Source organism: Amblyomma americanum, chromosome 1, assembly GCF_052857255.1.
Source record: "Amblyomma americanum isolate KBUSLIRL-KWMA chromosome 1, ASM5285725v1, whole genome shotgun sequence".
NCBI classification, from domain to species: domain Eukaryota; kingdom Metazoa; phylum Arthropoda; class Arachnida; order Ixodida; family Ixodidae; genus Amblyomma; species Amblyomma americanum.
The window spans coordinates 177,367,058-177,428,005 of NC_135497.1; the positions used below are offsets into that span (position 1 = coordinate 177,367,058).

General features: G+C 48.9%; 1 protein-coding gene, 31 non-coding genes and 1 pseudogene across 32 annotated transcripts; all 33 read right to left on the reverse strand.

Moving 5' to 3' along the window:
• Positions 1–11,094: 11,094 nt before the first annotated feature.
• Positions 11,095–11,166, reverse strand: TRNAC-GCA (transfer RNA cysteine (anticodon GCA)). Its single transcript has one exon. It is a non-coding gene; the product is annotated as a tRNA-Cys (tRNA).
• Positions 11,167–16,123: 4,957 nt separating this feature from the next.
• On the reverse strand, positions 16,124–16,195 carry TRNAC-GCA (transfer RNA cysteine (anticodon GCA)). The gene has a single exon. It is a non-coding gene; the product is annotated as a tRNA-Cys (tRNA).
• Positions 16,196–19,715: 3,520 nt separating this feature from the next.
• Positions 19,716–21,002, reverse strand: LOC144093728 (uncharacterized). Its single transcript, XM_077627404.1, has one exon. It carries the CDS (start codon positions 21,000–21,002, stop codon positions 19,812–19,814), a length of 1,191 nt encoding a protein of 396 aa, XP_077483530.1. The 3' UTR covers positions 19,716–19,811.
• Positions 21,003–25,990: 4,988 nt separating this feature from the next.
• On the reverse strand, positions 25,991–26,062 carry TRNAC-GCA (transfer RNA cysteine (anticodon GCA)). Its single transcript has one exon. It is a non-coding gene; the product is annotated as a tRNA-Cys (tRNA).
• Positions 26,063–26,134: 72 nt separating this feature from the next.
• TRNAC-GCA (transfer RNA cysteine (anticodon GCA)) lies at positions 26,135–26,206 on the reverse strand. The gene has a single exon. It is a non-coding gene; the product is annotated as a tRNA-Cys (tRNA).
• Positions 26,207–31,194: 4,988 nt separating this feature from the next.
• TRNAC-GCA (transfer RNA cysteine (anticodon GCA)) lies at positions 31,195–31,266 on the reverse strand. Its single transcript has one exon. It is a non-coding gene; the product is annotated as a tRNA-Cys (tRNA).
• Positions 31,267–31,338: 72 nt separating this feature from the next.
• TRNAC-GCA (transfer RNA cysteine (anticodon GCA)) lies at positions 31,339–31,410 on the reverse strand. The gene has a single exon. It is a non-coding gene; the product is annotated as a tRNA-Cys (tRNA).
• Positions 31,411–31,482: 72 nt separating this feature from the next.
• On the reverse strand, positions 31,483–31,554 carry TRNAC-GCA (transfer RNA cysteine (anticodon GCA)). The gene has a single exon. It is a non-coding gene; the product is annotated as a tRNA-Cys (tRNA).
• Positions 31,555–36,480: 4,926 nt separating this feature from the next.
• Positions 36,481–36,552, reverse strand: TRNAC-GCA (transfer RNA cysteine (anticodon GCA)). The gene has a single exon. It is a non-coding gene; the product is annotated as a tRNA-Cys (tRNA).
• A 72-nt stretch (positions 36,553–36,624) lies between these two features.
• Positions 36,625–36,696, reverse strand: TRNAC-GCA (transfer RNA cysteine (anticodon GCA)). The gene has a single exon. It is a non-coding gene; the product is annotated as a tRNA-Cys (tRNA).
• Positions 36,697–36,768: 72 nt separating this feature from the next.
• On the reverse strand, positions 36,769–36,840 carry TRNAC-GCA (transfer RNA cysteine (anticodon GCA)). The gene has a single exon. It is a non-coding gene; the product is annotated as a tRNA-Cys (tRNA).
• Positions 36,841–36,912: 72 nt separating this feature from the next.
• Positions 36,913–36,984, reverse strand: TRNAC-GCA (transfer RNA cysteine (anticodon GCA)). Its single transcript has one exon. It is a non-coding gene; the product is annotated as a tRNA-Cys (tRNA).
• A 72-nt stretch (positions 36,985–37,056) lies between these two features.
• TRNAC-GCA (transfer RNA cysteine (anticodon GCA)) lies at positions 37,057–37,128 on the reverse strand. The gene has a single exon. It is a non-coding gene; the product is annotated as a tRNA-Cys (tRNA).
• A 72-nt stretch (positions 37,129–37,200) lies between these two features.
• TRNAC-GCA (transfer RNA cysteine (anticodon GCA)) lies at positions 37,201–37,272 on the reverse strand. Its single transcript has one exon. It is a non-coding gene; the product is annotated as a tRNA-Cys (tRNA).
• Positions 37,273–37,344: 72 nt separating this feature from the next.
• TRNAC-GCA (transfer RNA cysteine (anticodon GCA)) lies at positions 37,345–37,416 on the reverse strand. The gene has a single exon. It is a non-coding gene; the product is annotated as a tRNA-Cys (tRNA).
• Positions 37,417–37,488: 72 nt separating this feature from the next.
• Positions 37,489–37,560, reverse strand: TRNAC-GCA (transfer RNA cysteine (anticodon GCA)). Its single transcript has one exon. It is a non-coding gene; the product is annotated as a tRNA-Cys (tRNA).
• Positions 37,561–37,632: 72 nt separating this feature from the next.
• TRNAC-GCA (transfer RNA cysteine (anticodon GCA)) lies at positions 37,633–37,704 on the reverse strand. Its single transcript has one exon. It is a non-coding gene; the product is annotated as a tRNA-Cys (tRNA).
• A 66-nt stretch (positions 37,705–37,770) lies between these two features.
• TRNAC-GCA (transfer RNA cysteine (anticodon GCA)) lies at positions 37,771–37,842 on the reverse strand. The gene has a single exon. It is a non-coding gene; the product is annotated as a tRNA-Cys (tRNA).
• A 72-nt stretch (positions 37,843–37,914) lies between these two features.
• On the reverse strand, positions 37,915–37,986 carry TRNAC-GCA (transfer RNA cysteine (anticodon GCA)). Its single transcript has one exon. It is a non-coding gene; the product is annotated as a tRNA-Cys (tRNA).
• Positions 37,987–38,052: 66 nt separating this feature from the next.
• On the reverse strand, positions 38,053–38,124 carry TRNAC-GCA (transfer RNA cysteine (anticodon GCA)). The gene has a single exon. It is a non-coding gene; the product is annotated as a tRNA-Cys (tRNA).
• A 72-nt stretch (positions 38,125–38,196) lies between these two features.
• TRNAC-GCA (transfer RNA cysteine (anticodon GCA)) lies at positions 38,197–38,268 on the reverse strand. Its single transcript has one exon. It is a non-coding gene; the product is annotated as a tRNA-Cys (tRNA).
• A 72-nt stretch (positions 38,269–38,340) lies between these two features.
• TRNAC-GCA (transfer RNA cysteine (anticodon GCA)) lies at positions 38,341–38,412 on the reverse strand. The gene has a single exon. It is a non-coding gene; the product is annotated as a tRNA-Cys (tRNA).
• A 72-nt stretch (positions 38,413–38,484) lies between these two features.
• On the reverse strand, positions 38,485–38,556 carry TRNAC-GCA (transfer RNA cysteine (anticodon GCA)). The gene has a single exon. It is a non-coding gene; the product is annotated as a tRNA-Cys (tRNA).
• A 72-nt stretch (positions 38,557–38,628) lies between these two features.
• On the reverse strand, positions 38,629–38,700 carry TRNAC-GCA (transfer RNA cysteine (anticodon GCA)). The gene has a single exon. It is a non-coding gene; the product is annotated as a tRNA-Cys (tRNA).
• Positions 38,701–38,772: 72 nt separating this feature from the next.
• TRNAC-GCA (transfer RNA cysteine (anticodon GCA)) lies at positions 38,773–38,844 on the reverse strand. Its single transcript has one exon. It is a non-coding gene; the product is annotated as a tRNA-Cys (tRNA).
• A 4,937-nt stretch (positions 38,845–43,781) lies between these two features.
• On the reverse strand, positions 43,782–43,853 carry TRNAC-GCA (transfer RNA cysteine (anticodon GCA)). Its single transcript has one exon. It is a non-coding gene; the product is annotated as a tRNA-Cys (tRNA).
• A 72-nt stretch (positions 43,854–43,925) lies between these two features.
• On the reverse strand, positions 43,926–43,997 carry TRNAC-GCA (transfer RNA cysteine (anticodon GCA)). The gene has a single exon. It is a non-coding gene; the product is annotated as a tRNA-Cys (tRNA).
• Positions 43,998–44,069: 72 nt separating this feature from the next.
• On the reverse strand, positions 44,070–44,141 carry TRNAC-GCA (transfer RNA cysteine (anticodon GCA)). The gene has a single exon. It is a non-coding gene; the product is annotated as a tRNA-Cys (tRNA).
• Positions 44,142–44,220: 79 nt separating this feature from the next.
• Positions 44,221–44,292, reverse strand: TRNAC-GCA (transfer RNA cysteine (anticodon GCA)). The gene has a single exon. It is a non-coding gene; the product is annotated as a tRNA-Cys (tRNA).
• A 72-nt stretch (positions 44,293–44,364) lies between these two features.
• TRNAC-GCA (transfer RNA cysteine (anticodon GCA)) lies at positions 44,365–44,436 on the reverse strand. The gene has a single exon. It is a non-coding gene; the product is annotated as a tRNA-Cys (tRNA).
• A 72-nt stretch (positions 44,437–44,508) lies between these two features.
• Positions 44,509–44,580, reverse strand: TRNAC-GCA (transfer RNA cysteine (anticodon GCA)). The gene has a single exon. It is a non-coding gene; the product is annotated as a tRNA-Cys (tRNA).
• Positions 44,581–44,954: 374 nt separating this feature from the next.
• On the reverse strand, positions 44,955–45,026 carry TRNAC-GCA (transfer RNA cysteine (anticodon GCA)). The gene has a single exon. It is a non-coding gene; the product is annotated as a tRNA-Cys (tRNA).
• A 2-nt stretch (positions 45,027–45,028) lies between these two features.
• LOC144093734 (uncharacterized) lies at positions 45,029–46,599 on the reverse strand (annotated as a pseudogene).
• Positions 46,600–60,948: the final 14,349 nt, after the last annotated feature.

The window sequence follows — 60,948 nt, forward strand, 5'->3', positions numbered from 1 at the left end:
GGCAGAGAAGAAGAGGACAACAAAGCGCTCTTGTGTCGTGTTGTCCTCTTCTCGGCCGACTTCGTCGTTTTGGCTCTCATTAACCATGAATGCGTGCCAACTCGCCAAACTTCTCACGTTAACGCCTTTTACCACATACAGCATTGCACGGTATCCAGCCGAATTAGCAACATTTCAGCAGAGAGCTGGACTAAGCACACTGAAGACAAAAATTTATCGAATAAATCCCAAAGACAAGCATCCCATTCATGACAAACGCAAACACCTTAGGATTGGCATACCTGGTTTAACACCCCGAACCGACACATGGGCTACTGGGACGCCGTAGTGGAAGGCTGCGGATTAATTTAAATCACCCACGGGGCTCTTTATCTTGAGCTGACATGACGCAACCCACGGTAATTTTGCTATTTCGCCCTGAACGAAAGGGCGGGCACCGCCTCCGGGACTTAATCCCCCGGCTTTGGGATCAGCAGCCGAACACCCACTAGGCCCATCCACTAGGAAAAGCCGCTATAGGCCCCCAGGGCGGGTCACACAGCGTAGTGATTCATACATATTATGCCGAAATTCACAAGGAAAACCCAGTTGTACTAAAATGGTCATTTGGTTTAAGCACACTATTAAATCAAAAAGCGAAAGCAAGCAAACGTCTACAACCTCATTATACCAAAACGGTCTCTGGGTTTGACGGTAACACAAAACCAATATGTGCAAAAAAGAAAGTTCTACTTTTAGGACCTCTGAGAAACCTACATATCTAATAATTCTATAATTATCATCATCTTCATCCGCACACCAACCTTTCTGCCGCCCCTTCCAAAGCTTGCCTTCACTTTAAATGCAGTCAGTTAGCCTCAGTGACTATCGGTTATCTTCCCTTCACATTAAATGCCCTGTCCAAGCTTATTTCTTCCTCTTGATTTTGACTAGGATGTCATTAACCCCCGTTTGTTCGCTGACCCACTCTGCGCTCTTTCTGTCTCCTAACGTTACAACTATCTTTTTTTTCCCATAGCTTGTTGCGTTGTCCTGAATATAACCTCCATGTTTATGCCCCATAGGTGAGTGCCCGCGTTTGTTCCCACACCCACTCTCCTCTCTTTCTGTCTCCTAACGTTACACCTATCATATTTATTTCCATAGCTCGTTGCGTTGTCCTCCATGTTTAGCCCCATAGGTGAGTACCCATGTTTGTTCCCTCACCCACTCTGCTCTCTTTCTGTTTCTTAACGTTAGACCTATAATTTTTCTTTCTATACCTCATTGCGGTGTCCTCAATTTAACCTTCATCTTTTTGCCCCATAGGTGAGTACCGTTAAGATACATCTGCTCTACACTTTTCTTCCGAGCGATATCGACAAACGGCCGTTCGTGATCTCAGGGCATAACCACCACCACCAGCGTAACCACTGATGCACCACGGCTGCTACGGGTGGAGAATAGCATTGGAGAGATCGTGTCGCCCTGCCTGACACCATTTCTTATTCGAAATGGTGTCAGACACATTTCTTTATCACCCGATTGATAGTGTGAATATGGTCTGTCGTCGAGTAGCCTTTACGAAAGCCTGCCTGCTCATTCGAGTTATTTAAAACAAAGGGTGTCCTGATTCTCTTGGCTATTACCTTAGCAAATGCATTGAAGGCAAGGGACCGTAAAGTGATTGGCCTGTTCTTCTTCTTCGTCCTTTTAAGGCATGACACATACCCTCAGGGGGGATTGGCCAAAGTCTAGTTACATAAAGAAGGAAATCTCCTTGGGAGATAACGATATTGCAAGTCTTTCACATCCTCTTTAATATGAGGTGAGATGATATTAATGGGCCTTCCAAGGTTCGGGTACGATCGAGATCATAAGGCACAGAGTGGCTAGTTTTTCTAACAATATCTACCCAGCGTCCTTCAACAGATCTGCTGTTACCTGATGTTCACTAGCTGATTTCCCCCTTTGCATTGCACCCGTCGCGGTGGCTCGGTGGTTAGTGCGCTCGACTACTGATCCGGAGTTCCCGGGTTCGAACCCGACCGCGGCGGCTGCGTTTTTACAAGGGAAAAACGCTAAGGCGCCCGTGTGCTGTGCGATGTCAGTGCACGTTAAAGATCCCCAGGTGGTCGAAATTATTCCGGAGCCCTCCACTACGGCACCTTTCTTCCTTTCTTCTTTCACTCCCTCCTTATCTCTTCCTTTACGGCGCGGTTCAGGTGTCCAACGATATATGAGACAGATACTGCGCCGTTTCCTTTCCCCCAAAACCAATTATTATTATTTGCATTGCTCCTAAGCCTTTCTTCTTGACTCAATACTTTGAGAGATCCAAACGAAATCCCCGTACTGAAGGCTGCATATCTCAATTTTCAAAATGTAACCATTCTTTATCTATGGGGGTTGCTACATGCAGCAGAACAATTCGGACTGGTGAGGAGGTCGGCAGTCTGCCGTCGAAGGGACGGGTAGCTGCTGAAGAGAAATATTGGTTGGAGAAAGCGCGCCCCACCGACCGCCGTCCCGAAAGCGCCGTCGTGCCTGGCAAAAGGTCTGCTTAACGGCCGAACCGGCTGGAGTCCGTTGTCTGCTTCGTAGAGGAAAGAGGTCTAAAGTAAGCGCCGAACTAAAGTGAGCGAGGATGCCCTGGTGAGGAGGGCCCCGGCAGAGAGACTTCCACGAAACGCGGCGGACGCAGCGGAGACAACGTTTGGAGATTGCAGTCGGATGCCGAGAAGCAGAGAGGCCACACCTGACGCTGAAGTAATTCGAATACCGCACGAACTAATCTGTAACGAATATCTGCGAAAAGGCCAGTTATTGTTAGTAAGAAAGAAAAAAACTCAGCTGCACAGTGATAGGGATTTTACACCGCAAAAACATCTGTTTTACGTAGAAAATATTTTCATGCGTGGAAGCTTGAATGAAGGATCGGCTTTCTACAAGAGTTTCTTGCGAGCACCGCGGATCATATTGCCCTCGAGTGTGGTAACATCGGGAGTGACCTTCTCCGCAAAGGCCATCGCTCATCTGGAGTTCGTGCTCTCCTGGACGTCGTTCGCAGGGAATTTAGCAGCGTTCCGGTTTTAGAAGCGGTGTTTCACCTCACCGGCAGCTGACCGTGACGACCGGGCCGCAACATCGATCGCCTGCGACGGCTGCGGCAATCTGACCGATGGACGCATCGCTCTTCCACTCGCGCTTGGACACAGCGATCGCACTATTGATCCAACGAGCCTTCAGCTGGAGATGGCTCGCAGTACGTGCCTCTATCACTTTTGTTCGACTGACAGTGCGTGCGCCAGGTTGGTGCAAGTCCACTTTGTGCCACGGCAGTGATATTTTGGAGCGATAGTTGCGTGGAGGGCTCTCTCCGGGGCAGACAGTTTCGACGTCGCTGGATGCCGTAACCAAAAACTCCCACCTTCACCTGCTGGCCAATGAGAACAAAGTCCAGGTGGACTTGAGTCGTTTGAGCTGGAAAGTAGCGCTCTTGAGGACGGGCCACTCGTGGTCGCGTAGCCCATTCTTCGTATGGGAGTCGGTGCTGTCATAGGGCCGAGCAGGTTGTATGCGGTGCAGGTATCGGTATTCCTTCCTCGCCGCGAGGGGGGGGGGGCAAAAAGTTGCAAAGTGTTATAATAATGAATGCAGTCTTTAAATACATTCGCATCAGGATTGTCATCTCCTCAAAAATTGACTTGCTAAAAATATGTGACTTTTCGGCCAGGCGCGTGAGGCATTAAAAATGAAAAGGCAGAGAAATGAGCAGTAACTGTCTCACTTCTATGTGTACACGTAAACCGCGCCTGAGTGACGAGACGAAGAAGGGAATCGAAAGATCTATTTTTTCGTACAAGTGGAGAGAGGGGAGAAGAGGGAGCGAAAGACGCCCGTTACGGGGCTGCGCGATATGAAGCCCGGCATACAATGAGTTTCAATTAATGCGTATTTACCACTCCTGCACACAGATTTTTCAGTTGGGCACAAAGTGAACACCAACCTGTACCCCACACCTGTAGCCAACAGAATACAAGACAAGCCCGGTGCAGTAATGGATACTGTATGAACAGAGAGGGAGAGAGGGCGCTAGAGGACGGTGTAGAAGAGAGGAAAGAGGAAGCCACGAAGTTGATAAGGAAATTAGGGAGGTCATCTAACGACTACGGTTCCCATCACGGGAACACACAGAAGCAAGCATGACACAGTTATCGGAAGAGTAAATAGGCCAAAAATGGTAATCTTATGGACAAAAGAAACAGCAAGTGCAGGTCCTCGTCCAGGCTAAAATAAAGCAGTCCTCTGATCGCTGGCTGGCTGAAGTTCGCGATGCAACTAAACGGGGCCAAGAAGATTCTGGAACCATATAAGCTGGCTGGGCAACGCTAATCACATAAAGCAGGAACAGATTCACGATGCCGAGGGAAAATGTTCAGAGAGAGAGCGGACGCTGTGAACTACATTGTATAAGTTAAAGCTGAGTCTTTAAGGAACGGCGGTAGAGTAATCTCCCCGAATGAGGAAGCAACACAGGACAGCACAATAGAAAACGGCTTAGAACTGACCAGTCTTAACTGAAGATAGGCGGAAGCAAGTATTCCTATATGCAGATCCCCAAGGATAGACGAAATTTCAATCTAGCTGATTAATGAAATTGGCCCAAATACCAAGGAAATGCTAATAAAAGAATTGGAGGGAGTCATAACAAATAAGCAAATTCCGCACAGCTTTAAACAGAGTAAAACGAATTTGATTTATGAAGAGAAAGGCGATAAGACGAACATAAAATCCTTCCGACCGATTGCGATAACATCAGTTATATGCAGGCTGCCGATGCAGGCGGTGAAATTAAAAATGCAGTCATGGGTAGAAAGTAATAGAACACACGGAGAACTTCACAACGGGATCAGAAGTGATAGGCGTGTAGATGATAGCCTGTTCGTGCTTACCCAGTTCATAGATATAACTAAGATGGATACAGACCTCTGTATTTAGCCTTCCTGGACATAAGCGGTGCATACGACAACGCTAACAGAGAACTTCTGTGGAACATATTCATTAAAAGATGAAGGCATCGGTCATGAGGTAATTGATTTCTAAAGGAAATAAATCGAGAAAATAAAGTTGAAATAACTTGGGAAGGAAATAGGAGTACGACAACAGCCAAGGTACATTAAGGATTAAGGCAAGGTTGTCCTCTATCACCGCTGTTCATCATGCTTTTATGATAAGTATAGAAAGAAGGCTACAATGAAGCAATCTAGGCTATAATCTGTCGCACACATTAGGCGGAAGGGGGGAAGGGGATATTGCACTGTTAGCAGATAGCCAGGAAGATTTGCAAACTCCGGTTAATTGCTGTGGAGACGAAGGAGACAGTATAGGTTTCAGTTTTAGCGCACCTAAGTGAGGTGAGATGATTTTCAACAATACATCTGATCAGGAGCTTACAATACAAGGCCATTAAATACCCTGAGTGGCCGCATATAAATATTTCGGGGTATTGGAAAACGAAGGGCAGATGTACACGGAAAAACACGAACAGTCTCTCATAGCAAAAGGGCGAAGAGATGCCGGGATAATGAAACATAGGGCATTGTGGGGGTACAACAGGTATGAAGTACTGAGAGGTATTTGGAAAGGAATATTGGTGCCGCAGCTTACTTTTGGGATTGCGGTTCTGTGCTTGTGGGCAGAAGTTCAGTCGAGATTAGAAGTAAGTTAGAGAGCTGTTGGAAGATTAGCACTAGGTGCCCACAGAAGACCACAAACGAAGCAGTACAGAGGGATATGGGCTAGGTATCGTACGAAGCACGGGAAGCTCAGTGTAAAATACTATGCGAAGAACGCCTGAGAAAATTGGACGATAACAGGTGGGCAGCTCAGGTATTTAAATACCTATACACAACGAGCGTTGACTCACACAGGCGGAAAAGATTTAGGAAGTTAACCAGTAAGTATGTCAAACACGAGGACGGAGAAAGAAAGAGCATTAAACGACAGGTTAAAAAAGCGGAAGGTAAAAACTGGATAGATTCAAAAGAGAAGAAGCACAGTGTAGAACTGTATCGATAATGGAAAAGGCAGATCAGGAAGGAAGCGTTTTATGATAACTCAAGAGGCAGTGCTCTACTCTTTGAAGCTAGGTCAGGATGTCGTAGAACGCGCAGCTACAAAAAAGAAATTTAACGAAGAAGATGACACATGCTCTGTGTGTGGTCAATCTGTAGAAACAATAGAACACCTCATACAAAAAATGATGGTATCCATCCCGATGTCGATGCGGCACAGTCACCCTTCCTGAGGCCCTAGTGTTTAGAGAAGATAGTCATGTCATACTATCATTTAATACCAGTTACTGGAATAAAAATGCGGAAGAAATGCGGGACAGGACGAAAGGGTGGATGGGCTGTAATCTTTCCATTTTCGCGCGTGCAACTGTATGTAAAAACTTTCTTGTTGGAAGGATCATGTACTTACTTCAGGTATTATATTGTTCACGAAACAATATCCAAAGGTTCCATCTGGTTTTTCCTGTCTTCATTTGGGCGTCCAATTGGGAACGAATTCTCAGAGATAATCACTTCTGGAGAGTAAAGGTCAGAGGACTGTCTCTAATGCATCTATATGTACGGCAGGTGGTTTCAAGGTTTTGCCTCTTGCGTGACCGAAATGACGTCTTCTTGCGAACATTCATACAAACCATGTTATCTAATGCACTTCCAGAATTCATAGACTCTTCGTACAATGCTTAGAGGTACACAGTGCCTCGCTTCGTGCGAGAGGTGGTCTGGTCGTTCAGGTTTTTGAAAGTGCGGTTCTCGCTAGAGTATTTAGCGAGTGTAACGCCGAAGCGACTATACATGGATCTTGTTGAACAGTTGTTTCCAGCTCCACTGCACATAACCTTATACTGTGAAGGCCTTGGAAAAGACGTTCTCAGGCAAGTTAAGAAGATGACTGTTGCACCTGGCGTCAAAACATTCTTTTTCAAATTGCATACAGGAACCCTAAAATAAAATATGGCTATAGGAAAAGGGCCTTTTTGTTCCTTGGGGCCCAAACTGTCTCTTGTGCAGCATAAAGCCAGAGACGGTAGAACACGTGTTCCTGGGGTGTTGGGATGCGGTGTTCTACTGGGATGTTTTGCAAAGAACCCCTTTTGCAAAGACTTGCCATTGACACCACGCGGAATTCACTACCTGACCACTGAAAGTGATGTTGCACAGTATGACCAATTATGTTATTGGGCCTTCACAGCATTTGTAGGAGTAGAATGGCTGCTAGACATTGTGACTTGGATGCACGATCGGTATGGGAATATTTTGTTGAACATATGTATAAATTAAGAGAAGTCCTGAAGCAGCAGGACTATGCGGATGAAGTATTGAGAATGATGGACCAACCTGTTTTAATGAAAGTCCATTAGACACAGTTGTCTGCCAAGGGGCATGGCAACTACGATATATTACTGACGTTTTTATTCATGCAAGAAACAAAAAAGTAGCGTAGTCGTTAGCACGCTTGGCTGCGGATCGGAAAGATGGTGATTAGAACCTAACCGTGCACAAAGATTTTTTTGTAGCGACAGATGCACTGCGCGCACAATCCAGCATTTCACCCTGAGCCTGGGAGGCCGATAGTGTGCATGCGCGAAACCAGAGAGGAGCGAGCATGACGTCAGAGTTCGCCGCCGCCACCGCGCGAGGAGCCGCGCCAGCCCGACTACGCCCGCCGGTGCCGCGAGTGAATGCGCGTTCGCGGTAACCAGAGGAGGGCAGCAGATTCGCAGCGCATAACGTCAGAGCTCAGCTGCCGCCGCGGCCCCGTGTGGAGTCGTGGGGATAAACTGCGTACGTGCGACTGTGTGTATAAAAGCTGAGGTGATACGACCCCATGTATCATAATCGCTTCGTATGGAGCTAGCGATCCTCGCATTCAGGCTAAAAAGTAAGGAACTACCATTGACCTTGTGTAACTGAGGTCCGAGTATTTTATACATTACGGTCTGTAGCCTGCCTGCAAGAACCTTCATATAAATTTTGTAGTCGACATTTGTGAGGGCTATGGGCCTGTACGATGTTACCTGTCTGAGTTTTTCTGTTTGATCGGTTTTTGGTATGAGCACAGTATGCGAGGATGCATATGATGTAGGCAGAGAATGCAACTCATACGCTTCATTAAATACCATTGAGAGGAGCGGTGCTAGTTCCTTCTTGAAAGCTTTATAAAAAGCCGCGCTCAGGCCGTCAAGCCCCGGATACTTTCCTGAGTTTAATTTATGAATAGCCTGTTCCACTTGTTCGCTAATTGGCAGCTCTAATCTTATTCTGTCTGCATCATCAATACGTGGCATGGCCCCTAAGAATATCTCCTTAAATCTTCCCATGTCTACATGGCTCAAAGTGAAAAGCGCTTGATAGTAATCAAAAAAAGCCTTTGCTATGCTGTCGTCGTCAGATGCAGTGGCACCGCCCCATTGAACTTCCGCGACATGGTTTCGCCGAGCGTGCGCCTTTTCCATTCCTAACGCCCGTTTTGTGGGCGTTTCGCTCGCGGCGAATTGCTCAGCCCTCGCGCGCTTAAGTGCACCGTGATATCGCTCTTCCTCTATCGTTTCTAGCTTTTGTTTGGTTTTTCTGACGTCTTCACTGAAAACGCCCAGTGCCTTGCATTCCTGGGCTAATAACTTGTCCAGTAAGGACTTCAAATGTGCCTCGCTTAACCTTTCTTGAAAAACGTATGCAGCTGGCCCTTTCTATTGCATACACTTTTATCTGCTGTTTGCAACTTTCCCATTCTTCTCCAGCTGCCCGATTGCCATTAACGGCTATTTTATTAATTTCCTGTGCTGCAAACCCGGTGAAAATTTCGTCTTTCAGAAGCCTATTGTTGAATTTCCAGAGGTCCCATTGGAAAGAGTTTTTACGTTTTACCGCGCCTATACTACATTTCACCAAGCAGTAGTCCGAGAAAATTGCAGGAACAACATCGTAGCTGTGACACTTTGGCGACAGGTCGACCGATACATATATTCTATCAAAGCGGGCATGGCTACTTCGTTGGAAGTGCGTGAACATCATGCCGCGCTTGTATACCACACATTCAGTCACGTCCTCCAATGCAAACTTATCGATCAAGCGACGGAGAAGTTCGGTGCTTTCATCGCGGTGGGACCGCGTGCTGGTTTTGTCAGCCGCGCTCAAGACACAATTAAAATCTCCCAACAATATCAGGTGTTTTTCAGTGCTTAAGAAACGCTGAATGCTCTCAAAAAAGGCTACCCTATCCTCGCCCAGGTTAGGTGCGTAAACGCAAATTAGTCGCCATTCAGAGCGGGCGAAAGCAAAATCCACCACTTCACAACGACCCGAAGGGCACGATGTGTACGTCTGCACCTCGAGGCTAGGCAGCTTTTTTATAAACACAATGCATCCGGCAGATGTGCCGACGGCATGGCTCACGACCGCATAGAATCTTGACGTAAAACGTTGCACGATGCTCTCGGTGTCTTGCTGCCCTTCCACTTTCGTTTCCTGAATAGCAAGCAGATCGATATTATGATCTGTTAAAATGCGGTGCACTTGGCTCTGCTTCCTCTTAGCTGCAAAACCTCTGACATTGAGCGTTGCAAAAGTCAAGGAGGTTGCAGAAGCCATATTTAAAACTTGTGATGACGCCGAGAGCACCGTGCTCACCTTTCACATCTAGCACGAAGCTAGACGCCGTTGCCACCACCGGAGCCGTCAGAAGCGGATGCCTGGTTTTGCTGCGGAGGCAGTGGAGGCGCCTTCTCGGCGACCCGCTTGCCTGGCGCAAGGTTGGGCGTTGGCCTGAGTGCTGATCGCCCGGACTGGACTGTTTTTGCTGGCGGCTCCTCAACGCCGCCAGCTGCGGGCTTGTCCCCTTCGTTGTCGGTCAGGTCGTGAGGTCGCTTGGCATGGGCGGCGACGGTAGTCACACGGCCGCTGCTCTGGTCCATCTGTTCCTCGCTGTCGGTGGCTGGTCGACATTTTTAGCCGGATGACTGGTCCCGTCTCTGGACGACCCTTCATTTGTGCCAGCAGGAATTCCCGTCCCCGGTTCCTTCCCACCGCCGCTGGCCATGTTTCCGTCGAAGCTCGGGTGCCCAGAAGACTCCGTCGTCACCGCCGCTTTCGTCGTCACGTCGGTTCCCTTTGCCGCCTCTTCTGTCTCGGCGACGTCCATAATGTGCTCCGTCGTGTCGACTCCCATTGCCAGCCCGGTTGCCACTGCGTATGTGCGGACGCAGTCGCTGTCGGCGCGGCCGTAACGCCTGCATTTCGAACACCGGGGCACTTTACATTCTCGCCGAACGTAGCCCGTGCCATGACAGCGCAACACTGCATCGGTCGCCCAGGCACCACAACAAGGGCCAACTCCCCGGCGACACGTACCTGGTGAGGCAGAACGTCGACCTTCAAACCAGGTTTCAGTTTTAGGAGCACGGTTCCTGTTGTAGATCCCTTGTCGTGGACGCCTTGGACGCGCCACCGTTCCCGGGTAACTTCGGTTACCTTCCCGAACGCAGCAAAAGCCGTCCGGATGTCGTCATCGGCCACGCCTTCCAGCATCCAGTGGAGCCGTACCTAGACTTGTTGGTCTTCCGGATCGATGATAAGACATCGCCGTCCTTTCACTTTCACTTCCTTGAGGCGAGAAGCCTCTTGGCTCGTTCAGCGGTCTTGAAAGTCACAGCCCAAACGTGATTGATTTGGTACGCCCCCAAAGCCACCACGTCAGGGAGCGTACCAGCCTGGGCCAGCGCATCACGAAAATCCTCGACCCGAAAGGGCCTACCACGAACCTCACCGTGCAGATAAACTGTGTTTAAAACCACACGTCCGGTAGGCAGCTGTGGCAAGATCACCTGATAGTCCGTATCTTCGTTTCCCTCGATCCTGTTTCCTCGGCTAGCAAGGGCCGCAGTCGCCGTTCCGCCGGAGCTCATGATCCTGCGTCCGTCACACTCGGTGGCCGGAAGTAGAATGCCACTGAGCTATGCCCCCGAGGCAGAGGGCAGCGAGGCAAATTGTTCCTATAAAGAAGGAAATAAGAAAGCCGGCTGAAACAAAAGTGATTCCACAAAGGGGGCACCCGGGTTTGAACCCGGGACCTCTCGATCTGCAGTCGAATGCTCTGCCACTGAGCTATGCCCCCCCCTTTTTTCATTGCCGGGCTTCGACAGAATACAACAAAAGCATACACGGGTAGACACCCAAACTACAAGAAGGTAGCCTACAACCCCTAGAGGGCCAGGCCATGTCAGTTTAAAATTCCCTGAGTTTCGTCAAAGGTTCGAGCTTTGAAAGCCACTCAGGGGGAGATGCTTGTGTTTTCAGCACCTCGATGAACTTGTGCATTGTCTCACGGAAATACAATCGCGCAGGCCGCGCATCTGGGTCACAAGGAAAGCCTGCCATTCGGGAGCGCCATATGCTATGGAGGCCCGCGAGCATTACTAAATCCAACGGCATGCCATCTTCTTTTGCTGTAGGCAGGAATCGGATTCCATACGGATCCAATGGTAATTCTTTTTTGATGGTCCTTTGAAGGACGTCCCAAAAATATACCCCTTCCCAACAGTGCAAGAAAACAGGGTCGATTGTTTCTGGTTGTTTACATATAAGGCAGTGGGATCCCCAAGGTAGGTAAAACCCCTTTTTTTCTTGGAAAGATTTTACAGACAGAGTCCCGGTGTGAAGCTTGAAGAAGAAATTTTTTGTTCCCGGTGGTACCTGCATTTTTTTCACCCGTTTCAGGACATCTCTGCCTGGGCCTCCGGAGCATAATGCCCTGTACATTGGTTCCGGCAATAACACGTCACATACATCCTTGTACAATGTTTTCCGCTGAACACCACTTAAATAATTTTTAGAAAATCTTGCCGTCAAAAACCTGACGCTAAACACAACATCTCTAAGAAAACCAAAAATACCTCCAGTCATAGTCTCCGTTCCAACAATGAAATCTGGCACAGCACGCCCGAGCCTGACTTGGCATACGGTACGTAGAAAGGGATCTTTAACGTCTCGGATAAACAAAAATCTGTTTACTATCTGCCGTATGAACAAGTGCCCCAGACCAAGTCCCCCTACCTTGACGCTCCGAAACAAATTTGTCCGGCTGCACCTCTCCCATTTTGAGGCCCATATAAAGACAGCGAAAATACGGTGCAGCTTTTGCGCATTTAACCGTGAGCAGTGGAGTCCTTGCATCACGTACCAGAGCTTGCTTATCAAAAACAAATTGCACACAGTTGCTCTTGCAAATACCGACAAATTAGCACTTTTCCATTTTTCGGCTTTCTCACGCGTTTCTTCAACCTGTGTTTTCCAAAAAGGCTCAGTGTCCCTGTAAAATTCGAGTGGAACACCTAAGTATTTCACGGGTGTTGTCACCCAAGAAACGGTGGCGAAAACAGCTGGAGTTAACGGCCATTTTCCGTGCCAGAATCCCAGGCACTTGTCCCAATTCACCAAACTTCCGGTGACCTCACTGAAACCCTTTACTGCTTCGATTGTCCTGCTTATGCTATCTTGGTTAACGCAGAAAACAGCAACGTCATCTGCGTATGCTAAGAGCTTCACTTCTGATGCCTGTACACGAAAACCATGAATAGCCTCATTTCCTATAATGTTTAGGCAGAGGGTTTCTATATAAATACAAAACAGCAGGGGGCTGAGGGGACAGCCCTGGCGTACCGATCTCTGCACACTAATGGGGGCCCCCAAGGTCTTGTTTACTATTAACCTCGTAGTGCAGTTACGGAAAGCCATGGCCGCACCCTCTCTGATAACAGAACCAACTTTAATGTAATGTAGAATGAAAAGCAGCAAATCGTGCGCCACACAGTCAAACGCCTTCTCAAGGTCAATCTGAAGAACTGCGACCCGAGCATATATTGCGTCACAACAGTCAAGCACGCACCTAGCCTTGTGAATATTCTCAACAATGGAACGACCCTTGATCAGACACGTTTGGTGAGGTCCGACTATTTTATGCATTACGGTCTGTAGCCTGCCTGCAAGAACCTTCATATAAATTTTGTAGTCGACATTTGTGAGGGCTATGGGCCTGTACGATGTTACCTGTCTGAGTTTTTCTGTTTGATCGGTTTTTGGTAGGAGCACAGTATGCGAGGATGCATATGATGTAGGCAGAGTATGCAACACATATGCTTCATTAAATACCACTGAGAGAAGCGGTGCTAGTTCCTTCTTGAAAGCTTTATAAAAAGCCGCGCTCAGGCCGTCGGGCCCAGGCGACTTTCCCGAGTTTAATTTATCAATAGCCTGTTCCACACCTTGTTCGCTAATTGGCAGCTCTAATCTTATTCTGTCTGCGTCATCATCAATACGTGGCATGGCCCCTAAAAATATATCCTTAAATCTTCCCATGTCAACGTGCCTCGAAGCGAAAAGCGCTTGATAGTAATCAAAAAAAGCCTTTGCAATGCTGTCATCGTCAGATGCAGTGGCACCGCCCCATTGAATTTCCGCGATAGGGTTTCGCCGAGCGTGCGCCCTTTCCATTCCTAACGACAGTTTTGTGGGTGTTTCGCTCGCGGCGAATTGCTCAGCTCTCGCGCGCACAAGTGCGCCGCGATATCGCTCTTCCTCTATCGTTTCTAGCTTTTGCTTGGTTTTTCGGACGTCTTCACTGAAAACACCCGGTGCCTTGCATTCCTGAGCTAATAACTTGTCCAGTAAGGACTTCAAATGTGCCTCGCTTAACCTTTCTTGAAAACGTATGCAGCTGGCCCTTTCTATTGCATGCACTTTTATCTGCTGTTTTCAACTTTCCCATTCTTCTCCAGCTGCTCGATTGCCATTTACGGTTATTTTAGTAATTTCCTGTGCTGCAAAGCCGGTGAAAATTTCGTCTTTCAGAAGCTTATTGTTGAATTTCCAGAGGTCCCACTGGAAAGAACTTTTACGTTTTACCGCGCCTATACTGCATTTCACCAAGCAGTGGTCCGAGAAAGTTGCAGGAACAACATCGTAGCTGTGACACTTTCGCGACAGGTCGACCGACACATATATTCTATCAAGGCGGGCATGGCTACTTCGTTGTAAGTGCGTGAACATCATGCCACGCTTGTATACCACGCATGCAGTCACGTCCTCCAATGCAAACTTATCGATCAAGCGACGGAGAACTTCGGTGCTTTCATCGCGGTGGGACCGCGTGCTGGTTTTGTCAGCCGCGCTCAAGACACAATATCTCCCAACAATATCAGGTATTTTTCTGTGCGTAAGAAACGCTGAATGCTCTCAAAAAAACCTACCCTATCCTCGCCCACGTTAGGTGCGTAAACGCAAATTAGTCGCTATTCAGAGCAGGCGAAAGCAAACTCCACCACTTCACAACGACCCGAAGGGCACGATGTGTACGCCTGCACCTCGAGGCTAGGCAGCTTTTTTATAAACACAATGCATCCGGATGTGTGCCGACGGCATGGCTCACGACCGCATAGAATCTTGAAGTAAAACGTTTCACAATGCTCTCGGTGTCTTGTTCCCCTTCCACTTTTGTTTCCTGAATAGCAAGCAGATCGATATTATGATCTGTTAAGATGCGGTGCACTTGGCTCTGCTTCCTCTTAGCGGCAAAACCTCTGACATTGAGCGTTGCAAAAGTCAAGGAGGTTGCAGAAGCCATATTTAAAAACGCGTGAAGACGCCGAGAGCACCGTGCTCACCTTTCACGTCTAGCACGAAGCTAGACGCCGTTGCCACCACCGGAGCCGTCAGGAGCGGATGCCTGGTTTTGCTGCGGGGGCAGTGGAGGCGCCTTCTCGGCGACCCGTTTGCCTGCCGCAAGGTTGGGCGTTGGCCTGAGTGTTGGTCGCCTGGACTGGCCTGTTTTCGCTAGCGGCTCCTCAACGCCGCCATCTGCGGGCTTGTCCCCTTCGTTGTCGGTCGGGTCGTGAGGTCGCTTGGCTGGGGCGGCGACGGTCGTCACACGGGCGCCGCTCTGGTCCATCTGTTTCTAGCTGGTTGGTGGTTGGTCGACTTTTTTAGCCGGATGACTGGTCCCGTCGCTGGATGACCCTTCATTTGTCCCTAGCAGGAATTACCGTCCCCGGTTCCTTCCCAACGCCGCTGGCCGTGTTTCCGTCGCCGCTCGGGTGCCCCGAAGACTCCGTCATCACCGCCGGTTCCGTCATCACGTCGGTTCCCTTTGCCGCCTCTTCTGTCTCGGCGACGTCCGTAATGTGCTCCGTCGTGTCGACTCCCATTGCCAGCCCGGTTTCCACTGCGTATGTGCGGACGCAGTCGCTGTCAGCGTGGCCGTAACGCCTGCATTTCGAACACCGGGGCACTTTACACTCTCGCCGAACGTGGCCCGTGCCATGGCAGCGCAAGCACTGCATCGGTCACCCCGGCGCCACAACAAGGGCCAACTCCCCGGCGACACGCATCTGGTGAGGCAGATCGTCGACCTTCAAACCAGGTTTAAGTTTCAGGAGCACAGTTCGCATTGTAGATCCCTTGTCGTGGACGCCATGGACGCGCCACCGTTCCCGTGTAACTTCGGTTACCTTCCCGAACGCAGCAAAAGCCGTCGTGATGTCTTCGTCGGCCACGTCTTCCTGCATCCAGTGGAGCCGTAGCTTGACTTGTTGGTCTTCCGGATCGATGATAAGACATCGCCGTCCTTTCACGTTCAGTTCCTTGAAGGCAAGAAGCCTCTTGGCTCCTTCAGCGGTCTTGAATGTCACAGCCCAAACGTGGCTGATTTGGTACGCCCCCAAAGCCACCACGTCAGACACCGTACCAGCCTGGGCCAGCGCATCACGAAAATCCTCGACCCGAAAGGGCCTAACACGAACATCACCGTGCAGAAAAAGTGTGTTCAAAGCCACACGTCCGGTAGGCAGCTGCGGCAAGATCACCTGATAATCCGTATCGTCGTTTCCTTCGATCCTGTTTCCGCGGCTAGCAAGGGCCGAAGTCGCCGTTCCGCCGGAGCTCATGATCCTGCGTCCGTCACACTCGGTGGCCGGAAGTAGAATGACTGAGATATGCCCCCGAGACAGATGGCAGCGAGGCAAATTGTTCCTATAAAGAAGAAAACAAGAGAGCCGGCTGAAACAAAAGCGAATCCACAAAGGGGGCACCCGGGTTTGAACCGGGGACCTCTCGATCTGCAGTCGAATGCTCTACCACTGAGCTACGCCCCCTTTTTTTTTCTTTATTGCCGGTATTTTGACCCACATGAAAAGAAAGCACATATTCATACATAAGCACTAAAACACAATCAACATCTTTGTTAAAACAACGGCCGCTCAGCTTGTGCGGTCACGCTCATGCTGAAATTCCTTCATCGCCAATAATAACTCAACACGTGACAGCCACTCTGGACTACATTCCAGCATCTTTTTCTCCTGAACAAAGTTGCTTATGCTTTCTTTGAAATATTGACGTGCCGGTCTTGCATCGAGATCGGCGTGCCTTACTACCATTCTGCATTTCCAAATACTGTGTAGGGCTATTAGCATGATCAAATCAAATGGGGTACCGTCATCACTTTCAATTGGCAAGTAGCGAATTCCGTACCCATTATGCGGAAATTCTTTTTTGATTGTGCGCTGAAGCACATCCCAAAGGAACACAGCATCCCAGCATTCAAGGAACACATGCTCAATTGTCTCCTCCTTTCTGCATATTATACAGTGAGTACCCCAGGGAACAAAAAAAACCTTTTTCAGCCATCCACGGTTTGACAGTCAGATTTCCAGTGTGTAATTTGAAAAAGAAAGTCTTAACACCAGACGGGACTAACATTGCCTTAACACGCTTTAGTACATTGTTACCTATACCTTCCCTGTAAAGGGACCGATATAAAGGCACGGGGAGAACCACACTACAGAGGTCTTTATACAGTTTTTTCCGGTTGACTTCACTCAGGTATTGGAGTGAAAACCGCGCCATCAAAAACCTACATGAAACCACAACTTCGCGTAGAAAACCATGCACTCCACCGGGCATACTGCGAGCAGAGACAACCATATTAGGCAAGTGCTTCCCCAGGCGAAGTTGACAGACAGTGTGTAGAAACGGGTGCTTAACGTCCCGAAGAAATAAATACCGATTGACAACCTGTCTGAAAAAAAAATGTGACAAACTGAGTCCTCCATTTCGAACTCGTAGAAATAAATTGGTGCGGCTTGATCTCTCCCAGGAAGATGCCCACACGAACACTGCAAACACCCGATGAAATTTTTGGATATGAACCCTGGAGCAATGCAAGACTTGAAGGACATACCAAAGTTTGCTCACTAAAAATATGTTGCAAATTGTGGCTCTCGAGAACATTGACCAATTCCAGCCATTCCATTTATTCACTCTTTCCCTCATTTTATCCACTTCACTCCTCCAGTAGGCTTCGCTGTCTTTGTAACACTCAAGAGGAACTCCCAAGTATTTAACAGGAGTCGTAGTAAAACTCATGTTGGCAAAAGTGTCTGGGGCCTCCGGCCAATCCCCGTGCCAGAATCCCAGGCACTTACTCCAGTTTACCGCGCTGCCACTGGCCGCACAAAAACTTTTAACACACTTAACAGCCTGTGTTACACTGTCGTAATCATTACAAAACATGGCTATATCATCCGCATAAGCCAACAGTCGGACTTTTAACTGATGTAGTTTAAAACCGCGCATACAATCGCTCTGTATAACGCTCAAACAAAATGACTCTATATACAAACAAAACAACAGTGGCGAAAGAGGGCAACCCTGGCGCACCGAGCGTTTGACTGGAATGCGTGAACCCACAACCTTGTTGACAATTAGACATGTCGTGCAATCCTGGTACACCATGGCGACCCCGCCTCGAATAATTCTACCCACATTCACATGATTTAGAATGCACAGAAGAATTTCATGAGGCACCCTATCGAAAGCTTTATCCAGATCAATTTTGATCATTGCCACTTGTGTGCCCATTGCGTCGCAGCACTCAAGGATACTATGCGCTACATGTATATTTGAGAAAATAGATCGGCCTTTAATACCGCACGTTTGATGCGGCCCCACCAGGTCAGTAATGACTGTCTGCAATCGCTTAGCCAAAATTTTCATCATTATCTTATAGTCTCCATTTGTGAGGCAAATTGGACGGTAAGAAGTTACTCTGCGCAATACAGAGGGGTCTTCTGATTTCGGTATAAGAACAGTGTGGGAGGATGTGAAGGAAGGCGGCAGTACATTGAGATCGAATGCCTCATTATAGACAGCAGCTAAAACTGGTGAAATTGTTCTTTTTAGACGTTTATAAAAGGCTGAGGTCAGACCATCCGGGCCCGGAGACTTCCCCGGGTGCAAGCTTTCAATAGCGTTTTTCACCTCCTCTACTGAGATAGCTGCCTCCAATAATTCCTTCGTACTGTCGTCTTGGCTGGGCATCAACAAAAGGAAGTCCTTCTTGAAACGATCAATGTCAACTGAGCAGTTGGCAAATAACCCACTGTAGTGCTCGAAGAAAGCGCGCTCAATATCTTCTGCTGTGTCACTAACTTTTCCACCAACTTCAATTTCCACTATCTGATTGCGCCGCGCGTGCCACTTTTCTGCGCCCAACGCTCTTTTTGACGGAGCTTCCCCCGCTATCAGCTTTTCAGCTCTCGCTCGCACCAGAGCACCGTGGTATCTTTCGATGTCGAACTGTTCTATTTTATGCTTTAGTGCGCGAATATCGTCCATGAACATGCCGGGTCTACTACACTCTTCACTGATCAATTTTTCCAAGTTTCTGCGCATCGTTTTTTCCTCTGCCCCCTTTTGTCTGCGTATAGCGCTCGCCCGCTCCAATGCTTTCATTTTAACTGTCTGCTTGAAGTTCTCCCATTTTTCTCTGTACGTTGTATTACCCAAATGTTTCATTGCATCAACTTGCGTCGTCACGTCTGCCATAAAAATTTCATCATCCAGTAATTTTGAATTCAATTTCCATAACTGCCACTCGAAGCTTCTTTTCCTTTCTTTCGTGCTTGCCACTAGAAAACTGACTAAGCAGTGATCAGTAAATGAAACAGCGCTCACTCGGTACTCCTTGCAAAAGGGTACCAAATCAAGGCTTACGTATGCTCTATCCAAACGAGCGTGGCTCGAAGCCTGAAAATGGGTGTACTGCGTATTTCTTCCACCACCAAGGCATTCAGCCACATCCGCCAAACTACTGTTCCCTATTATTTCATTTAGGGCAGTCGTGCTTGCATCCTTGTAGGGTCGGGTGCTAGTTTTGTCCCGGGATGAAAGAACGCAGTTGAAATCGCCAATAAGAATGACCAACCTATTACACTGGGTATACTGTTTTAGCTGTTCAAAAAACCTGCACCTTTCCCCGGCAACAATCGGCGCATACAAACAGATTACACGCCACTCCAAGGACGACAACAAAAAATCACATACAATAAACCGTCCTGACGTGCATGACGTAACGGCTTCTATTTTAGCTCCTAGACTATGTCGGACCAACAATGCGCAGCCTGAAGAATATCCCACGGAATGGCTCACAATAGCACAGTATCGCGCTACGAATTGCTGCACCATGCCCCCGGTTTCCACGTCGCCCTCGACTTTCGTCTCCTGCACTGCTAGAAAGTCAAGGTCAAAGTCGCTTAACAGGCGGTACAGTTGACTCTGCTTCCTCCTTGAGGCAAGCCCTCGGGCATTTAATGTTGCCACGCGAATGGACTTATCCATAGTCATCATAGCAAGGCGGGAAAGAAAACCGGGGGCATGGCGCTTACCTCACAACTGCGGTTTGATCCGGAGTGTGCTAGCACAGGGCGGTCCTCACGGCGGCATAGGCGGCGTTTCCGCCGTCTTGCGCGCCGCCGAAGTGTTCGGCAGCGGTCGAAATGAAGGACGCCGTCCAACAGTCGTCTTGGCTGGCGGCTCGTCTGCAGCAACGACACTAAGCTCCTTCCCATTTTCGCCTGCGTCGTGAGGTCGCTTTGCAGCGGCACTAATACTGTCGCTGTCCATCACGGTGACTGGTGCCGGCTCGGTGGGTGGTTTCTCGCCTCCTCCGGGAGAGGGGTGGCCCGTAGTGCTTGCCTCATCCTTCTCGTTCCCGCCTTCTGCGTCGTCATGTCGCCGCTTGTCTGCGGGTTTATCTCCGCCGTCAATTAGTTGTTCCCCTTGAAAGTTCGACGATGCACCTTGCGTAACCAGGTTACGGCTCGTCCTTGCTGTTTCCTCTGAGTCTTCCTCGTCCATCAGGTGGTCCGATATGTCGTTTGCCTGCACTGGTCCGGCTACGCTGGCGTACGTCTTTGCGCAATCAGCATCGACGTGGCCGAAACGACGACAACGACTACAGCGCGGCACTTTGCAGTCGCGACGTATGTGCCCGGTGCTCTTGCAGCGCAGACACAGAGGAGCGCGGCCCGGCACAACAACAAGAGTTAGCTCTCCGGCTATCTTGAGCTGATGCGGAATATCGTCTATTTTGACGTCGGCATGCAATTTTAGTCCAACTGTACGAGTCGTCGACCCTTTTTCAGTGACACCGAGCGCCCGCCACTTCTCCCGGGTCACTTGCAACACCTTCCCGTAGGGCGACAGTGCCACGCGAACGTCTTCGTCGGTAACGCCATGCAGCAACCAGTGCAGCTTTACGCGAACCTCTCGGTTATTCGGATCAATGAGCAAACATGGGCGATCCTTTACCTTCACGTCGACGGCCAAAAGCAGCTTCTGAGCAGCATCAGCAGTTGTCATTGTCACAGCCCACACGTGGTTCATTTGATACGCCCCCAACGCCACAACGTCGGGAAGCGCACCAAGGTTGGCCAAAGTGTCCCGGTAGTCTTCAACACGATACGGCCGGGCTCTTGGATCTCCGTGCATGAAAACGGTGTTGGGGACGATGTGTCCGGATGGCAGATTGGGCAGAATAACCTGGTAATCATCGGCAGTAGCCTCAAAAAACCTGTTACCGCGGCCCGACTGGGCCGCTGAAACCGCTCCGACGGAGCTCATGATAACGCGTCCGTCACGCTCGGTGGCCGGAAGTCGAATCACTGAGCTACGCCCCCGAGACAGGGGGCAGCGAGGCAAATTGTTCCTATAATGAAGGAAACAAGAAAGCCGGCTGAAACAAAAGCGAATCCACAAAGGGGGCACCCGGGTTTGAACCGGGGACCTCTCGATCTGCAGTCGAATGCTCTACCACTTTTTTTTATATCCCCTTTTTTTTTCTTTATTGCCTGGCTTTGGCTCATAACATTTAACCAAAAAAAACATTCAACAAAAAACACACAAAACACTATGTACATAAGACACTGTCGTGGTCAGCCAGCATGAGTCTGGCGTCGTCATTCTAAAATTCACGAAGCATACAGAGCGGCTCTAGCCTCGAGAGCCACTCGGGAGGCTCCGCAGCTGCTTTCTGGATGGCCAGAAAGCAGTCCATTCTTTCCCGAAAATAAATTCGGGCAGGTCGTGCGTCTTTGTCACAATAATAGCCTGCCATTCTGGAGCGCCATATACAGTGGAGGCCCAAGAGCATTATGAGATCAAATGGTACCCCATCCTCATTGTCTGTGCTTAAATAACGAATTCCCTGCGCGTCAAGTGGTAGCTCTTTCTTTATTGTCCTTTGTAACACATACCAAAAATAAACCCCTTCCCAGCAATGCAAAAAATCGTGGTCTATTGTTTCGGGCTGTTTACAAATTAAGCAGTTCGATCCCCATGGTAAAAAGAAATCCTTTCCTTCCAAAAACTTTTTAACTGGGAGTGTCCCGGTGTGTAATTTAAAAAAGAAGGTCTTTACTCCTGATGGCACCTGCATTTTCTTTACCCTTTTTAAAACACCAGCTCCAGGACCTCCACTGTACAAGGCCCTGTACATAGGCTCTGGGAAAACAATATCACAAAGATCATGGTACAACTTCTTTCTTTTAGTTTTATACAAATAATCGCTAGAAAAACGCGCTGAAAGAAACCTAACACTTGCTACAATCTCTTTGTAGTAACCAAAAATTCCACTCGAGAGCTCTTCTGTGGTAACAACAAACTCGGTCAGCAATCGCCGCAGCCTCACCTGGCACACGGTGCGCAAGAACGGGTCTGAGACGTCGCGAAAAAACAAAAAACGGTTCACCAGCTGCCTAAAAAAGAGGTGCCCTAGCCCCAACCCCCCGTCTTTTACCCGCCGGAACAGGTTCGTTCGGCTGCAACGTTCCCATTCGGAAGCCCATATAAAGACGGCAAAAATCCGGTGTAACTTGTGAATGTGCACCCGAGAGCAATGCAAAACCTGCATCACATACCAGAGCTTGCTAATAAAAAACAGGTTGCAGACTGTAGCTCTGGCGAAAATGGAGAGATTGGTGCCTTTACATTTTCCAGCTCTGTCACGTGCTTCTTTCGTTTGCTCTTTCCAATACTCCTAGCTTTCGCGATAAGCATCGAGCGGAACGCCCAAATACTTGCCCGGTGTCGTCGTCCACGGTACGTTGGCAAAATGGTCCGGGTGGGATGGCCACCATCCATGCCAGAGTCCGAGGCATTTGGACCAATTAACCCCGCTACCGGTGACTTCGCTGAACTCGCGTACACACCCGACAGTTTCGCTTATGTTCTCCTGATCAACCGTGAATACAGCAACGTCGTCAGCATACGCCAGCAGCTTAACTTCAGCAGCTTGCAACCTAAAGCCATTAATACTATTGTCTTCTAATATTTTCCTACACAGTGTTTCGATGTAAATACAAAATAAGAGAGGGCTGAGGGGGCAGCCCTGACGCACCGAACGCTGCACGCTATTGGGGGCCCCCAGGCACTTGTTAACAACCAATCTTGTCGTGCAGTTTCGATACGCCAGGGCTACACCCTCGCGGATAACTGAACCGACATTCACATGGTCTAAAACGGAAAACAAGATTTCATGAGAAACACAATCAAAAGCTTTTTCGAGATCAATCTGAAGCATAGCCACCCGCCCATTAATTGCATCGCAGGTTTGAAGTACACTGCGTGCTTTGTGAATGTTGGAAGATTTTCGGGACGCCCCCGCCAACGCTGGTGTGCTCCCCGACGTCGTGGCGTTGGGGGCGTATCAGATAAATCATGTGTGGGCGGTGACGCTCAGCAGTGCTGAAGCCACGAAAAAGCTTGCTGCATTGAAGGAGCTACAAGTGAAAGGACGCCGGTGCATCATTTTCGACCCGGAGGATCAGCAGGTTAAGCTGCGCCTGCATTGGATGCTGCACGGTGTGGCTGACGAAGACATCAGGACTGCTTTCGCGGCGTTCGGAAACGTGACGGAGGTGACGCGGGAGCGTTGGCGCGTCCAAGGGATGAAGGAGAAAGGCTCAACCACCAGGACCGTGCTACTCAAGTTGAAGCCTGGAATGAAGGTGGATGATTTGCCACACCAGTTGCGAGTAGCCGGTGAGCTGGCCCTCGTGGTTGTGCCCGGGCGACCGATGCAGTGCTTGCGTTGTCACGGCACGGGCCACGTTCGCCGAGATTGTAAGGTTCCCAGGTGTTCCCAGTGCAGGCGCTATGGACACACGGACGTGGAGTGCGTCCGTACCTGCGCGTCGGCTACCGGTCTCGGAAAGGCGAACGACACCGTGGAACTCATGGACGTCGCCGAGGCGGATGAAGCAGCGACTGGCACGGACGAGGCGGGCAAGCCGCCTTCGACGCTTGCCACGTGTGTGAGCTCCGAGGATAGCACCAAGGCGGCCGACGAACCAGCGAGCCAACCGCCGACGGTAGACTGCCCCCGCTTTGATAACGAGACGTCAGGGAACGGGGCCTGCCCAACAGAGCCTGAGGACGTCGAGGCAAAAGAGCCGAGCGAGGACATCCACGAGAAGAGCGGTGCCCGTGCAACTAGCGTCACGCCCCCCGTCACCACACCGGCGAAGCGTCCCCACGACCAGACCAGCCCCGAAGGGGACAAGGTGGTAGCGCCCGGCGTCGAGGAACCCCCTGCAAAGACGGCTCAATCCCGGCGTCCGAAGTTACGGCCGCGCCCGAACCTTTCGGATGACAAGCGGGCCGGCGGCAAGGTACTCCTAGAGCAGGCCGATGTTCTTCCGCCGGATGATACCGGCGGCAACAGTGGCGTCTAGCCGCGCGCTGGACGTGGGAGGTAAGCGCCATGCTGTTGGGTCCTTTCCTTTTGAGTTAAAATGGCTCCCGCCTCTGCCTTTAAAGTCGCTACGCTGAATGTACGAGGCCTGGCGACTAGGAAAAAACAAGGTCAGGTGTATCGACTTATTACGGAGCGCGAGATAGATGTATTGGCCGTGCAAGAGACGAAAGTGGACGGCAACGAAGGAACCGACAGCATGGTGCTGCGTTTCACGACTAGATTTTTTGCTGTCGTCAGTCATGCAGTGGGGACATCTGCTGGTTGCGTGCTCTTTGTAAAGAAGATCCCGGGGCTAGAGGTGCAAGCATATTTTTCGTGTGTGTCTGGCCGGTGTATTGTCCTTGACTTTTCCCTGAATAGCATTGAGTGGCGCATTGTTGTCGTGTATGCACCGAATGGGGTAGAGGAAAGAGTTGCTTTTTTCCAAAGCCTCCTAGAACGCGTTTGCACGGAGAGGCAGCTCATCGTCTTAGGTGACTTCAATTGTGTCCTAAATGCTCGCGATAAGTCAAGCATCCGGGGGTTTCGAGACAGGAGCACTGAAGTGTTGATCAGAATTATTGATAACGGAAACCTCGAAGATGTGGCTGAATGTCTTGAGGGTGCGCGGGCAGTGAAGTTCACCCATTTTCAGGGCTCAAGCCATGCACGGCTGGACCGCATTTATACATCAGTTGACCTTGCCCCTGTATGCAGCCAGTACGAAGTTGTGGGAGTGTCCTTCTCAGACCACTGTTTAGTTGAGTGGTGCCTCGGAAGTGTCAAGCGAAGCAAGGCATTTTCATGGGAAATGTGGAAGCTAAACAACACGCTTCTTCGCGACGATGTCTACTACCGAGCAGTAAAGGATGAAATAGGAAAAATAAACCCGTGCAAGACCCTGAAGATATGGCAACAGTGGGAGTTAAGCAAAGAATCTTTAAAAATCAAAGCAATAGAAAGGGCCACTTGTATCCGGTATAAGGAAAAACAAGACGAAGCTGAGTTAAAGGCACTACTGCAAACGTTGCTGAAGCAGGAATGCAAGGCGCCTGGGAAATGGATTGAAGATGTCAGGAAAACCAAGCAAAAGATAGAACTCATGGAAGAACGGCGTTATCGCGGAGCACTGGTGAGGGCGAGGGCGGAAGACGCAGCTGCTGGCGAAGCGCCATCAAAACGTGCTCTCGGTTTAGAAAAAGCCCACGCTGAAAGTAATCACATCGATAAAATAGAATGGGGGGGTGAGGGGTATCTTATCGGCAGACAATGACCACATCGAAGCAGCCTTTACACAATTCTACCAGAGGCTTTTTTCGTGGCATCCGGCAGACGCAGTTGCATTTAAGCATCAGTTTCTTGGTGCAATGCCACGGCTGGACGAAGAAAGGAAAAAGAAAATGGAACTAGAAATAACTGAAAACGAAGTAGGGCATGAGATCGATGAATTAAACCTCGGAAAATCACCAGGACCAGATGGATTCAGTGCGGCATTTTATAAAGAATTTAAGCATGAAATTGCCCCGGTGCTATGTACAATGTTTAACGAAGCCTATGGAATAAACTTTTTGCCTCCGTCTTTTGGGACTTCCCATACGGTACTCATACCGAAAACTGATGATATAGAGAAATTAAAATCTGTTACAGCATATCGACCGATAGCACTCACTAATGTGGACTACAAAATTTTCATGAAGGTATTGGCGCGAAGACTACAGACAGTGATAAAGAAAATTGTTGGACCCCACCAGACATGTGGAATAAAAGGGCGATCGATTTTTTCCTACCACTGAGCTACGCCCCCGAGACAGAGGGCAGCGAGGCAAATTGTTCCTATAAAGAAGAAAACAAGAGAGCCGGCTGAAACAAAAGCGAAAGGGGGCACCCGGGTTTGAACCGGGGACCTCTCGATCTGCAGTCGAATGCTCTACCACTGAGCTACGTCCCCGAGACAGAGGGCAGCGACGCAAATTGTTCCTATAAAGAAGAAAACAAGAGAGCCGGCTGAAACAAAAGCGAAAGAGGGCACCCGGGTTTGAACCGGGGACCTCTCGATCTGCAGTCGAATGCTCTACAACTGAGCTACGCCCCCTTTTTTTTTTTTCTTTATTACCGGTAAACACAACATAAAAATCTCTAGCCACACTTTGGCCGAGACAATGGGTTAAAACTTTTTCATGTTAATCAGTTCATCCATAACTGCCACCCAGTCCGGCGGCTGGGGTTGACTGCGGAGAACATCTCTCAGGAAAACTGCACTTTCTATAAAGTTTTCTCTCACTGGTCGCACATTTGCGTCGGCGTGCCTGGCCGCCATTCTCGTTTTCCAGATGCTGTGGAGGCCCAGTAGCATAAACATGTCGTAAGGAACCTCCTCACTTTCTATAGGTAGAAACCGGATGCCATAAGGAGTTACAGGTAGTTCTTTCTTCAATGTTCTTTGCAAGATGTCCCAGTGGAAAACCGGGTCCCAGCAGTCGATAAACACATGTTCGATGGTCTCGGGTTTTTTGCAGAGTATGCAGTCGGTGGTCCAGGGCACAAAAATGCCTTTATCGTTTAGCCATGTTTTCACCGGAAGGGTACCGGTATGAAGTTTAAAGAAAAAGGATTTCACAGTCGGTCTTACCGGCATCTTCTTAACTCGCTTTAACACATCTTTGCCTGGGCCTCCGCAGCAAAAGGAACGGTATAAGGGAGCAGGTATAAATATATCTAGCAAATCTTTGTACAGTTTTTTCCTGGGTACAGCAGATAGATACTGTGTAGAAAAGTGAGCGCTCAAAGTGCGAAAGGCTGCCACAACTTCACGCAAAAAACCTGTTACAGCACGATTCGTGGCCGGGTAACTGGACACAACAAATTCCGGCAACACGTTGCCTAAGCGCACCTGCAACATTGTGCGCAGCAAGGGATCGGTTTGATCACGTAGAAACAAAAATCTTGAGACAACTTGCTTCAGAAACAAATTAGAAAGACCAAGGCCGCCCCTTTTGACCGGAAGGAACAGATTAACTCGACTTATTCGCTCCCAATTTGAGCTCCAAATAAAGACAGCAAACACTCTATGCAGCTTCTGCAGGTTTGCTCGGGTAATGAGCACGAACTGCAATATATACCAAATTCTGGCTATTAAAAATACATTGCACACACTTGCGCGCGCGAAAACAGAAAGGTCACGTCCTTTCCAGCCATCCGCTTTTCTCCTTGCACTCTGCGTTATCTCACCCCACAACTCCGTACTGCTTTTATAGTGCTCCAAGGGCACCCCCAAGTACTTCGCAGGGGCGGTCGTCCATTTCATGTTAGCAAACACGGCAGGTGTGCTGTCCCAATCACCGTGCCAAAAACCTATGCACTTATCCCAGTTAATTTCGGACCCAGTCTTTTTGCAATATTCCCCTGCGACTTTCACAACTTCTTTAACGCTTTCTTGATCCGCGCAAAAAACAGCAATATCATCAGCGTAAGCAAGCACTTTTACTTGCGCCGACAGAAGAGTGAAACCGCACATCCCATCATTGTGCAACAGTGATAACAGAAAAGGCTCAAGGTAGATCGCAAAGAGCAAAGGCGAGAGCGGGCAACCCTGCCTGACCGAAGAACACACAGGTACAGGTTCAGTCAGCTGTTTGTTCACTATAATTCGGGTAACACAGTTGTCGTACGCCATCTGTACACCTTGTATTATCACAGAGCCGACGTTGGCATATTCTAGAATGGCGAAAAGAATGTCGTGCGACACTCGATCGAAGGCCTTTGCAAGGTCAAGCTGTATCATGGCAACTCGGCCCCCGAAGGCATCGCAGCATTCAAGAACAGTTCTAGCAATGTGCACATTTGTTCCAATGGTGCGACCTTTAATACCGCACGTTTGGTGGGGCCCTACAAGGTCCTTTATGACCTTTTGCAGTCTGTTGGCAAGAATCTTCATAAACACTTTATAGTCAACGTTGGTTAGGCTTATCGGGCGATAAGCCCCAACGGACAGAAGTTTAGCCTGGTCCTCACTCTTGGGTATTAAAACCACGTGTGCTGTTTTAAACGATGGTGGCATTTTCTTTGTCTCATAAATTTCGGTGAAGACGCAGTGGAGAGCTTGGGTGAGTTCGGCTTTGAACTTCTTATAAAATTCACTACCTAAGCCGTCAGGACCGGGAGATTTTCCGGCACTCAGCTCTTCGATTGCTCTTCCCACTTCGCTTACGCTGATTGGTACCTCCAGCCCTTGTTTTATATCGTCTCCTAGTTTTGGCATACGGGACAAGAACGTGTTTGCAAACCCCTCTTCTTCAAGCCGTCGCCGCCCAAGCAATTCCCGATACTGCTCAACAAACGCCAACTGAATCACTTTGCTATCATTCGTTACCTCGTTTCTGTACCTGATTTGTCTTACTTCGTTCTGAGTCGCGTACTTCTTTTCGTCACTAAGCGAGCGTTTAGTAGGTACTTGGTCAAGCCAGAGACGTTCAGCACGGGCCCGTATCATGGCAGCTGTATACTTGTCTTGTTCGATAATCTCAAGTTTACTTTTTGTATCTCTTATTTCTTTCTTATATCTTCCCGGCTGGGAACTTTCCAGGCTTACGAGCAAGTCAAGTTGGCAATGTAGTTCTTTTTCTTTAACACGTTTATCGTGGCATATGATGCTTGCCCTTTCAATCGCGTTTATTTTCACTTGTTCTTTGAAATCTTCCCACCTAATTACCCAGTTCCCAGGCTCTGCTGATAGCAATGCTTTAATGCATTCATTAACTTTAATGTCAAAGCGTTCATCCTCGAGCAATTGTGCGTTAAACTTCCACAGGTCCCACGAAAAACGAGATTTCTTGTCTTTGTTCCCCAGGGTAAACGTAACTAAGCTGTGGTCGGTAAAAGACATGTGTTTTACCTCGTAGCTATTGCACAAAGGAATCAGATGAAGCGACACATACGCTCTGTCAAGTCTCGCGTGACTTTCACCCTGGAAGTGAGTAAAATGCGGCGCTACCGAAAGAACTTCAGCAACATCATCTAAACCATTTTCTTGCACAATCGAATTCAACAATTCCGCACTTTTGTCACGAAGGAGTCTTTTTGTAATTCTATCCTCTGCTTTACAAACGCAGTTAAAGTCGCCCAAAAGCACAATTAACCGCTCACAGCACACATATTGTTCAACGCGCTCAAAAAATTCCTTGCGCTCGTTCTCCCTGTTAGGAGCATACACGCATATGACTCTCCATAGCAAATTGCAATAAAAAAAATCCACTACAACCAAACGGCCAGTTTGACACACAGTTAAATTCTGCTCGACAATCCCCAGAGAATTCCTAATAAATACAGCACAACCGCCCGATGTGCCAGAAGAATGGCACACACAAACATTGTAGCGTGCCGTAAAAGGCTGCACCATAAGGTCCGCCTGTTCCTGTCTTTCGACTTTCGTCTCCTGTACGGCTATTATGTCTAGGTCATTATCAACGAACAGCCGGCTTAGCTGGTACTGACGCTTCTTGGAAGCCAGTCCCCTGACATTAATTGTTGCAATGCGCAACGCTCTAAGAGGTGTAGAAGCCATCTAGTTTAGGTACAGGAGCCATATGGTGCATACCTCGGGACACAAGGCGACGGTGCGGGTGACTTGCCTAGTCTGAGGTGCTCGATGGGTGCGGTGCCGGTAATCCAAAGTCTCTTGCACAAGTGCCTCTTGCGTATGGACTGGAAAATCAGCCCATGCAGTCCGTTACCGAAAAAGGCCATCTCACGCCCACAGAAACCACTCACAGGGCACTCACTCCAACTAAGGCGGCGGCTTAGCCGCCGCTCGTTGATCGGCCTGTACATTCGGCCGCGGTTTCAACGTCGGTCGTCTGACACCAACAGTCTTCTGCGGCGGCTCGTCGCCTTCGCTCACTTTGGGCTCTCCATTCGCACTGTGCTCGTGCGGTCGCTTCCCTGCTTGGTTGCTGGTTGATGCATGTGACACTTCCATGCTGTCACCATGCTGGGGAACGACGGGAGCTGACGCCCCACCGCTCAAGACTTCGTCCGTTGGCGCCTTGACTTCTGCAGGCTGCGCTACCTGTTGCTGCCGCTTACTGCTGGGCTCCTCTACGCTTGTGGATATTTCCGTAGGGGGCACAGCAGGGGCCTTCTCCACGCTGTCCCCTGCCTCTGCTGCAGCGTCTTCCGCGTCAGCCTCGTCCATGACAAGTTCGGACGAAATGTCAGTGTTGACTGGGACGGCAGCACTCGCGTACGTGCGTACGCAGCTGCTTTCTTCGTGCCCGTAGCGACGACAGGCGCCGCATCGTGGAACCTTGCACTCACGGCGAATGTGCCCAGTACCGTGGCAGCGCAGACACAGCGGAGCTCTGCCCGGTACAACCACGAGAGCCAGCTCACCGCCAACCCTGACTTCGTGAGGGAGGTCTTCCAGCTTCACGCCAGGGTTCATTTTCAATGAAACCAAGCGTGTCGTCGACCCCTTGCTGGCGACACCCTGGACGCGCCACCGCTCCTTGGAGACTTCGCTCACCTTGCCGTACGGAGCAAAGGCTACCCTCACGTCTTCGTCGGGCACGTTGTGCAGCAGCCAGTGCAGCTTGACGCGGACGTCCTGGTTTGCCGGGTCGATGACGAGACAGCGGCGGTCCTTGACTTTCAGGTCTCCGGCAGAAAGAATTTTCGTCACCGCCTCAGCACTCGCGAAAGTAACAGCCCATACATGGCTCATGCGATACGCCCCCAAGGCGATAACCTCGGGGAGCAGCATCAGCTGAGCCAGCGCATCCCTGAAATCTTCGACCCGATAAGGACGGGCCCGCACGTCAGCGTGCAAAAAAACTGTGTTTAACACAACACGTCCTGTAGGAAGGGTAGGCAGAATCACCTGATACTCTTCATCCGAGGCAAAAGCCCTGTTTCCGCGGCCAGACATGACCGCTGTAGCTGCTCCAACGGAGCCCGTCATCGCACGTCCGTCACGCTCGGTGGCCGGAAGTCGAATCCCTGAGCTACGCCCCCGAGACAGAGGGCAGCGAGGCAAATTGTTCCTATAAAGAAGAAAACAAGAGAGCCGGCTGAAACAAAAGCGAAAGGGGGCACCCGGATTTGAACCGGGGACCTCTCGATCTGCAGTCGAATGCTCTACCACTGAGCTACGCCCCCGAGACAGAGGGCAGCGAGGCAAATTGTTCCTATAAAGAAGAAAACAAGAGAGCCGGCTGAAACAAAAGCGAAAGGGGGCACCCGGGTTTGAACCGGGGACCTCTCGATCTGCAGTCGAATGCTCTACCACTGAGCTACGCCCCCGAGACAGAGGGCAGCGAGGCAAATTGTTCCTATAAAGAAGAAAACAAGAGAGCCGGCTGAAACAAAAGCGAAAGGGGGCACCCGGGTTTGAACCGGGGACCTCTCGATCTGCAGTCGAATGCTCTACCACTGAGCTACGCCCCTTTTTTTTTTTCTTTATTGCCGGTATTCTGACCCACATGAAAAGAAAGCACATACTCATACACAAGCACTAAAACACAATCAACATCTTTGTTAAAACAACGGCCGCTCAGCTTGTGCGGTCACGCTCATGCTAAAATTCCTTCATCGCCAATAATAACTCAACACGTGACAGCCACTCTGGACTACATTCCAGCATCTTTTTCTCCTGAACAAAGTTGCTTATGCTTTCTTTGAAATATTGACGTGCCGGTCTTGCATCGAGATCGGCGTGCCGTACTGCCATTCTGCATTTCCAAATACTGTGTAGGGCTAATAGCATGATCAAATCAAATGGGGTACCGTCATCACTTTCAATTGGCAAGTAGCGAATTCCGTACCCATCAAGCGGAAATTCTTTTTTGATTGTGCGCTGAAGCACATCCCAAAGGAACACAGCATCCCAGCATTCAATGAACACATGCTCAATTGTCTCCTCCTTTCTGCATATTATACAGTGAGTACCCCAGGGAACAAAAAACCTTTTTCAGCCATCCACGGTTTGACAGTCAGAGTTCCAGTGTGTAATTTGAAAAAGAAAGTCTTAACACCAGACGGGACTAACATTGCCTTAACACGCTTTAGTACCTTGTTACCTATACCTTCCCTGTAAAGGGACCGATATAAAGGCACGGGGAGAACCACACTACAGAGGTCTTTATACAATTTTTTCCGGTTGACTTCACTCAGGTATTGGAGTGAAAACCGCGCCATCAAAAACCTACATGAAACCACAACTTCGCGTAGAAAACCATGCACTCCACCGGGCATACTGCCAGCAGAGACAACCATATTAGGCAAGTGCTTCCCCAGGCGAAGTTGACAGACAGTGTGTAGAAACGGGTGCTTAACGTCCCGAAGAAATAAATACCGATTGACAACCTGTCTCAAAAACAAATGTGACAAACTGAGTCCTCCATTTCGAACTCGTAGAAATAAATTGGTGCGGCTTGATCTTTCCCAGGAAGATGCCCACACGAACACTGCAAACAGCCGATGAAATTTTTGGATATGAACCCTGGAGCAATGCAAGACTTGAAGGACATACCAAAGTTTGCTCACTAAAAATATGTTGCAAATTGTGGCTCTCGAGAACATTGACCAATTCCATCCATTCCATTTATTCACTCTTTCCCTCATTTTATCCACTTCACTCCTCCAGTAGGCCTCGCTGTCTTTGTAACACTCAAGAGGAACTCCCAAGTATTTAACAGGAGTCGTAGTAAAACTCATGTTGGCAAAAGTGTCTGGGGCCTCCGGCCAATCCCCGTGCCAGAATCCCAGGCACTTACTCCAGTTTACCGCGCTGCCACTGGCCGCACAAAAACTTTTAACACACTTAACAGCCTGTGTTACACTGTCGTAATCATTACAAAACATGGCTATATCATCCGCATAAGCCAACAGTCGGACTTCTAACTCATGTAGTTTAAAACCGCGCATACAATCGCTCTGTATCACGCTCAAACAAAATGACTCTATATACAAACAAAACAACAGTGGCGAAAGAGGGCAACCCTGGCGCACCGAGCGTTTGACTGGAATGCGTGAACCCACAACCTTGTTGACAATTAGACTTGTCGTGCAATCCTGGTACGCCATGGCGACCCCGCCTCGAATGATTCTACCCACATTTACATGATCTAGAATGCACAGAAGAATTTCATGAGGCACCCTATCGAAAGCTTTCTCCAGATCAATTTGGATCATTGCCACTTGTGTGCCCATTGCGTCGCAGCACTCAAGGATACTACGCGCTACATGTATATTTGAGAAAATAGATCGGCCTTTAATACCGCACGTTTGATGCGGCCCCACCAGGTCAGTAATGACTCTCTGCAATCGCTTAGCCAAAATTTTCATCATTATCTTATAGTCTCCATTTGTGAGGCAAATTGGACGGTAAGAAGTTACTCTGCGCAATCCAGACGGGTCTTCTGATTTCGGTATAAGAACAGTGTGGGAGGATGTGAAGGAAGGCGGCAGTACATTGAGATCGAATGCCTCATTATAGACAGCAGCTAAAACTGGTGAAATTGTTCTTTTTAGACGTTTATAAAAGGCTGAGGTCAGACCATCCGGGCCCGGAGACTTCCCCGGCTGCAAGCTTTCAATAGCGTTTTTCACCTCCTCTACTGAGATAGCTGCCTCCAATAATTCCTTCGTACTGTCGTCTAGGCTGGGCATCAACAAAAGGAAGTCCTTCTTGAAACGATCAATGTCAACTGAGCAGTTGGCAAATAACCCATTGTAGTGCTCGAAGAAAGCGCGCTCAATATCTTCTGCTGTGTCACTAACTTTTCCACCAACTTCAATTTCCACTATCTGATTGCGCCGCGCGTGCCACTTTTCTGCGCCCAACGCTCTTTTTGACGGAGCTTCCCCCGCTATCAGCTTTTCAGCTCTCGCTCGCACCAGAGCACCGTGGTATCTTTCGATGTCGAACTGTTCTATTTTATGCTTTAGTGCGCGAATATCGTCCATGAACATGCCGGGTCTACTACACTCTTCACTGATCAATTTTTCCAAGTTTCTGCGCATCGTTTTTTCCTCTGCCCCCTTTTGTCTGCGTATAGCGCTCGCCCGCTCCAATGCTTTCATTTTAACTGTCTGCTTGAAGTTCTCCCATTTTTCTCTGTACGTCGTATTACCCATATGTTTCATTGCATCAACTTGCGTCGTCACGTCTGCCATAAAAATTTCATCATCCAGTAATTTTGAATTCAATTTCCATAACTGCCACTCGAAGCTTCTTTTCCTTTCTTTCGTGCTTGCTACTAGAAAACTGACTAAGCAGTGATCAGTAAATGAAACAGCGCTCACTCGGTACTCCTTGCAAAAGGGTACCAAATCAAGGCTTACGTATGCTCTATCCAAACGAGCGTGGCTCGAAGCCTGAAAATGGGTGTACTGCGTATTTCTTCCACCACCAAGGCATTCAGCCACATCCGCCAAACTACTGTTCGCTATTATTTCATTTAGGGCAGTCGTGCTTGCATCCTTGTACGGTCGGGTGCTAGTTTTGTCCCGGGATGAAAGAACGCAGTTGAAATCGCCAATAAGAATGACCAACCTATTACACTGGGTATACTGTTTTAGCTGTTCAAAAAACCTGCACCTTTCCCCGGCAACAGTCGGCGCATACAAACAGATTACACGCCACTCCAAGGACGACAACAAGAAATCACATACAATAAACCGTCCTGACGTGCATGACGTAACGGCTTCTATTTTAGCTCCTAGACTATGTCGGACCAACAATGCGCAGCCTGAAGAATATCCCACGGAATGGCTCACAATAGCACAGTATCGCGCTACGAATTGCTGCACCATGCCCCCGGTTTCCACGTCGCCCTCGACTTTCGTCTCCTGCACTGCTAGAATGTCAAGGTCAAAGTCGCTTAACAGGCGGTACAGTTGACTCTGCTTCCTCCTTGAGGCAAGCCCTCGGACATTTAATGTTGCCACGCGAATGGACTTATCCATAGTCATCATAGCAAGGCGGGAAAGAAAACCGGGGGCATGACGCTTACCTCACAACTGCGGTTTGATCCGGAGTGTGCTAGCACAGGGCGGTCCTCACGGCGGCATAGGCGGCGTATCCGCCGTCTTGCGCGCCGCCGAAGTGTTCGGCAGCGGTCGAAATGAAGGACGCCGTCCAACAGTCGTCTTGGCTGGCGGCTCGTCTGCAGCAACGACACTAAGCTCCTTCCCATTTTCGCCTGCGTCGTGAGGTCGCTTTGCAGCGGCACTAATACTGTCGCTGTCCATCACGGTGACTGGTGCCGGCTCGGTGGGTGGTTTCTCGCCTCCTCCGGGAGAGGGGTGGCCCGTAGTGCTTGCCTCATCCTTCTCGTTCCCGCCTTCTGCGTCGTCATGTCGCCGCTTGTCTGCGGGTTTATCTCCGCCGTCAATTAGTTGTTAGCCTTGAAAGTTCGACGATGCACCTTGCGTAACCAGGTTACGGCTCGTCCTTGCTGTTTCCTCTTAGTCTTCCTCGTCCATCAGGTGGTCCGATATGTCGTTTGCCTGCACTGGTCCGGCTACGCTGGCGTACGTCTTTGAGCAATCAGCATCGACGTGGCCGAAACGACGACAACGACTACAGCGCGGCACTTTGCAGTCGCGACGTATGTGCCCGGTGCTCTTGCAGCGCAGACACAGAGGAGCGCGGCCCGGCACAACAACAAGAGTTAGCTCTCCGGCTATCTTGAGCTGATGCGGAATATCGTCTATTTTGACGTCGGCATGCAATTTTAGTCCAACTGTACGAGTCGTCGACCCTTTTTCAGTGACACCGAGCGCCCGCCACTTCTCCCGGGTCACTTCCAACGCCTTCCCGTAGGGCGACAGTGCCACGCGAACGTCTTCGTCGGTAACGCCATGCAGCAACCAGTGCAGCTTTACGCGAACCTCTCGGTTATTCGGATCAATGAGCAAACATGGGCGATCCTTTACCTTCACGTCGACGGCCAAAAGCAGCTTCTGAGCAGCATCAGCAGTTGTCATTGTCACAGCCCACACGTGGTTCATTTGATACGCCCCCAACGCCACAACGTCGGGAAGCGCACCAAGGTTGGCCAAAGTGTCCCGGTAGTCTTCAACACGATACGGCCGGGCTCTTGGATCGCCGTGCATGAAAACGGTGTCGGCGACGATGCGTCCGGATGGCAGATTGGGCAGAATGACCTGATAATCTTCGGCAGTAGCCGCAAAAAACCTGTTACCGCGGCCCGACTGGGCCGCTGAAACCGCTCCGACGGAGCTCATGATAACGCGTCCGTCACGCTCGGTGGCCGGAAGTCGAGCTACGCCCCCGAGACAGAGGGCAGCGAGGCAAATTGTTCCTATAAAGAAGAAAACAAGAGAGCCGGCTGAAACAAAAGCGAAAGGGGGCACCCGGGTTTGAACCGGGGACCTCTCGATCTGCAGTCGAATGCTCTACCACTGAGCTACGCCCCCGAGACAGAGGGCAGCGAGGCAAATTGTTCCTATAAAGAAGAAAACAAGAGAGCCGGCTGAAACAAAAGCGAAAGGGGGCACCCGGGTTTGAACCGGGGACCTCTCGATCTGCAGTCGAATGCTCTACCACTGAGCTACGCCCCCGAGACAGAGGGCAGCGAGGCAAATTGTTCCTATAAAGAAGAAAACAAGAGAGCCGGCTGAAACACAAGCGAAAGGGGGCACCCGGGTTTGAACCGGGGACCTCTCGATCTGCAGTCGAATGCTCTACCACTGAGCTACGCCCCCGAGGCAGAGGGCAGCGAGGCAAATTGTTCCTATAAAGAAGAAAACAAGAGAGCCGGCTGAAACACAAGCGAAAGGGGGCACCCGGGTTTGAACCGGGGACCTCTCGATCTGCAGTCGAATGCTCTACCACTGAGCTACGCCCCCGAGGCAGAGGGCAGCGAGGCAAATTGTTCCTATAAAGAAGAAAACAAGAGAGCCGGCTGAAACACAAGCGAAAGGGGGCACCCGGGTTTGAACCGGGGACCTCTCGATCTGCAGTCGAATGCTCTACCACTGAGCTACGCCCCCGAGGCAGAGGGCAGCGAGGCAAATTGTTCCTATAAAGAAGAAAACAAGAGAGCCGGCTGAAACACAAGCGAAAGGGGGCACCCGGGTTTGAACCGGGGACCTCTCGATCTGCAGTCGAATGCTCTACCACTGAGCTACGCCCCCGAGGCAGAGGGCAGCGAGGCAAATTGTTCCTATAAAGAAGAAAACAAGAGAGCCGGCTGAAACACAAGCGAAAGGGGGCACCCGGGTTTGAACCGGGGACCTCTCGATCTGCAGTCGAATGCTCTACCACTGAGCTACGCCCCCGAGACAGAGGGCAGCGAGGCAAATTGTTCCTATAAAGAAGAAAACAAGAGAGCCGGCTGAAACAAAAGCGAAAGGGGGCACCCGGGTTTGAACCGGGGACCTCTCGATCTGCAGTCGAATGCTCTACCACTGAGCTACGCCCCCGAGACAGAGGGCAGCGAGGCAAATTGTTCCTATAAAGAAGAAAACAAGAGAGCCGGCTGAAACACAAGCGAAAGGGGGCACCCGGGTTTGAACCGGGGACCTCTCGATCTGCAGTCGAATGCTCTACCACTGAGCTACGCCCCCGAGGCAGAGGGCAGCGAGGCAAATTGTTCCTATAAAGAAGAAAACAAGAGAGCCGGCTGAAACAAAAGCGGGCACCCGGGTTTGAACCGGGGACCTCTCGATCTGCAGTCGAATGCTCTACCACTGAGCTACGCCCCCGAGACAGAGGGCAGCGAGGCAAATTGTTCCTATAAAGAAGAAAACAAGAGAGCCGGCTGAAACACAAGCGAAAGGGGGCACCCGGGATTGAACCGGGGACCTCTCGATCTGCAGTCGAATGCTCTACCACTGAGCTACGCCCCCGAGACAGAGGGCAGCGAGGCAAATTGTTCCTATAAAGAAGAAAACAAGAGAGCCGGCTGAAACGAAAGCGGGCACCCGGGTTTGAACCGGGGACCTCTCGATCTGCAGTCGAATGCTCTACCACTGAGCTACGCCCCCGAGGCAGAGGGCAGCGAGGCAAATTGTTCCTATAAAGAAGAAAACAAGAGAGCCGGCTGAAACAAAAGCGAAAGGGGGCACCCGGGTTTGAACCGGGGACCTCTCGATCTGCAGTCGAATGCTCTACCACTGAGCTACGCCCCCGAGGCAGAGGGCAGCGAGGCAAATTGTTCCTATAAAGAAGAAAACAAGAGAGCCGGCTGAAACAAAAGCGAAAGGGGGCACCCGGGTTTGAACCGGGGACCTCTCGATCTGCAGTCGAATGCTCTACCACTGAGCTACGCCCCCGAGACAGAGGGCAGCGAGGCAAATTGTTCCTATAAAGAAGAAAACAAGAGAGCCGGCTGAAACACAAGCGAAAGGGGGCACCCGGGTTTGAACCGGGGACCTCTCGATCTGCAGTCGAATGCTCTACCACTGAGCTACGCCCCCGAGGCAGAGGGCAGCGAGGCAAATTGTTCCTATAAAGAAGAAAACAAGAGAGCCGGCTGAAACACAAGCGAAAGGGGGCACCCGGGTTTGAACCGGGGACCTCTCGATCTGCAGTCGAATGCTCTACCACTGAGCTACGCCCCCGAGACAGAGGGCAGCGAGGCAAATTGTTCCTATAAAGAAGAAAACAAGAGAGCCGGCTGAAACAAAAGCGAAAGGGGGCACCCGGGTTTGAACCGGGGACCTCTCGATCTGCAGTCGAATGCTCTACCACTGAGCTACGCCCCCTTTTTTTTTTTTCTTTATTGCCGGCATTTTGACCCACATGAAAAAAAAAGCACATATTCATACTTAAGCACTAAAACACAATCAACATCTTTGTTAAAACAACGGCCGCTCAGCTTGTGCGGTCACGCTCATGCTAAAATTCCTTCATCGCCAATAATAACTCAACACGTGACAGCCACTCTGGACTACATTCCAGCATCTTTTTCTCCTGAACAAAGTTGCTTATGCTTTCTTTGAAATATTGACGTGCCGGTCTTGCATCGAGATCGGCGTGCCTTACTGCCATTCTGCATTTCCAAATACTGTGTAGGGCTATTAGCATGATGAAATCAAATGGGGTACCGTCATCACTTTCAATTGGCAAGTAGCGAATTCCGTACCCATCAAGCGGAAATTCTTTTTTGATTGTGCGCTGAAGCACATCCCAAAGGAACACAGCATCCCAGCATTCAAGGAACACATGCTCAATTGTCTCCTCCTTTCTGCATATTATACAGTGAGTACCCCAGGGAACAAAAAAACCTTTTTCAGCCATCCACGGCTTGACAGTCAGAGTTCCAGTGTGTAATTTGAAAAAGAAAGTCTTAACACCAGACGGGACTAACATTGCCTTAACACGCTTTAGTACCTTGTTACCTATACCTTCCCTGTAAAGGGACCGATATAAAGGCACGGGGAGAACCACACTACAGAGGTCTTTATACAGTTTTTTCCGGTTGACTTCACTCAGGTATTGCAGTGAAAACCGCGCCATCAAAAACCTACATGAAACCACAACTTCGCGTAGAAAACCATGCACTCCACCGGGCATACTGCCAGCAGAGACAACCATATTAGGCAAGTGCTTCCCCAGGCGAAGTTGACAGACAGTGTGTAGAAACGGGTGCTTAACGTCCCGAAGAAATAAATACCGATTGACAACCTGTCTCAAAAACAAATGTGACAAACTGGGTCCTCCATTTCGAACTCGTAGAAATAAATTGGTGCGGCTTGATCTTTCCCAGGAAGATGCCCACACGAACACTGCAAACACCCGATGAAATTTTTGGATATGAACCCTGGAGCAATGCAAGACTTGAAGGACATACCAAAGTTTGCTCACTAAAAATATGTTGCAAATTGTGGCTCTCGAGAACATTGACCAATTCCAGCCATTCCATTTATTCACTCTTTCCCTCATTTTATCCACTTCACTCCTCCAGTAGGCTTCGCTGTCTTTGTAACACTCAAGAGGAACTCCCAAGTATTTAACAGGAGTCGTAGTAAAACTCATGTTGGCAAAAGTGTCTGGGGCCTCCGGCCAATCCCCGTGCCAGAATCCCAGGCACTTACTCCAGTTTACCGCGCTGCCACTGGCCGCACAAAAACTTTTAACACACTTAACAGCCTGTGTTACACTGTCGTAATCATTACAAAACATGGCTATATCATCCGCATAAGCCAACAGTCGGACTTCTAACTGATGTAGTTTAAAACCGCGCATACAATCGCTCTGTATCACGCTCAAACAAAATGACTCTATATACAAACAAAACAACAGTGGCGAAAGAGGGCAACCCTGGCGCACCGAGCGTTTGACTGGAATGCGTGTACCCACAACCTTGGTGACAATTAGACTTGTCGTGCAATCCTGGTACGCCATGGCGACCCCGCCTCGAATAATTCTACCCACATTCACATGATCTAGAATGCACAGAAGAATTTCATGAGGCACCCTATCGAAAGCTTTCTCCAGATCAATTTGGATCATTGCCACTTGTGTGCCCATTGCGTCGCAGCACTCAAGGATACTACGCGCTACATGTATATTTGAGAAAATAGATCGGCCTTTAATTCCGCACGTTTGATGCGGCCCCACCAGGTCAGTAATGACTGTCTGCAATCGCTTAGCCAAAATTTTCATCATTATCTTATAGTCTCCATTTGTGAGGCAAATTGGACGGTAAGAAGTTACTCTGCGCAATACAGAGGGGTCTTCTGATTTCGGTATAAGAACAGTGTGGGAGGATGTGAAGGAAGGCGGCAGTACATTGAGATCGAATGCCTCATTATAGACAGCAGCTAAAACTGGTGAAATTGTTCTTTTTAGACGTTTATAAAAGGCTGAGGTCAGACCATCCGGGCCCGGAGACTTCCCCGGCTGCAAGCTTTCAATAGCGTTTTTCACCTCCTCTACTGAGATAGCTGCCTCCAATAATTCCTTCGTACTGTCGTCTAGGCTGGGCATCAACAAAAGGAAGTCCTTCTTGAAACGATCAATGTCAACTGAGCAGTTGGCAAATAACCCACTGTAGTGCTCGAAGAAAGCGCGCTCAATATCTTCTGCTGTGTCACTAACTTTTCCACCAACTTCAATTTCCACTATCTGATTGCGCCGCGCGTGCCACTTTTCTGCGCCCAACGCTCTTTTTGACGGAGCTTCCCCCGCTATCAGCTTTTCAGCTCTCGCTCGCACCAGAGCACCGTGGTATCTTTCGATGTCGAACTGTTCTATTTTATGCTTTAGTGCGCGAATATCGTCCATGAACATGCCGGGTCTACTACACTCTTCACTGATCAATTTTTCCAAGTTTCTGCGCATCGTTTTTTCCTCTGCCCCCTTTTGTCTGTGTATAGCGCTCGCCCGCTCCAATGCTTTCATTTTAACTGTCTGCTTGAAGTTCTCCCATTTTTCTCTGTACGTCGTATTACCCATATGTTTCATTGCATCAACTTGCGTCGTCACGTCTGCCATAAAAATTTCATCATCCAGTAATTTTGAATTCAATTTCCATAACTGCCACTCGAAGCTTCTTTTCCTTTCTTTCGTGCTTGCTACTAGAAAACTGACTAAGCAGTGATCAGTAAATGAAACAGCGCTCACTCGGTACTCCTTGCAAAAGGGTACCAAATCAAGGCTTACGTATGCTCTATCCAAACGAGCGTGGCTCGAAGCCTGAAAATGGGTGTACTGCGTATTTCTTCCACCACCAAGGCATTCAGCCACATCCGCCAAACTACTGTTCCCTATTATTTCATTTAGGGCAGTCGTGCTTGCATCCTTGTACGGTCGGGTGCTAGTTTTGTCCCGGGATGAAAGAACGCAGTTGAAATCGCCAATAAGAATGACCAACCTATTACACTGGGTATACTGTTTTAGCTGTTCAAAAAACCTGCACCTTTCCCCGGCAACAGTCGGCGCATACAAACAGATTACACGCCACTCCAAGGACGACAACAAGAAATCACATACAATAAACCGTCCTGACGTGCATGACGTAACGGCTTCTATTTTAGCTCCTAGACTATGTCGGACCAACAATGCGCAGCCTGAAGAATATCCCACGGAATGGCTCACAATAGCACAGTATCGCGCTACGAATTGCTGCACCATGCCCCCGGTTTCCACGTCGCCCTCGACTTTCGTCTCCTGCACTGCTAGAATGTCAAGGTCAAAGTCGCTTAACAGGCGGTACAGTTGACTCTGCTTCCTCCTTGAGGCAAGCCCTCGGACATTTAATGTTGCCACGCGAATGGACTTATCCATAGTCATCATAGCAAGGCGGGAAAGAAAACCGGGGGCATGGCGCTTACCTCACAACTGCGGTTTGATCCGGAGTGTGCTAGCACAGGGCGGTCCTCACGGCGGCATAGGCGGCGTTTCCGCCGTCTTGCGCGCCGCCGAAGTGTTCGGCAGCGGTCGAAATGAAGGACGCCGTCCAACAGTCGTCTTGGCTGGCGGCTCGTCTGCAGCAACGACACTAAGCTCCTTCTCATTTTCGCCTGCGTCGTGAGGTCGCTTTGCAGCGGCACTAATACTGTCGCTGTCCATCACGGTGACTGGTGCCGGCTCGGTGGGTGGTTTCTCGCCTCCTCCGGGAGAGGGGTGGCCCGTAGTGCTTGCCTCATCCTTCTCGTTCCCGCCTTCTGCGTCGTCATGTCGCCGCTTGTCTGCGGGTTTATCTCCGCCGTCAATTAGTTGTTCCCCTTGAAAGTTCGACGATGCACCTTGCGTAACCAGGTTACGGCTCGTCCTTGCTGTTTCCTCTGAGTCTTCCTCGTCCATCAGGTGGTCCGATATGTCGTTTGCCTGTACTGGTCCGCCTACGCTGGCGTACGTCTTTGCGCAATCAGCATCGACGTGGCCGAAACGACGACATCGACTACAGCGCGGCACTTTGCAGTCGCGACGAATGTGCCCGGTGCTCTTGCAGCGCAGACACAGAGGAGCGCGGCCCGGCACAACAACAAGAGTTAGCTCTCCGGCTATCTTGAGCTGATGCGGAATATCGTCTATTTTGACGTCGGCATGCAATTTTAGTCCAACTGTACGAGTCGTCGACCCTTTTTCAGTGACACCGAGCGCCCGCCACTTCTCCCGGGTGACTTCTAACACCTTCCCGTAGGGCGACAGTGCCACGCGAACGTCTTCTTCGGTAACGCCATGCAGCAAGCAGTGCAGCTTTACACGAACCTCTCGGTTATTCGGATCAATGAGCAAACATGGGCGATCATTTACCTTCACGTCGACGGCCAAAAGAAGCTTCTGAGCAGCATCAGCAGTTGTCAGTGTCACAGCCCACACGTGGTTCATTTGATACGCCCCCAACGCCACAACGTCGGGAAGCGCACCAAGGTTGGCCAAAGTGTCCCGGTAGTCTTCAACACGATACGGCCGGGCTCTTGGATCGCCGTGCATGAAAACGGTGTTGGCGACGATGCGTCCGGATGGCAGATTGGGCAGAATAACCTGATAATCTTCGGCAGTAGCCGCAAAAAACCTGTTACCGCGGCCCGACTGGGCCGCTGAAACCGCTCCGACGGAGCTCATGATAACACGTCCGTCACGCTCGGTGGCCGGAAGTGGAATGCTGAGCTACGCCCCCGAGACAGAGGGCAGCGAGGCAAATTGTTCCTATAAAGAAGAAAACAAGAGAGCCGGCTGAAACAAAAGCGAAAGGGGGCACCCGGGTTTGAACCGGGGACCTCTCGATCTGCAGTCGAATGCTCTACCACTGAGCTACGCCCCCGAGACAGAGGCCAGCGAGGCAAATTGTTCCTATAAAGAAGAAAACAAGAGAGCCGGCTGAAACAAAAGCGAAAGGGGGCACCCGGGTTTGAACCGGGGACCTCTCGATCTGCAGTCGAATGCTCTACCACTGAGCTACGCCCCCGAGACAGAGGGCAGCGAGGCAAATTGTTCCTATAAAGAAGAAAACAAGAGAGCCGGCTGAAACACAAGCGAAAGGGGGCACCCGGGTTTGAACCGGGGACCTCTCGATCTGCAGTCGAATGCTCCACCACTGAGCTACGCCCCCGAGACAGAGGGCAGCGAGGCAAATTGTTCCTATAAAGAAGAAAACAAGAGAGCCGGCTGAAACAAAAGCGAATACACAAAGGGGGCACCCGGGTTTGAACCGGGGACCTCTCGATCTGCAGTCGAATGCTCTACCACTGAGCTACGCCCCCGAGACAGAGGGCAGCGAGGCAAATTGTTCCTATAAAGAAGAAAACAAGAGAGCCGGCTGAAACAAAAGCGAAAGGGGGCACCCGGGTTTGAACCGGGGACCTCTCGATCTGCAGTCGAATGCTCTACCACTGAGCTACGCCCCCGAGACAGAGGGCAGCGAGGCAAATTGTTCCTATAAAGAAGAAAACAAGAGAGCCGGCTGAAACACAAGCGAAAGGGGGCACCCGGGTTTGAACCGGGGACCTCTCGATCTGCAGTCGAATGCTCCACCACTGAGCTACGCCCCCGAGACAGAGGGCAGCGAGGCAAATTGTTCCTATAAAGAAGAAAACAAGAAAGCCGGCTGAAACAAAAGCGTCCAGAGTGGTCTGTAGTCCAGAGTGGCTGTCACGTGTTGAGTTATTATTGGCGATGAAGGAATTTTAGCATGAGCGTGACCGCACAAGCTGAGCGGCCGTTGTTTTAACAAAGATGTTGATTGTGTTTTAGTGCTTATGTATGAATATCTGCTTTCTTTTCATGTGGGTCAAAATACCGGCAATAAAGAAAAAAACGAATGCTCTACCACTGAGCTACGACCCCGAGACAGCGGGCAGCGAGGCAAATTGTTTCTATAAAGAAGAAAACAAGAAAGCCGGCTGAAACAAAAGCGAATACACAAAGGGGGCACCCGGGTTTGAACTGGGGACCTCTCGATCTGCAGTCGAATGCTTCACCACTGAGCTATGCCCCCCTTTTTCTTTATTACCGGTATGATCACATTGAATGTACAGACAAAGCACACCAGCCAGTCTTCGGTTGGAGGAGTAGGGTTAAAATATCTTCAGGCACACCAAATCATCAAATACATTAATCCACTCAGGGGGGGTCAGGTAACGCCTGATAGACTTCTCTCATGTAGATCATATGCTGGATGAAATTTTCGCGTAGAGTGGACAATAACATCAGCATGGCGGACTGCCATTCGGGTTTGCCACAGACTGTGGAGGCCCAGTAGCATCAACATATCAAAGGGAATGCCTTCATCACGTTTAAATGGGAGAAACCGTATCCCGTATGGCGTTATTGGCAGTTGTTTGTTAAGGGTTCGCTGCAGAATGTCCCAGTGGAATATAGGGTCCCAACAGTCAATAAATACGTGTTCAATAGTTTCCGGTTTTTTGCAGAGTAAGCAGTTGATTGTACAGGGTACAAATATCCCTTTCTGATCTAGCCACGCTTTTACAGGTAATGTGTTCGTGTGCAGCTTAAAGAAAAAGGATTTGACAGGTCTTATCGGCATTTTTCTAACCCGTTTTAAAACGTCCTTTCCTGGGCCACCACAGTAAACAGACCTGTACAATTGTGTCGGCAGTAGATTTGATATTAAGTCCGCGTACAGTTTCTTCTTCGTGACAGAACATAGGTAATCCATTGAAAACCTTGCATGCAACATGCGGAAAGAAACAACAACTTCATGAAAGTAACCAGTCACACGGCGACATCTTATATCACTTGTAGCCACAATAAATTCAGGGAGCGCTTTCGCAAGTCGCACTTGTATGGCTGTGCGGAAAAAACTGTCGCTTTGGTCCCGCAGAAAAAAAAAAACGCGACACAATCTGTCTGATAAACAAATGAGAAAGGCCTAGGCCTCCATCACGGACTTTGCGAAAAAGGTTGGCACGACTCACCCTCTCCCATGTTGAGCCCCATATAAACACAACAAAAACCCGATGCATTTTCTGCACATTTGTGCGGGACATAAACAGCACTTGCAATACATACCATACTTTAGCGGTTAAAAACAAATTGCAAGCAGAGGCACGCGCAAACATTGAAAGGCCGCGACCCTGCCAGTTTCCTGTCCTCTCCTTCATTTTTTCCGTTGCGTCGCTCCAGTACCTTGCGGGTTCCTGGTAGTGCTCGAAAGGCACACCGAGGTACGTCGTAGGTGTGCCTGTCCATGTCGTACAAGCAAACCTTTCTGGCTTGATGTCCCAGTTACCGTGCCATATACCAACACTCTTTTCCCAGTTTATCTCTGAGCCCGTTAGCTTACAGAAAGCCTTAGCAAGGTTGACCACTTCTAACACACTCTCGCCATCTTGACAAAATACGGCTATGTCATTAGCATACGCCAACAGTTTTACCTCCGTATAATGCACTATGAAGCCTCGTATTGATGTTTGGTGAATTACGGCTAAACAAAAGGGTTCGACATATATAGCAAACAAGAGGGGAGACAGTGGGCATCCTTGCCTTACTGAAGATTGCACTGGGACTCTTTCTGTTAATGACTTATTTATTATGAGCTGGGTACAGCAATCTCGATACGCCATCATTACACCGTCTAAAATTGTGCTGCCTACATTTGCATGCTTCAATACGCAGAAGAGGACCTCGTGTGAAACCCTGTCGAAAGCTTTCGCCAAATCTAGTTGCAACATGGCAACTTGGCCGTCCATGTCGTCGCAGCATTATAACACATTTCTTGCTACGTGAGTGTTCGTGAAAATCGTTCGCCCTTTGATGCCACATGTTTGATGCGGCCCAACTAAGTGCTTGATCACCCTTTACAGCTGCTTCGCGAGCGCTTTCATAAACACTTTGTAATCGGTGTTCGTAAGGCTGATAGGCCTGTATGAACCTACTGACAGCAGCTTGTCACGGTCATCCGTCTTAGGGATCAAAACGACATGAGCAGCTCTGAAGGACGGTGGCACTTGCCTTGTTTTATACGCCCCATTGATAACGCGGTGTAACACACATGCCAGTTGATGGGCGAAAACCTTGTAAAATGTGGCTCCCAAGCCGTCTGGTCCCGGGGATTTTCCTGCCGGCAATTCGCCGATAGCGGCCTCAATTTCGCGAACACTTATCTCTTCCTCAAGGCTGTCTCTGACATCGTGTGCTATCTTTGGCAGATAAGTCATGAATTCAGTAATGAAAGTGTCACTTACACGAGTAACGTTGCTAAACAACTCGCGATAATAATCCGCGAACGCCTGCTCTATCTTTTTCTGCTCGCCCGTCACCTCGTTCTTATAGCGGATCTGTTTGATTTCATTTTTTGATGCATACCTTTTCTCGTCACTAAGAGCGTTTATTCGGTGCTTCCCCAAGCCATAATCGTTCGCACCGGGCACGAATCATAGCTGCCTTATATCTTTCATTGTCTATCAACTCAAGTTCACTTTTGGTTTTTTTTTATTTCGTCTGCCACTTTTTTAGGCTCCAAAATCACTGCGTTTAGCAAGTATTCTAGTTGGCGCTGAAGATCTTTTTCATTCTTCATCTCAATTCGACGCTTGATGCTTGCTCTTTCAATCGCTGCCATTTTAACTCCATTTTTGAATTGTTCCCAGGCAGTCGAATTGTTTTCTGGCTGATCATTCACTAGCCGCCCTAGTTTTTCCTCAACTGCTTCAACAAAAGGTTCATCATTGAGCAATTTAGCGTTCAACTTCCACAGGTGCCAGTTAAATCGTGGCTGCTTTTGCTTATTGCCAATGTTGAAACTCACAAGGCTGTGATCAGAGAATGAAACAGGTATAACGTTGTAACTATTGCAAAGGGGAATTAGAGCGAGCGACACGTAAACTCTGTCAAGTCTTGCTTGACTACCTTGTTGGGTGTGAGTGAACTGCGGCCGCCCGCCGCTTGTTATTGTGTGACCCACATCCTCCAAGTTATAGCCCACCACCAAGGAGCTAAGTAACTCGACGCTCCTATCATGTACGTATGCTACTCTAGATCTATCCTCAGAAAAGCAAACGCAATTAAAGGCTCCCAGCAGAATAAGATGCCTTTCACAAGGCAAATACTGTTTAAGGTGTTCAAAGAAAATACATCTCTCACTGACATTGTTCGGGGCATAGACACACACCAGACGCCACTTTTTTCCCGACAACGAAAAATCCAAGACGATGAGGCGACCATTTTCAGACACAGTAATCATTTCCTCAATAATCCTCACACTTTTGCGTATCAATACAGCACAGCCAGCAGATTTTCCAACGGCATGGCATACACAGACATTATAAATCGTTGTGAAAGGTGACACCATATGATCAGTCTGCTCTTGTTTTTCCACCTTTGTTTCTTGTACCGCAATTAGATCTAGCTCATTCTCCATGCAAAGGCGACTAAGCTGGTATTGCCGTCGCCTTGCAGCCAAGCCCCTAACATTGATTGTCGCTATGCGTAGCGAAGAATTTAAGTTATTTGCCATTTTGAATCAAGCAGTATGATACCAATGATGTCATTACAAACATGACACACTTTTTTATCACTTCTAAGGTGAAAAATAACAACATGACATACCAAAAAGAAGTCCAGTAACGTCTTCAGCCGTACGTCGAAAGTGTCGCTCGTAGCTTCAGTGATTCCGTCCATTTCGAATCCGTAGTAGCCCGGCACCTTCGACGACACCAAGTTTGTGTGCTAAGTGGGCTTCACCGCCGAACGCCTATCCGGCGGGATTTTCGGTTGCGGGCGCAGCGTCGGTCGACGCACACCCGGCGTCTTTGGCGGGGGTTCATCGTTGTTCGGCTCGCTCGGTTGTCCATCCTGGGTAGCTAACTCGTCATGAGTTCTCTTCACCACCGCACCACTTGTGCCTGTCTCGCTGGCGTCCATTGCCTCAGCTTTATCTGTAACAATTCTTCCGTCGTGCGAGCTTAGAGAGATTGCACCCGTAGTCGTGTTCGTCGCAGTGGGTTCCGGCTGTTGAGATCACCGGAAAAGAACATGCTTAGCTGCGTCATTTTTTGTTATGCAGGAGACTATGTCTACCCACTGGAGCCATGGCTGCTTGCACCAGTTGCGTGGCATCACAGACCTGACTCAGCAGAAGGCCTGTACAACACGCCACATGCTTTCAACCAATTTGTCTTTGAGCACTGTATTGTGCGCTGAAGCATTTTTTCCGGTGCTTTCAAAGGCACCGAATGCAAAACTGCCAGTGGGAGGGGACATTGTGCATCGTCACTGCGCGTGCCGCACTTCACAACTTCTGTTTGGATGCGCCCATGTCAGCAGATGTTGCAGGTGACACAGCCACTGACCCAGATAAAACGGGCCACCTCTAAAGGGTAGCTACCTCGTAGAGCCAGGATCACTCCTCACCTTCCTCCGGAGAAGACCAACGCGGTGCTGTAGGACGACCCGTCTCCAGAGGCAGGCGTACCTAGGGATGGTGGAGCGACAGTTGCGGTGGAAAATCTAGCGTGTAGCGCCGACTCACCATGCTGGCGTGGAGAGTCATATCAGCTACTGTTCCTGTTGCTACTGTCATTGCTTCATGTCAGTGCACAACACACATCTGCAAGTGTGTGAGCAACTGTGCGATGTAGTTGTGCTCTTGGCCAACCTATGTGCGGCCAGAAGCCTGCAGTGACAAACAAGTGCCCCCAACGGCTGCCACTTCATTGACCGTGTGTTTGCCAGTGTACCTCCCAGTCACTCAGCAGTGTGTTGCACAGTCTCTTCCTGAAGGCGGAAAAGGTGTTGAAGCAGCTCGCCCATCATGTGAAAGGCACCATTGTGCACTCTCTTTTGTCAATGCTTATGTCAGCCCACCTGCCCCTTGTCTGCTATCTCCTTCCAGCTTGGTGGAGTGCATGTGGTCATTACATGTGTGACGAACATGCATGGACGAAAAGTGTAGTGCTGGAATAAGGCACGAAATATTTGTGATGCTTGCTGGGATCAAAAAGCAACACCAAAGTTGTTTTTTAGTACATCATACATTCAGTAAGCGAGTATTTTTTTAGGCACAGCATTTGACACGAGTGTTTCTATTGCAGAAAAAGGCAGTGTATATACAAGCATACTTTACCTTGATGTACAGTTACCATATGGCATTTCCGAGTGCAGTTAAGAAAAATATTTAAAAAAATTGAGTTCAAAGTGCCTGTTTCCTTTTATACAGAGGCTACCTGTACAATAAATACTGCATAGTACAGGGTGCATAATGCATTTTCAGGACTACAAAACATTCTGGCACATATAAGATATGTAAATACCAAAGCTGAGCTTTTAGCTTAATGGTATGTGGCTAGGGGTTTCACTCTGTGCTAAAAGCTGTTCCTACTGCAAGGAGACCGCTGTACAACAACGCATAATAAATATTGTAATGTGCAGTGGCTACAATGACTGCTGAATGACTAGAACAGCTTCACTGATAGACAAAGATGTGTAAACATCACAGACACATCATCAAAGAGATGGTGTGTGAGTAGAGGTTAGTTTACAATCACAAATAATGCAACATCATTAATGGAAACGCTCTACAACTCTAAGAATATACAGGCAGCGTCATTATGGGAAATTTTCTGCACTCGTTTATTGCCCCATAACTGACACCTAGCTTGGTATGCGATAACACAAGGCTGTGAAGCCTTGTCCACGATGACACGAGACCGTGACAATGTCAAATGGCCTGACAAGATCCTTATGCTATCGCGTAATATGTGTGACAAGTGCAACTGCTTTCAAGCTTCTTTTCGTCTAGGTGTTGAATATCCTAGTACTTTTCGACTGGTTGTTCTCTTTCTAACTGGAGCGGCATGTATACGGGGTGCCTCAGATAAAATGGACCATAATTTAAAAAAAAAACAACCTAAGTGGTCTTTGGACCTCAAAAGGAAGTGCATGGTAGAAGCTATGCAAAGTATTTAAAGTCCTTCAAACACTGCCCTCACCAAACCAAGCTATACCAACATCACTCCGCCTGCCGAGCAAAATACAATAACATATTACACATCACTGCCCTGTCCTACCTACCTCACTGCCCTGGATCATATGCAATTCAAGCGCTGTGTACCAGCGAACATGAACAAACTTGCTCAACTCTCTGTCCAGTTGCAATTAGCCTGTACACAAGCCATAGAAGAAAACTACTTCTTTCCTGGTTGACCCTGGATCTACTACAAGATCAGCAAATAACGTTAATGGAACAAGCTCGTTCTCTTCTCGATGACAATAGCAAAGTGATCAAATAAAGTTCTTCCTTTCTCTCTAAATAAATTAAGTGGAGCATAAACATCACAATTTCTGCATCTTGCACAGGAAAAACAAGAAACTACCGCAACAACTGGACATCAACCGAAAGGAGCTACAAAATTACCAACGGAACATCAAGAGCTTAGCCCTATGTGGGCGGCATCACATGATTACGAGGCAGAAGAGTGATTGCTGCCACAGAGGCAGGCCGTGTCGGCTCTCATTTCCCGCACCCAGATTGCAAGCTATCAGCAGCTGCACCTGTTTGCTCCCGTCTGTCGGCAGTTGCTTCTGGGTGATGATTCATGGTTTTTTTGGTATTTTTAAAGAAAATAAACAGAGCCACACGTCACTCGGTCATCGATAGGCGCCGACCGAGAACACAGACTAAAGTTGTCGTCATCGATTTTCGAGCCGAGCGCTGCTTGTAAGTTGATCTCGGCAGGCCCGTAGCATTCACTGCGTTCAGTCAGATTTTTCTGCGCACTTAAGACATCCGCAAAGTACCTTAATTTTAGACGACAGGCAAGAAAACAGGAACTAGCCATGGAATCAGCTGTTTTCTTGCAGGCCGCCATGTTCACGTTATACCACTGCCAGCGCGCCCTAATGGCAAGAAAAGTTACCCTGCAGCAAATTTAATTGCAAAACTGAGAATGCTTCTAATTTTCTTTCCTGTTGTTGAGTTTTCAACACAGTTTATTACCAAAATAAAACATTACTTGTTTTCTTCATTGCGTTTCTGTTTATTTTTAGACTTACATGTTCACGCTTTACCGCTGACAGCACACCTTCGAGGCAACAAAAGTGACTGAACAGCAAACTTAATTGCTAAACTGAAAACACTGCTTGCCTCGCTTGGTGCTGTTGAGTTTGAAATACAGTTTCTTAGCAAAATAAAGCATTATTCGTTTTATTCACTGCGTCTTTACAGCAAAACATTAGTCTACGGTCCCTTGTCGTGCGAATAAATGGTTCCGGGGCGGAGCCCTGCTAATAGCCACCGCAACCTTGCTTCTAATTGGCTGATTCCGCGTCATGATCTCAAAATTGAGACTGTTTTTGAGAGCGATCCGTAATATCGCCCCTGGTGGTTTATAGGAAAAAGCCTGTTCCATTACTTTGCAATAGGACTGAATTATTATGCGATGCATTGAGTGTACTGGGTGAAATAGTGCATTCGAATTAATTTGTTTCATTGTGAGGCAACGCCACTGTGAACGCGCACTTGGCGGTGCTTTTTAACCTCTAAAATAAAATGCAGTGGTCTTGCGTGGCTTAGCGCTTTGGTTATTCGAAGTGTATAATGCTTTTCATCTCTCCAAACGTTCAGGACCGCTTTGGAGCAATTTGGAGCCCTACATCTCGCAAACGCGAAATTAAAGCTGCCTGTGTCCTGTTTACGCTAAAACGTTTCACAAGATCGATATGCACGAACTCACCAAAAAAGAAGTTTTAACGAGTATTTTCTGCCAGGTGGCGCTGCTTAAATGGAAGCTCCGGATGCTGTTAAGCAGCGCCACCCTCTTACTCTGGCCCGTACAGCCCGTGCACCTCCACCTGTAGCAAAATGACTGGATCTGAGGGACTGTACCGTTCGTTGAACGGAGTCATGCTAGAGGGTCGTCTTAGCTTGCAGATTGTTGACCCCCGAACGCACCTACTGCTGTCGCCGCCGCCGAGCTCAAGTTTTCTTCCCGAGCACAAGATCGCCCATAAAAGTATTCGAGTTTGCCGCGATTCTGCTCGTTTCCTACTCAGCTGGCTACCAACAATATCACGCTACACTGTCGAGGCAATCTTCTTTTTCTGTGCCCGCCTGAATAGCTAGATTTTTGCGCTCGAAGAAAATAGCGCGCACGTGACGTGTGCCGAGCTGCGCGAATGTAGACGTCAAATACCTTCGTGCGTTAAAAAAAAAGGCAGAAAAATTGTGCATGAAACTTATGTAAACCCCCAACCCCGCCCCCTTTACCCTATCTTATACGCCTCGTGTGGACGACTACAAACGGCCGAGTGACTTCTAAAAATTTTAAATTACAAGCCACACATCTTTTAGTCCAAAACCCCGAGTGTCTCATTCATTATTCTTCAACACTTCGCCTGAAATAGGTTACAGTTCACTCTTTACTGGCTCTTGGAGGCTGTGATTATCGCATACATGTTCTTGGCTCCTTCATCGTGCGCCTCCACGCGCTTGCACAGACGAAGAAGAATTTTAGCTCGTGGAACTCTCATCGGTTCGAGTCAGCGAATTCTTCGAAGGCACCGTTCGAAAAGGCAACATGTCCAAGGAGGTCACTGTGCGCATTCACCGGGGACCGGACGGAGGCATCCAGGTGACCTTTTCGGAGCATCGCTCGCTGGGACTAGTGCACGGGCAGTCCAAGGTGTCCATAAGGTACCAGATAGATCCGTCAGTCCCAGCACTTCGTATGAAGACTACAATAACCGGAGGCGCTGCTTGCAAGGTGCGCACTGCAACCACACATGCTACGCCGTCTAGAGAGTCCGCGCTACGAACAACGACGACCTCTTCGTCAAGTGGGGCTGCCCGGGCTTCTACAAGTGGCTCTGCAGCTAACGACTCGTCGGAGAGCGACTACCTCAACATCAAGAAGAACCAGTGAACTCACAGGTACCACTTCCCGTGACGACCGCCACTAGGCAAACTGGGCCAGCCCCTTCATCTTACCACCCATCGTGTTCTCCTAGATGCCCTGCAACAGTGTCTCAGTTTGTCCTCGAACACTCCTCAGGAAATGATGTCTGTTAAAGAAGTGACCGTACTGTCTCCGCATCAGGGACGCTCGGTTAAGCGGATCTGAAAGGAGAAAGAAACCAGTGATGTCTTAGGGTGGAGACATAAGGAAAAAAATAAACCATGGGACACTGCTTGGTCTCGAGGAAAACTAGAAAAGCCTCAATTTATTGCTGCTTTTTTTCCAGTGAGAGGCGTTCGAGGAAATTCACGCACGGTAAGTGGTGCCGCAGTCGGCGTGGTATAGGGCAACTGAAAATAGTTGTGCTCTCCATTTGACCAAGAGAATGCTATGCTGGCTTACCTGAGCAATAAGGGACATGCAGGCAGATGAGTGTGACCTCTAGGGAATGTCTCGTATGTAGTTATGTGGCCCAAGTGGCCCTGCAAGACTGAGGACTTAGGGGCAGAGGGTGAAACACGGTAGCTGCCTCTGTAGAAATCCCCCTCTGAGAAAGAGGAAAATCTGGAAGCTGTCTGCAAAGAGGTAGCAATTTCTTAGCAATAAAATCTGTGAAAAAAGCGTGAGGCATAGAGCCGGGTGCCGCGAATTCGCGACATATCGTTTGCACGCCGTGCACTCGTTACTGCATGGAGCCTGGTTATGAAGTTTGATGTGAACATGTTAGCAGCAAGAGCTTTCCGATCAAGACAGATGTTTGGCGCAATTATGAGCAAGCTGAGTGAAGAAATAGGAACATGAGTCTGCGACTTCCACCCATCGTCCATAAATTTGTCGTCTCTTACTTTCTATCAAACGCAGCCGGGAAAAAGCAAGACATTTGTTGGATAAAAAATTGTTTTTTGCCACCGGGCCGTCGGGTTTGTTCCAGGCCTTCGACTCGGTCTTTCACGAAACTCGCAAAACCGCACAAATAATAGACTTTGACAATTATATGCAGTACAACAGAACACGACAAACTCGGCACAAACACGATAAAACAATTTTAGTGTACAAATGCAGAACCACTGCATACAAGCTGTCGTTCTTCCCAAGAACGATAGCCGATTGGAATGCGTTACCTCGCGAAGTGGTCACCTTATCTTCAGCCGAAACATTTTTATCTGCAATCAACCCCAGCCGGTCAAGTTAGGGCGTTTGGTTCGATTCTGGAGTGTTGCCCTTGTCGCGTCTTGTTTTTAATTTTAATGTAGGGTGTTTGTTACTCGTCCATTATTTGAGTTGTTCGCAGATATTTTGCTGCCGGCCTGCAGGCCTTTTTTCACCTTTTTTTGTTGTTGACAAAGCACTGTGCAATTTTATCCCCCACTCCTGCCTTGGCCACCAAAAGGTGGCTGGCAGTATTGAATAAATAAATAAATAAATAAATAAAAATTGACCACATACTAATTGTTACTAACTGTCGATGCACCAATTTTTAAATGTTTAAGGGCGCTAACCAATTTTGTACATTGTTTTTTGAAAGAGAGTACATTAGATAGGATAATGTAGAGGTAATGATCCTTTTATTTAATTCCTTCACAATAATGGCACTGTCCATCTGGAGCACCATACGTCCATGCTCCAAGTCGATTTCCTTTCTTAGAATGTTTTTCACAGTTCAGAAAACCATCTAAACGCTGACGACTTGCTTGGCTCTTGATATCCTTCCTTTTCTTAATGAGCCCATCTCCCGGCTATGGTATTCTCATAAAAACCGATGGCGAGGAGACATGATTTTTTAGTTCGTAAAAGAAAAGGCACACGAAAGACAGCTCTCGCGGCACTGTTTTGTAATGGGCGTTTCACCAATTTTAATACTTTTAGATAATAACAGGGTTCGTTACTTCCACGTCCTTGAACGCCAGATTCGGCATCAATAACGCGGCTAACCAAAGGTCGAGAATCAAAAGAAGGAACCGGGCAAGATAATCCTTGTAAAATAGAGCGCCTTATGTGCCGCATATCTCACTGCGTGGAATTCCCGCGCAAGATTCAGATTTATAATTGAATTCTATTGTTCATTGCCTTGATCTGCAATTAATGTAAATTCGGAGGTATACTCCGGAGTGGCTGCCAGGCCTGTATGACATCTACCGAGGGAAGCGGTGAATACCAGTGTTGCACCAACTGTCGGTGGCCTCTGAGAAGAACACGAACAGACGATCCTTTTGCTCACAGGCTCACAGTTTGCAAAAGGGCGTGCCGGGCTGCGGAAGCTGCAGCATTAAGGGAATTTAGTTTTATTTTTAAGCATGCAGTAACAATAGGATGTGCATGAAAGCGCCAATTAATGCACAGTGTTGATTTTCTGTCTCTGAAAAAGTTCCCAAGGCTGCGTAGACCTGCTTGCTCTGGGAAAATGTGTCTCCTGATAAAGCCGGATTGGTGCATTACGTTTCGCCGCCTGTAGTCGAAAGCTACATCATTTCGTTGCTTGATTTGAATTCGCTGCTCGCAGAAGTAACAAGCGCATTATCCTGAAGAGGGTGTAGTATTGGGGACTGACTTCATTCTGGTGGCTTTGGTTGCGTTAATGGATAACGGGTGATCAGTGATGACGTTCTTGGAGTGCGGAGATGTGATGTTCCTCGCACTTTCTCAACAGTCAATGTAGCTCATTTAAAAGCGAGTCCCATGATGGTCAGAGTTGAAAGGATAGTTGCTGTGTTAGCGAAGTCCCACATGTCCGGCTACGTTAGTCAAGACACGTTCGGGGAAAGTTTTCAAGTGATACGAAACAGTTGCCACGCTGTTTCTCACACTCCTCAAGAGGCTTCTTTAAGCACGTCACGTTCGAAGTAGCAGATGCATATCCGCATAACCTACCGCTAGCGTTGCACAAAATATATAATAAACGTAAAAATAATCCACTGCAAGTATGTCAGGTTTGCCATTCTTACAGAACAGACACCGCTATTAGAACTAGCAGCAAATAGGAGACGCATTTCTTGGGTTAATATCCTTGCAATGAGGGCGACATTTCTGTTAGAAACGGATTACTGTTTATTTTTAAACAAAATGCCTTCAGGGTCTTGTCTTCTGAAAAACACGTATAGTGTTTTACAATTCGAGGAGTATTTACCTTGGCATACTTTACCTGTATTCATTTGCTTTGTTCAGAGCCCTCTATGGCAGCAAAGTAAAAAAAAAAGCCCTCAATATGCTTCAGCTGAATGGTTTCGTCGCCTTTCAGCCTTTCATGGTTAACGAGCGCCAAAACGACGAAGACGGCAGAGAAGAAGAGGACAACAAAGCGCTCTTGTGTCGTGTTGTCCTCTTCTCGGCCGACTTCGTCGTTTTGGCTCTCATTAACCATGAATGCGTGCCAACTCGCCAAACTTCTCACGTTAACGCCTTTTACCACATACAGCATTGCACGGTATCCAGCCGAATTAGCAACATTTCAGCAGAGAGCTGGACTAAGCACACTGAAGACAAAAATTTATCGAATAAATCCCAAAGACAAGCATCCCATTCATGACAAACGCAAACACCTTAGGATTGGCATGCGTGGTTTAACACCCCGAACAGACACATGGGCTACTGGGACGCCGTAGTGGAAGGCTGCGGATTAATTTAAATCACCCACGGGGCTCTTTATCTTAGGCTGACATGACGCAGCCCACGGTAATTTTGCCGTTTCGCCCTGAACGAAAGGGCGGGCACCGCCTCTGGGACTTAATCCCCCGCCTTTGGGATCAGCAGCCGAACACCCACTAGGACCATCCACTAGGAAAAGCCGCTAATGGCCCCCAGGGCGGGTCACACAGCGTAGTGATTCACACATATTATGCTGAAATTCACAAGGAAAACCCAGTTGTACTAATATGGTCATTTGGTTTAAGGACACTATTGAATCAATAAGCGAAAGCAAGGAAACGTCTACAACCTCAATATACCAAAACGGTCTCTGGGTTTGACGGTAACACAAAACCAATACGTGCAAAAAAGAAAGTTCTACTTGTAGAACCTCTGAGAAACCTACATATCTAATAATTCTATAATTATCATCATCGTCATCCGCACACCAACCTTTCTGCAGCCCCTTGCAAAGCTTGCCTTCACTTTAAATCCAGTCAGTTAGCATCAGTGACTATCGGTTATCTTCCCTTCACATTAAATGCCCTGTCCAAGCCCATTTCTTCCTCTTGATTTCGACTAGGATGTCATTAACCCCCGTTTGTTCGCTGACCCACTCTGCGCTCTTTCTGTCTCCTAACGTTACAACTATCATTTTTTTCAATAGCTTGTTGCGTTGTCCTGAGAATAACCTCCATGTTTATGCCCCATAGGTGAGTGCCCGCGTTTGTTCCCACACCTACTCTCCTCTCTTTCTGTCTCCTAACGTTACACCTATGATATTTATTTCCATAGCTCGTTGCGTTGTCCTCCATGTTTAGCCCCATAGGTGATTACCCATGTTTGTTCCCTCACCCACTCTGCTCTCTTTCTGTTTCTTAACGTTAGACATATAATTTTTCTTTCTATACCTCATTGCGGTGTCCTCAATTTAACCTTCATCAATTTGCCACATAGGTGAGTACCGTTAAGATACATCTGCTCTACACTTTTCTTCCGAGAGATATCGATAAACTGCCGTTCGTGATCTCAGAGCATAACCACCACCACCAGCGTAACCACTGATGCACCACGGCTGCTACGGGTGGTGAATAGCATTGGAGAGATCGTGTCGCCCTGCCTGACACCATTTCTTATTCGAAATGGTGTCAGGCACATTTTTTTATCACCCGATTGATAGTGTGAATATGGTCTGTCGTCGAGTAGCCTTTACGAAAGCCTGCCTGCTCATTCGAGTGATTTAAAACTAAGGCTGTCCTGATTCTCTTGGCTATTACCTTAGCAAATGCATTGAAGGCAAGGGACCGTAAAGTGATTGGCCTGTTCTTCTTCTTCTTCGTCCTTTTAAGGCATGCTCAGGGGGGATTGGCCAAAGTCTAGTTACATAAAGAAGGAAATCTCCTTGGGAGATTACGATATTGCAAGTCTTTCACATCCTCTTTAATATGAGGTGAGATGATGTTAATGGGCCTTCCAAGGTTCAGGTACGATCGAGATCATAAGGCACAGAGTGGCTAGTTTTTCTAGCAATATCTACCCAGCGTCCTTCAACAGATCTGCTGTTACCTGATGTTCACTAGCTGATTTCCCCCTTTGCATTGCACCCGTCGCGGTGGCTCAGTGGTTAGGGCGCTCGACTACTGATCCGGAGTTCCCGGGTTCGAACCCGACCGCGGCGGCTGCGTTTTTACGGGGGAAAAACGCTAAGGCGCCCGTGTGTTGTGCGATGTCAGTGCACGTTAAAGATCCCCAGGTGGTCGAAATTATTCCGGAGCCCTCCACTACGGCACCTTTCTTCCTTTCTTCCTTCACTCCCTCCCTTATCCCTTCCCCCTTCCCTTACGGCGCGGTTCAGGTGTCCAACGATATATGAGACAGATACTGCGCCATTTCCTTTCCCCCAAAACCAATTATTATTATTATTTGCATTGCTCTTAAGCCTTTCTTCTTGATTCAATACTTTTAGAGATCCAAACGAAATCTCCGTACTGAAGGCTGCATATCTCAATTTTCAAAATGAAACCATTCCTTATCGATGGCGGTTGCTACAAGCAGCAGAACAATTCGGACTGGTGAGGAGGTCGGCAGTCTGCCGTCGAAGGGACGGGTAGCTGCTGAAGAGAAATGTTGGCTGGAGAAAGCGCGCCCCTCCGACCGCCGTCCCGAAAGCGCCGTCGTGCCTGGCAAAAGGTCTGCTTAACGGCCGAACCAGCTGGAGTCCGTTGTCTGCTTCGTAGAGAAAAGAAGTCTAAAGTAAGCGCCGAACTAAAGTGAGCGAGGATCCCCTGGTGAGGAGGGCCCCGGCAGAGAGACTTCCACGAAACGCGGCGGACGCAGCGGAGACAACGATTGGAGATTGCAGTCGGATGCCGAGAAGCAGAGAGGCCACAGCCTGACACTGAAGTAATTCGAATACCACAGGAACTAATCTGTAACGAATATCTGCGAAAAGGCCAGTTATTGTTAGTAAGAAAGAGAGAAAAAAAACTCAGCTGCGCAGTGATGGGGATTTTACGCTGCTAAAACTTCTGTTTTACGTAGAAAATATTTTCATGAGTGGAAGCTTGAATGAAGGATCGGCTTTCTACAAGAACCCGCCGCGGTGGCTCAGTGGTTAGGGCGCTCGACTACTGATCCGGAGTTCCCGGGTTCGAACCCGACCGCGGCGGCTGCGTTTTTATGGAGGAAAAACGCTAAGGCGCCCGTGTGCTGTGCGATGTCAGTGCACGTTAAAGATCCCCAGGTGGTCGAAATTATTCCGGAGCCCTCCACTACGGCACCTTTCTTCCTTTCTTCTTTCACTGCCTCCCTTATCCCTTGCCTTACGTCGCGGTTCAGGTGTCCAACGATATATGAGACAGATACTGCGCCATTTCCTTTCCCCCAAAACCAATTATTATTATTTGCATTGCTCCTAAGCCTTTCTTCTTGATTCAATACTTTGAGACATCCAAACGAAATCTCCGTACTGCAGGCTGCATATATCAATTTTCAAAATGAAACCATTCCTTATCGATGGCGGTTGCTACAAGCAGCAGAACAATTCGGACTGGTGAGGAGGTCGGCAGTCTGCCGTCGAAGGGACGGGTAGCTGCTGAAGAGAAATGTTGGTTGGAGAAAGCGCGCCCCTCCGACCGCCGTCCCGAAAGCGCCGTCGTGCCTGGCAAAAGGTCTGCTTAACGGCCGAACCGGCTGGAGTCCGTTGTCTGCTTCGTAGAGGAAAGAAGTCTAAAGTAAGCGCCGAACTAAAGTGAGCGAGGATCCCCTGGTGAGGAGGGCCCCGGCAGAGAGACTTCCCCGAAACGCGGCGGACGCAGCGGAGACAACGATTGGAGATTGCAGTCGGATGCCGAGAAGCAGAGAGGCCACAGCCTGACGCTGAAG

Excerpts from the sequence above, each read along its gene's own strand:
- LOC144093728 (XM_077627404.1), bottom strand. The coding sequence starts at position 21,002 with ATGAGCTCCGTCGGAGCGGTTTCAGCGGCCCAGTCGGGCCGCGGTAAC.